We start from the raw sequence: 70,737 nt of genomic DNA on the forward strand, positions 1-70,737 counted from the left end.
AGCCCATCAGTTCAATTTGCTGTGAGGACTCTGTTAGACACACACAGACATGACAGTGTAAGTAAGCTAAGGAACAATTTTTTCACAAGATTTTTTCACTGACTTCTGCTGAGCTTTGTTAGAACTAAAATCTCACTGAGCCTCGGTATCTCCGTTACAAGGATCACCTACAGAGGTATTATGGAAAAAATAGTATTTATGAGGTGCTTCAAGTGATCTAGAAATACAAGTTTTTAATATCAGTCCTTCCTGGAGGTGTTTAACCCACACTCTGCAATATGGATTGAGAACCTAAAGGAAACATGCTATACTGTGACAGGAAAGTCTTATGTTGCCACCTCTACCACCAACCACACTTTGTGGTCATCCTGCTCCCCCGTCAAATACTCCCAAGACCTGGAAAACAACAAGGACTTTCAGCAGAGAGAATGTGGATGGCTGTAAAACAGCTTACACAGGCTAATACATTGAAAATAGTTTTTCAACCAGGGGTATTGAGATACAAACACTAGACTGAAAGAAAAGCTGTGGCAGTCTACATAATATATGAAAAAAGCATCAAGCTTGCAGGATTGTTCTCTCTTAGTGACTACAAACAGAATTCAAGAACAAAGAGCATTCTAACAGCTGTTTGCTTTGCTTTCTTGGCACTCAGGTATTTCAAGTTTAAAAAAAAAAATAAAGAAAAAACAAAACAAGAAAAAAAAAGAGTAAACATGACAACCCAAAAGTTATAAGGAGCCATTTTTATTGCAGGACTGCCTTAAATGCACATTCCTGGCTTACAAAATCTCTCAACACTCCACTACAGCAATCAAGAGGTTGAGTGGAATTTGTACCATATATTTACTCTTTCAGCAGGAAGCTGGAAAGTACAGCACCAAGTACTGGAGCTGGAAATGCAGATGTGTTTTTACTGGTCTTTCTTACCTTTTTTCACTTTAGCCACTATTCTCCCTCTTCTATAACATGTGACTTTCAAGTACTGAGTTCCTTCAACAACACTTCTAGATCTACTTTTCCAGTGACATCCTAAGTTGCACAATCGTAATTTAAAGTTTCTACAGATCATCAGAAGCTTGCAACCAGAGCATTTTCCTAAGGGATATATTTTGAAAGTATAATTTTTATGATTAATAATCTGATAATAGATTATAGCTTATACATTAACATATTACATAATTACATATGCACACAGAAAATGATCACTTAGAAGTGCAATTTTTACTATGACTTCCCAAACCTTTGGAAAGCAATTTTTTTTGTAATTTCTCTGTTCAAGAAAGAAAATACTTTAGCAATATAGGCAGATGCAATAAAATATTCAGTAAGAATTTTAAACAAAGTGTCCTCCAAGAGGCAGATGAATTTAAGGCATTTTCTGTGTTGGACATGAGAGGAGCAGGAAGAATAAACCCTTCAAAAGCACTTGAGAAAAGTATTAAGGAAAATTCAGAATGTAAAGTAAAACCTGAAATTTTCAACATCACATACTGGATTTAAAATTATACACTTAAAACCATTTAAACTGTATTTAAAACTAGAGGGTTCTAGTTTAGAGGCCTAACTCCTGTGTGTGTGTTTGTAAGGAGAGAAATATGTTTTATTAGACCACTATAATTCGAAAAAGTACATAATCCTTTTGTCAGTCTAGTATAAGCAACTACCCTTCCCTCGGAACCTTTTCTCTCACATCACCATGATCGTGGTTACAAAACTATCTACTTCCAAAGTTTTTAAAATCTCTCTGTATCTCAAGCATTCCACTGCTGTACTTCAGTCACTTAAAGCAGAGAGGAGAAATATTAAATTTGTGTAGTTTCATACTTCACCTTGAACGCTGTAAAACTCTAGTATGTTCTCCTCATTCCTAACAGACACAAGCATCCAGTTGCATGTCAAGCAGGAGCCCTGGATAACAAAACAAGCTCTGACACTGGAGCGAGAGAGAGGCAGCAGCGTTGGGGTTTTGGTGCTGCAGGATAAACTCTGAGGTCCACAGGGAAATCTAAATGGTGTATTTTTCTGTTTACCTTCAGGTGACAATGTCCAAATGCTGCAACACATCACTGAACGTCTGCTACAAAAAGTCCTGTCACGAAGAATAAGAATGGATGGATGAATAATGGTCAGGCTGGACCTTCTGCCTCCTGCCAGCAGTGCTGAGCAGAGATTTAAAACCAGCTTGTAAGCAATATGCAGCCAATCTAAACCTACACAATCAGCCCTAGAATCATCAACATTACAGAGACATCAACTTACCTCTGAATAGAGATAAGGGAGTTGCTGGTGTTTCTCAGAGGACCCAGCTTCAGGGACTGAAGTCAGAGAAAGAATTACTTCTTTCACAATCTGTTCTCCCAACTATATTCACTGATAGCACTGAACGGGGGGGAGGGATGTTCCTTTTTAAAAGCTTGCATTCTGATTTAATTGAAGAAATATGACAAAGTCTTCCCTTCTCTATAGAAAAAGAATGTTTCAAAATAGGATATACCAGAAAATATTTTTAATGTTTCCTTCATGTAAGACCCTATCATATATGAATGAGATTTTTGTTTTGATCCAAGTAAGTAACAGGTTTCGATCCAAGTAAATGACAGATCTTAAGAACTGGAGGAACAGGATTTCCCTTTTTTATTTTCATTCACTGCCACCTCTTTCTACACCTTCCTGCAAGATGGACATTTTAGTATTTTCACCAACTGCAAAGCAAGGACAGCTCAAACAACTCAAACAGAGATGACCACGCTGGGTCACAGTGGTCCATCCTGAAAGGCAGAGCTTTACCTACACTGCATATTGGCCTCCAGGGCATAAAAAGTGTGGCTTCAGGGGGACTGGGGAGGGAGGGATGCTCAGCATTAGATGCCAGCTTCCTGAAGAGAAGTCACCTTTTACAAGATACAGTTGTAAAAGCTGTGCAGTCAAAAAATCCTTATATTTGTCTTACTACATAATATATTCCACATCAGCAATCATTTCTATCCAAATGGATATATCCAAATTAAATGTTGTTGCAGCAAAACTGCTCTTTGATGAGGCACCCTGATCATTTAAAAAAAGACAACAGCCATCCTTGCAAAGCATCCTAGTGCTACAAACTGTGGTTCTTTCAGTGCTTCTTTCAAAAGAAAGACTCCCCTGAAAATTATTTAACTCCTTTTTTTTTAAACTGAACTTCATGCAATCCTTTCAGGTTACTTTGAAGAAAAATGTTGAATCAATCCACATTCTAAAATGCCTCAGAAAGAAGAAAAATCCCAGCAGTAAATCCACCTAATTAAGTGGGGGTGTATCTAGCCCACAGCTATTATCACTTCTCAGCTTAATATTTTTAAACAGCCTGTATGTGGAGCAGGCAGTGAGCTCTCCTCATTATTTCTCAAATGAAGCTGAGTAGATTTAACCCAAATTATGGCAAGATAAACCAGACAACTTAAGTGATGAAAATTGTACTTTTCCCTCTGCTTTAGGGACGCTTCTGGCTCATCTGTCCTCTGATCAAGGTGAGCCTGATAAAGCTGAAAATTACACTGTGTCACTGGATTGTATGAGATTATCTTTCCCCTGAGAAGTGATTTATTTTAGTAACTCTTAATGAACAAGAAACTTTCTGCTCCAACACACTGCTCTTCTTGTGTGGGCATGGTTCCTTATTGCTTTGAGTGAGGGAATCACATAAAAAGAATGGAGAATCTGAGTGGCTACATCTCCTTTATGGTTCAAAGACAAATTTATGTTATAAGACAGACCTTCAGGGACCACCAGTTCCATAAAAAGGGAAAATCATTGTCATTAGTTTGTAGGTTTAACTGCAAAAGTTACAGGCATATCTTCCACTTTTTGAGTGTGAGCAAAGTCTGGTTTTGGCTTTGAGGGATCTTGCTTTGTAGAATTTGGGGCTTCTCGATCTTTAGACGATTCCAGGAGATGTTGCATGTTAAGTTTGAAAATAAGGCGAGGATCTGGTCCAGAAAGAGATGGGCAATTGCAGCTCTCTCTTATTTTAAGAGCCTGTGAACACATAGGAAAACAAATCAAGCTCATTTAAACAGGAAAAACAAAAAAGGTTTCAGTCAGTGACTTGGCTTTCCACAAGGTTTGCATTTGCACATAAAGCTTAGTGAGTGTAATGCTGAGCCTGAGTTGTTACTGAACAACTTTCCAACAGAAACCAAGAACTCCTGTGAAGAAATGCAGCAATGTGGTAAAACAATGGGGAAAATGAAGAATGAAGAATGAAATGATTTTCTCACAGTGTCTCCAAGGATGGATACTGTAAAAGGCACAGCACAAATAGATAGGAAGCTCTCTAACTGTTTTGTGTGATACTTGTGCACATCAGTACCTTTTACCTTTTAATTTACATTCACAGGTAAATTGAACTTTGTGTAACCCTTTCAGGTTACTTTGAAGAAAAATGTTGAATCAATCCATATTCTAAAATGCTTCCGAAAGAAGAAGAATCCCAGCAGGAAATCCACCTAATTAAGTGAGGGTGTATCTAGCCCATAGCTATTATTGCTTCTCAGCTTAAAATTTTTATATTTATATTTCCATGTAAATGAAAATGACTGCATCAGGGAAAAAAGGTCTCTGAATTATTTACTTCATCAGGTATGTTCTATTATTGATGTAACTATATATAGATGCCTGACTCAAAAAAGGAGGGAAAAATCTCCAATAACATAATGGACATTTAAGTGTTTGGCACAGAGACAGTTCATCAGCATAGTTAAGGTCCAGTTACACAAGTGATCTCATCTCTAAGAACTATTTGGATACACAGCTTCCAAGTATTAGGAGAAAATAATGTCTCTGGAATGTAAAAATTTACCTGAATAAAAAGATTAGTACTAAGAGACCAAACTTTAAGCTCACTGAGTAAGTGCCATTGCTTCCATTTTACAGATAAGAAAGCAGAGGCACGAGGGAGGCAAAGAATTCCCCAGAGAGACAAAATTCATTAGCACAGGCACATTCCCCCCAGATCATCCTGTGCTGTGGGGAATGAAGGTGTGACAATGGATGAATCTCATGGCTCAAAGGCACTGTGGAGAAACTGGTATCAACTTGTAAAAAGTCAGTTGGTTTAAAGGATGCTGAAGTTGGTGTTCATTGTAATAAACCTGACCATGCATTAATTAGACCACACAAACAGGCAGCTCCTGGTGGGTGTGGCACATAACTAACTGATGCAGGGGTTGTACACAGACCTTTGTCTTGGCCTCAATTAACAGCATAAAACCATGGGCACATTTACATCCTGCTTTGGTTTTAATCCTTTCATGGGAAAACAAATTCAAATGTACATTTTATTCCACTTCACTTTATAATCATGGATTCTTGAAAAGTAATGGCCAGACCTGGCCTGAGTTGTATCCAGGTGCATCCTGGCCAGGACTCAGGACTGTCAGCAGAAAGTGTGGGTCAAGTCATTCCCTCCAGATGGATTAAAGAGGAGGAAGAAAGTAACAGTTTTCCCAGCACTCCTAGAATTGTACTTTGAACAGAGCAGAAATTTTTAATCTGTTTTATAATCACTAGCTTTGGCTGAAGTAACAAATCAAATATTCCAGCACAGGTATGCATAAGCATTTGCCCATCATTTTGAAACACTCTGCTATTCTTCCACAGGAGACACTGGAAACATCTTACTACAGCAGATTTTAAAATAGAAGAGCAGAGCTTTTTAGCTCATTTCTTTGTATAAAGGGATTTCAAAACATATTTCTCCCTAACTTTACTACAGTAAACTGATAGAGTTTGCTGTAAATGCCTAGAACCAAATATATTTTAAATTTAACAACTGGTTTTGGAAAAAGACACATTCCAGGAATGTAGCAAGAGTCTCTCCAGCCATTCCTTGGTGAAATGTAACATTTAAATTACTGGATACACAAGTCTGGATTAGGCATGAAATATTGCTCTTGTCTAACTTTTAAAAAATATGAATAAAGCTTTCACAGCTTGTTTTTCTACAGCATGATCTTCTACATAGTCACCAAATGTAACTATACTGTGAACACTCTTCTGCTTCAGTGACCAATTAATTTCTAAACTGACATTTATGACAAACCAAGAGTTTTCTCTTGTTCTCTCCTAGAACATAAGCTGCTGCAAGACTGCATTAATGTCAAGCAGTGTTATTCAAGGCAAATGGAAATACAAAGATTTAGGCTGCATCCCGGAAAGGACAAACTAATCCTCTTTTAAGCTAATTTGGCAATTTCGTATCCCTGTGTTTTCCTGGCTATACAGTGCCTGGCCTATTTCCATGGCTTCACTTACCTAAAATAGTAAAGTCACGACAGCAAAGGTGAAAAACAGCACTTCAGAGTTAACATTTTTACATCATTAAAATGCCAATTACAGGCTGAGGAGCTTAAAACATCATTTCTCCTGAAAGATAAACCAGCCCAACGTGGTCAGGTGTCTGCATTTCCAAAATCACTGGTAACTTCAAATCTGGTAATTTAATATTGCTCAAGTAGACTGGGTTTTGACAGTCTGGGTAACCAGAGTACAGGTAAAAGCATTCCCAGTGAAGCACATGCATATTGATATTATAATAAGAACATGTTTTATTGACTGTTTTTACCGAAGAGCTTTCTCAGTAAATGAGGCAGGATGAGCCAAAGTTAACTAGCTGGAGTGAGTATGAAGATTCACCTGGGAAGTGAGAGGATTTTAATGCTGTTCTTTCCAGGTTAACCTCAAGAGCACAGCACTGCTGCTCACAACAGAGACCCCCTGCCTGCTCACTGGTTCAGGAGATCCCAGATCAAATATCCAAACTATTGCTTGTGAAGTATCACAGGTGAAGCTGTTTTTCTTATCAATACAATCACAGTCACCTCCTGCAACGTGCTGGGAGCAGGGAAAGCGTAAGAATTAGGGGTATCTGCCTCATCCTCACTGTCATGTAAAGCCTGCCAGGAGACAAATACAGAAATAAGGAATTTTTAGTTCCCAGCATTGATCCTTCACACTGTCACAGACACCAGGCTACCTGCTGCATCTTGAGCCCTTACAGTATTAATGAAAGAGCAGTAAAAGATGATTAAAAGAATTGATAGACTTTACTTGATAGAGAAGAAAAGCAGCTTATATACAATGCTAATACTTCCAATCTTTCACTGCCGTTGGCACAGAAAGGAAAAATTGTGACAAAATATTTAACAATTTTATGGGGAGGATAGAAATGCAGGTCAGTGGTTTTTATTCTTGTTTTCACATTGATAGGGCTTAATTAACATATTCTAGTACTAGAACTATCTGAAGTAATCTCCATATCACAAGCAAAGGGCAAATATACCAACCCATTTTTGAAAAGAAGGCAAAATAAATGTATCTTCCATATCCACAGGGCAGCAGATTGAGTAATAATCAAAAGCTACACAAAAAAATAATAGAAGTAACAAACAGCCAGGGTGGATTTGACAAGAACAGGTGTTGCCAGAGTAAATTAATTACATTTTCTTTGACAAGTTAATTGACCTAGCAAACAAGACAAGCAGTGGAGTTGATGTATCCCAACTTAATAGTAGTCTCTAAATGATCTCACTATGGCATTTCTACTAGGAAGAGTGGGAAATGTGAGTTACAGGGAATCAAAAATGGAATCTGAGCCAACAACACGATGCCAAAAAAAAAATCAAATGTCATGTCAAGATGAATTTTTGTGTCACAGGAAAGGCTCAGTAGATAACCTTCTGCTTTATTCAGTGTGCTGTTATCCAGGAACTTCTCTCTGGCACTACAATTCTGTGATTTTTCTTTCCAGAGCAACACTAAGCACCCTCCCCACTATTACAAAATCATTTTAAGATTTCTCTTTCTGAAAATCAAATGCACAGGCCTTCGAGTATCTCACCACCTTCCAGGCAGGAATTCTAAGAGATTTCAGTTTGCTATTTAAGAGTATACTCTGTTTTCCTAGTTTAAAATCCAAAGCTCTCCCTGAGGGGGAACTGCTTTAAAAACATGGTAAATCTTTTTCATTTGCTTTATTTCATTTCCAGGACTCTGTAACTGCTCATAGCTCACTATTTACTGATTCCTCAGCTTGGCTGTAGGTTTCAACTTGCTCACAAAACCAACGGTCATTTGATTTGTTCCCTGTCTTCTAATTACATATAAAGAGAATCCCTGTGATGCTCCTGCTTTAATTTACATTTCCTGGGACTGTTCAGTCAGCTCACTGAGATGTGACATTTCCTTACCTGAAGAAAAACTCTCACTTTATATGGTCACATTTTATTGTGAACTTGCTTAAAGTCTGTAGAGAAAGATCAGCGTGGCCTGAGAGGTCCAAAAACTTGTCCCAATTTGTCCCAGCTACAGTAGCTGGTCTAATAATAGATATTGTATTGTCCCCAAAACCAGTTCAGCTTCAAAACCAGCAGCACATGAACACAACAGTGCTCACCATGGATCTGATACTGAGTCTTAAGAAGTACCAGTTTCTTCACAGAATGATACTAGAGATTAAAAGGCCTTTTTTGAAATCTGGCTTCTCTCCCTGGGCTCTGAATATCTAATGGCTATTAACATATGGTAAAGATACTGTTCTAAAAGCTTTAAGTATGTGAACAACTGAACAAAAAGATGCTGATATTGAACAACAATAATGCCCTGGGATTCCCTTTAAATGCCTGAGGTGCAGCCTCCAGGCAGCAGCTCCCAGATGAAGGGAGTCAATGCCTCAGACAAGAAGCCTCCAACAACACCTCTACACACTTCCTTTCATCTTTATTCCACATTTGTAGTGCCAACTTCACTTACTCAGTCAACTTGTTAAAGACAGGAAGTCTTTTTTCTCATCCTACTCCAAAGAATGTTTAAGGTAAAAGGCAAACAAAAACATGTCCCCCTCAATTATCTTTTGGAAGAAAACTTCCCAGCCTCCCTTGCTCTTGGAAGAGAGAGTACCTATAAAAAGATGAAGTTGCTCCACCTGCTAAACTATTAGAGATAAGACAGAAATAACAGTTGTACACAGTTGCTCAGTTATTTAACAGGCCAGGTGTAGAACACAAGAACTAATTTATTTCGTTACCTCTTTATAAACCAGTCAGCAACTATATGAAAATAAGCAATCCTGAACCCTTAATGTTCAATCTACCTAAAACTAAGGCTCCACAACAAGTATCATTTTCCATTCAGCTGCTCTAATGTGTTAAAAATCCATCTAAAAAAGTCATAACCTGCTTTTGCAAAGTACAGACTTTGTGTATATTAATTTAAAATATTCAGTCTAGCCAGTCTCCAGCCTCCTACCCCTAACGCTGACTTTGATTTGCCACCATTTAGAATATTTACTGTATTCATCCTCATCAAAGGATTTGTGAAAACCTTTCTTTCTCCTTTGAAGTCAGCAAACACCTCAACATTTTAGTGCTCTCTCTGCCAATACATCTTCAACTGTCTTTACAGTTCAGAACTGAGAAAGACTTTAGGTGATTGAGAATTTAAAAAAAAAAAAAAAAGAAATCACTAGTTGGTATAAAAAAGAGTATTTCCAAACATAGTTTAGCTGCTGAAAAACAGTGTCATTTTGAGGTGCTTTTGAGGTGCTTTAACATTCTATTTCAAAACGAAAAAAACTAGGCAAAAAAATCCATTTTATTTTTCTGTAGTTAAAACACCCACATTTAAAGAAATAGTAAGCAAACTAAGATTACTAAACCTCAAAAGTTCTCTGTCCTTCAGCTATCAGCAAATAGCACATCAAACTAAGATAATCCTCCAGTAGCTTTCCACTTGGCATTCCTCTGAGAGGAAATCCAAAAGAAAGCACAGGGAAAAGGCTGCAGATTGATGGGCAATTGTGTGAATTAGTTCAAGTTTCTTGGAGTGAAGTAAAATTTGCTCCCTAATGTGCTCTCAGGAAATCTTCTCCTGGGGATCTGACATCCTTCTGAAGCTCAGCCACTCGAGGTGTGTTCAGTGTCACAGCAGTGAGGGGGCAGGATGGAGTACTCTCTATTTGACAGCCTAGGCAAAGCTACAAAAGCAAGAGAACTCACCACAGTTTAGGGATCCAACTTAAAAATTGGCTTCTAAAGTGGAAAAAAAAAGAGGAAAGAGTGGCTGAGTTCCTGACACTGTCACATGTATAGGAGAAGGCCATTCAAAAGCAAAGACTATACTTTGATCAGAAATCAGAAAAAAAAAAAACAAACCTGGAATGTAATTACATTTTATCTGTGCTATCGTCATTTTCCTCATTTAAAAAAAAATTAAGGTTGAGAGCTTTGTAGCAGAGAATTTGTGGAAGGATGAAGAGAAAGATAAAAGTGTAGATTGTGAATCAATCCCAAAGTAGCTCCTGAACCAACATCAAACCTTCCTAAGAGGGAAAGACGCTCCCTGCAGCTCTGCTCACCTGTGGGATCAGCTCTGCTCCCCTGTGGGATCAGCTCTGCTCACCTGTGGGATCAGCTCTGCTCACCTGTGGGACCAGGCCCTGCTCCCCTGTGGGATCAGCTCTGCTCCCCTGTGGGATCAGTTCTGCTCACCTGTGGGATCAGGCTCTGCTCACCTGTGGGATCAGGCTCTGCTCACCTGTGGGATCAGTTCTGCTCACCTGTGGGATCAGTTCTGCTCCCCTGTGGGATCAGGCTCTGCTCACCTGTGGGATCAGGCTCTGCTCACCTGTGGGATCAGGCGGTCCAAATGCTCCGCCCTGTTCTCATGGGAAGGGTGTGTGGAAAGCCACTCTGGGATCTTGGGCTGCCCTTGGATGGTTTCTGCCAGTTCCATCTGCTGCCAGAACACGCTGCTCGCTCTGACATCCACACAGGCCTGAAAACAGAGAGCAAATGGGGACACCACTGAATTTTTAAGCTAATAAATGCACACTCTAATAGATACTGAATTATGAAATTTCTTCAAAAAAACCCTCAGCTGTGAATTCTAAGTTATATTTGCTACATAAAGTACAGCAGAAGAAGAAATTAATCATCTCCACAGATACAGGCAAATTTACAGGAAGAAGTTTAGAGTCTAAAATAGTAAGTGATAATAATTCAACCTTAAATAGCTCTAAAAATGAGCTGCAAAAGCATTTCTGTAAGTGATTACATGCTTTTTTCAGGGGTGATCTCTGTAACCCATAACAGATTAAAACAGTAATTCTGCAGAATTCCTGACTCTCTCCACAGAAGTATATATTTAACCACAGAAAGTCATGGAACAGTAACTTTTAGAATAGCTTTTGTGTATCACTAACAGACTCCTTTATTTTTGCATTTAAGTGAAGGAGAAAAAATAACATGATTTCTTACACTGACTTCTATTTGTTAAGAAAATAAAAGACTACAAGTTGTCAGAAGGTAAGAAAATTACTTCTTCCCCCCCACCCCGAAATACAGTAGTGGTGCTTTATTCTTTGAATTTATTTCTTAAAATTATTATTAAAAAAAAGATTACCTGCACAAGCAGAGAAATGCTGTGCTTATTTCTTTCTGGTATGGCCCTAAATCTTTGGTATCACAAAACCCTGAGCACAAACACAGCAATTATGTTTTTTTTATAGATTGTATTACTCCCTTAAATGACTTTAAATTAAAAATGCAGTTTCAATCTCAAAATCAATTTTAAAACTCTTCCTTGAAGAAACATAAATAATTATTAAGAAAAGGAAGTTTTCCTTATGAAATATTAACACTAGATGGTGCTGCTCACACTGTTATCTGACACCTTGCTCTATATTGCACTTTGCTAGAAACCAAAAAGTTTGTTTAGTTTCTTTAATATCAAATTAAAATCCAGAGGGAGGTGAAAAAAAGTAACTGAAAAAATAAATTCTGAGAAAAATGTTGAGTAGCTTCTGGCCAAATTTTTGTCTTACTTTAGCAAAGTTACACTGTTCCTATGGCTGCATTTAGGCTAAATGTTTAAATCTTTACACACAATTAAAACCAACTTATGGTTTAGCATTCTCCTTGTTATAAATATGTGGGTTTTTCTTCTAATAGTAATAAACTACACAGAAAATACACTGTGCAGTTAATGTGCAACTTTACAAACTTCCATTTTATGACCTGCAATTAGGCAGCCTGACTTTGTCTTCCCCTAAAAATTGTTTTATTTCCCACCACTTCATCAATCTACAGGTCTTCAAAAATTCACAGCTTACCTCTGTATGAAGTGTGAAACTCCCTTCAATTTAAACAGAAACTGAAAACATTGTTAATAAAACCAACCAATTCCAGTTACCTTTGCTGCAAACTGCAGTCCCACTTTATCAGCCTCAGCCTCCAGTGTTCTGCTGTAGGGTCTGTCAAACATGAACTGGAAAGAAGCACATCAAAGCTTTTTTTTTTTGGGTTTGAATGTGCACAAAGCTGGAGTATTGTAACTGTCTTTCTAACCTTCCCATAAGAAAAGGGGTTTATCTATCTTGTTCACATTGTACGTGATCAGTATTAATTTTCTTAATGTAATCTTTAATTCCATTCTATGTAACTCATTGATCCTGTATTTAGTGGAAATCAATTCAAATTACACTTATTTTCATGGCCACTCTCACCAGCCAGTCCCACTTTGCAGCAACTGAAGGCTCAATACCAACTTTACACTAGAATTTTTTCACTTCACTCTTTTATTGACACCAAGATTTTGTTGTAGCAACTGTAGGTAAAAATTCCAGTGGTTCCCTAAACTTTTCTGCTGACTGCCTTTAAGCCTGGTATCATCTATTCTGCATGGCAAACAGTGCACAGTGTGGAATGTAGCCACGAGTGTTTCCATGCAGAAATCCTTATAAGTTTCAGGGGGAAAACAAACCACCAAAACCCAAACAACACAAACCAGTTTGAAAAGAGAAGCACCAAAGAAGGGGAGCAATCCCTTGAGTACAGAAAGGTAACTGTAACTTTTTGCTTCTTTCCAAAGTAGCAGTGATAGTTTTTCTTTACTAGGTCAAAAATAGAAGCCAACCAAAGCTGATCCTCTAAAGTTTTTTCTAAAGCCAAATACCCTGGTTGATAAGTAAGCACTTATATGAGGTCACTTTCTAAATTCTTGGTTTCCATACAAACCTTAAATATTGCAATTATAAATATATTTTTTAAATCCTCTGATGATAAAGTCATTCCTGGAAGGGGAACACATACCTCTACTGCCTCAAAAATCCAGGTCTGCAGGTGCACATATGTTCACTGAACAGCAAAGATGCCCCTGGCTGGTCTGTCATGTGTTCCTGAAGCACTTCCCACTTAGCCAAATAATCTATTTGTTTAATTATTAAATATTTTTTAGACAAGGAAATTAAATGGGTTACATAAAAAAGAGTCCAGAGTCATCTCACACACAGTACTTACTATTCATCTGCTACTGAAAAAATGAAATGGTTTAAAAAACCTACTGTGAATGTGCTGGAATGAAAAACTAGAACCACAAACTCTGATCTAAAATCCTTGTCTGAAACTGGACATAATAAGAGGGATTTGAGTTTTCAAATGAGTTACCAGAGCTGTCTGTGGAATACAGATCTGTGAGGTGGACAAGGAAAGGAGTGTGGAGTACTGCAGCTGTACATATCTATGTGCAGGACATGAGCAAAACTCAAAGCTATGCTTTGAGCTATTCCAAGAATAATTCCTAGCTTTAGTTCCCATATAAAATAACTGCTACTGTATAACAAAGCCAACATGCTTCAGTTCAGAAATACATGACTAAAGAACAACCATAGATGAACAGCATAAGGAAACTTAACAATTTATTAAGGAAAGCAAACCCACCAGCCTTTGGGGAAAAGGCAGAACTGGAGCTCACATGCCCAAAGACCTACAAAGAATCACTAAGAACTACTTAGAGTCAATAATAAAAAATACACAATAGTCAGTAGGTCAAAAAGTTAAGCCTCTAGGACATAAGAGAAAAACAAATATACAGAGAGAAGCAAGCACTGTAATGTGGCTTAAATAACCCTTTCACAGAGTAGGAGGCTAAGGCTTTAAAAAGCAAAATACGGTTATGGAAGAAGAGGACAAGAAATATCCTGAGAAAGTTTGCAGAAAGGTTCACTTTCATGGAAGCACAAGAGGCAAATGTCGAATGGAGAAAACAAACAGACGCTGCGCTCCCGGGTGACTGAAAGAAATGAAATTTTCCATTCAGCATCTTTTTCATCTGGGGTGAAAGGTCTGCAGGTATCAATCACTTCAATATTACTGAAGGTGAGTCTGATCAGCCTTTTAACCCAGGACATTGCTGTACAGCATGAGACATGTTTCTCACAGCACACCAGGACTATGAGCTTAAACCCCAATTCCATTTGCAACCTAAAGCACAACTCCAGTCCATGATTCCCAAATATCCATGCAGTTAGCCTAGGACAGGAGAAGAGATGCTGACAGGGAGTGGAATCTTGCTGTCTGAATTATGAGCAGTCTCAGGATTGATTCACACTCGTTCTTTGCCAAATTCAGCTCTTCAAAATGCTGGCCAGTGTTCATCAATGTATTGGTTTCTCAGCTACTTGTACAAAATATCCCAGCTCCTTAGAGATAATTTATGCTCAGAATCCACATATCTCCTCATTAGCATAAGAACTACCAAAACAGATTGATTCTGTTTAATTTCATGTTTTTGAGGAACTGGGGGAAATCTCAGGAAAAGCATCAAGTCCAAGTAATCAAAGAGCTCTTTCACTTAAATTCAGATTCAAGTTTTATGATCTAAGCAAAATTTATTTTTAAAAAACACACTTTTATAAAAAATAAATGAATCAGTAACTGTCCAAAGGCAGAGAGAAAATTAGACTGTGGAAGAAAATTGGCACCACAGAGCCTCTGAATTTTACTTTGTTGGAATATATGCTGGTTGAAAAGATTATTTCAGTAAGTTTTACTACAGCATGATTTAAACACTCTTAAGGAGTGTTTAGATTCTCAAATTTTTAATCTTGGAAACCATTCTTACCACTACCAATACATCTAAACAATTCCATATATTTTATTTGCTTTAGGAACAATTTAACAACTAGGTAAAAGAAAAACATGGCATTTTAACATACATAACTTTAAAGGGCAAGTTACATTTCTAAAAGATAATCATCTGCCTTAATTGGCAGCTGGTACCTGGAGCCTGTGCAGCTCAACCAAGTCATGTAGGGAGATCTAAAGTTCTTCATGATGACAAATGAAAGTCAGCACCAACCACAGCAGAATCAGATTTTTAAAAATGTATTTCCTTCAATAACATGCTCAAATATTAATTTTTGCTTATATTTCTCCTCTTACCTTTTTCCCAAACATACTATTTACTGTAGTGAAAGATTCAAAATTATCATTAAAATTAAGATTAAAAATGTCTTTCCGAGGAAGTCAGGGAGGATAACACAAAATGCCAATCTTACCTCCTGCAACTTGCTCTGAATCCACTGGCCAACAACTGCCAAACTATCCCGAGGACAGATGGCCCAAATCATGGTGAGAAAGATGAGGGAGAGAAAATCCAGGATGTGCACCAGGCTGGCTTTCTCTGCCTGCAAACAGAGATTGTCCCATTTTCATTCCTTACAGTCTGACATTTCCTTAGAACACAACAGAATTTGGAAACACTTTAAAAATCACAGATTTGGTTTTTTTTCTGTGCAGCCACGGGAACAGGGCACAAGATTCCCTGCTTGAACAAATAAAAAAATCCAGTTGGATACAAGGTACTTTCAGTCTGGAATCCACAGCAGCTGTGGAATACAGCTGGAGCAAACACATCTGGCCATCACCCTATTTGAGAGACACAAAGCTGGAGGTAAGATGGGGATGACATACAGAGAGTTCTTCAGTAAAAAGGCCAAGAAACACCCCAGTTGGAATGAAAAATCTATAAAGAGACCTCAAAGACTGTTCTTTACATTAATTTGAGAAGAGACAGACATCACTGAGACAGGATCCCTAATGGGAATAGGGGACAGTAGACATAATGTATTTATCTTTTGTTTTCTGCTGCACTGCTTTCATTTCAGAATCTGAGAGATCCTGAAGAAATAAATTGAAATTATCCTGTTTTCCAGAGCTCTATTTGACATGGAACAAATTGATCTGAGCACTTACAAGTGGGATCATGCAATAGTTCTCTTTATGCCAGCTGGGTGACACAGGTTCCACATAAACAAGGTAAGTTCTTTTTACTATGAGAAATGCATTTTTTAGAAGTTCAAAGGGGTAGTTTGGCTCAGCTGAGCCCAAGAAACAACATTGTGAACTGCTGCTCACCCAAAATCACAAGAATCAAGCTCCAGGCATTCCAGAGTTTGACATTCTAAAACAGTGTGTAACTATAATAAAAACACTACGGGTTTTAGGATAATTTTTTAAGTATATCCACTTCTGTAGGTATTAACAAGTATAGGAGTAACAAACTGAGTTGCTGAGTACCTCCAGTTCTTTATATCTGAGCTATAAGAGAGGCATTTGCAGACCAAGTTCTACATGACTGTTAAAAGTGAACCATAATCCATCTGTGCAGCTGTGAAAAAAACACTGGCAGACTTTGTGCTAACAGGGACCAGTAGAGGCCTTCTGACAGTTATTAAGTATTACACCAATAATAAGGATCTACTGTAGTGGACCAGACATTTCAAATTCCATTTTTCATAATTAGAGTCACATTGAAAACTTGGTTGGTATAATATGACCAAAATTAAAGTAATTAGAATAATTTAAGAACATCAGACAACTTTCTTTAAAAACTTACTGCATGTTCCAGCACAGCATGAGCTATTTCATGTCCCAAAATAAATGACAGCTGATGAATATCAGAAACTGCATCGAGCAATCCAGTGAAAACAAACACTTGCCCATTCTGTAAACAAAAAATGAATAAAAATTAAGTGGAAGACACATAAAGAAAATGCTGTTTCAATATTATTAATAATGTTTGCATTGTGTTCAACTTACTGGAAGCACAAAAGCATTTACACCTGGTTCATCCACCACGTGAATCACCCACTTGAGTGCTGAGACCTCTGGGATATCCTTATTGCTTTCAGACAAATGCCCCACAACTCTCTCCACAACCTGGTATCTTGCATCTGTCTCAGGCAACATTTGATTTTTGAACTCCTCCATCCACTGAAAAAAAAAAATTCACTGATTGCCATGCAGAACAAACACACGGTGAATGATTAATTAGTAAACTAATTTAGTGGCTACACACAACTTAGGTAAAACTAAGTTTCAATACATTTTTCTTTCATATAGCCAACGTCAATACCTTAGAGTTCAGGCTTTGAGACCCACAAGCAAAAGAATAATAAACTTAAAAGACAGTAAACTGATCACAGATCAAAAATAAGATAGTATAAACTTGGTGCTACAGCCTCCTGTATCTGGCATTTTCCTAAACACAGTTAAGCTTGGCATCACAATTCAGAGAACCTTGGTATCCCCTCTTGAATTTCCATCTGAATTTGTAATTTTTGTCTATCTGAATATTCCTGTTGTAATTTGTAAAGTGGGTAAATTTATACAAATTATGTATTTTGAAAATATCCTTGTACTTGTTCTGTTCTTAACTCATATCTGAGAGAAAGGACTATAGTGACATTTGGATATGGTTCATCAAGTTTCACTGACTTTAGAACAAGAAGACACAGAACTCAAAGATAAAGAAACTAGTTCTGAACAGTTTAAATAGGCAGTTTAAAAGAAGCCAATTAAAGAATAACAAGCTAATCAAATACACACACAAAAAAAAAGAACAGAATGCAGGTAGAGAGTACTACCTTACAGTGACAGCTTCAAAGAGAGGACAAGTGCCAAAGAATGCTGCAATCAGCTCAGAAACTGAGACAAATCTCAGCATACACCTGTTCTTCTAAGATCTTACCAGATTTCCATATTTCTTTTATGAAATTCTCTTCAATCACAGTAACACAGAAATGTTTGTTACATGCATGTCATGTGGCTTTAATGTGCCCCTGATGGAAAGGGAACTCTTAAAAAGGATGGGAACAAGAGGAGAAGATAACAGATGGGGGGGCTCAGCAGGGTTTTGAGTGTGAACTTCAAGACTTATCAAGGACACCACAAGGTTTGTTTGCCCATCTCGTTAATAGGGTTATCTCATCACCTAAAAAAAAAAAGCATTCACAATTCTAGAGTATTTTAATTTTTTTTCTTTAAAATCTTACCATTTCATATTCCATCTGTGACAGTTCCCTAAAATGCTCCTTCCCAAACACCAGCAGTCGAGCACGCCCAGTGATGGGTGTCTCCTCCAAGTGAGTAAAATAAAACATGATAAATACAACTCCTAAGCTACTGACACCCAGGAGGATCTTCCATTTATTTTTTCTTGCACTTTCTTTAAACAGTTCCCGTTTATTAGGAGGAAGTGCCTTCCACCAATTTCTTATGCTCCTGTAAGATACAAATAGTGTTAACTTAGGACATAGTTAAAAAGAAATTTGTTAGTGTCTGCTCTTGCTGTATTCTCTGTTATAGTTTCATCTCATGTAGCAGCTTATGGAAGGTTATATTATAATTGGCTTCTACTCCACTCCATTTCTTCCCTCGAACATGAGAAGAAGGAATGTCCCTCAGTGTGTTGGTTCACCTTCCTCTACCACATGTAAATGAGAAGGAAAAGAGCAAAAGATACACCCAACACCTCTGAAAATGGAAAAAACCCTTCTTGTTGAGCAAACTGTCAAACAATACCACAAACACCTGCCATCCTCCACAAACTCACACTTTGCATGATGGGGTCTTGCACTGAGAGCGAAGTAACAGTATTTTACCTGCCAAGAATGATGGCAAGTAATTTCTGAGCTGGCTTAACAAAGATCCAGAAAAGGGGAACTGGCGCAGCCTGAAATGCTGGTGATGTGCGAAGAGACCTGATGATGTGAACGTTCCAAGCAGAACAGTGATGTGGGAGTTCCCCTACGGAACAGATCTGGAGGGATGTGGTCTTCTCCCCCTGTGGCCGAGCAGACTGAACACAAAACCTTCCCAAACTGTGGTGTGCATTCCTGTATACTCCTGTATTTGGGACATTCAAAACACACTTCAGTCCTTTACTGATGAAGTTTCTGTGGCAGACAGGTTTTCCAGTCAAAAAATAGTTTCTAGTATTATCACTCAAATCCAGCCTTTGGCATCTAAATCTGTTGATGTGAGTTCGGCACCATCCTGTGTAAGACCCAGAGAGGTTATTGCACTTCCCCTGCTTGCTCAAAGATGCCAAATGAGAGAAAACACAGTTCCTGCCCGGCAGCTTTAGACCACAGATGATATTCATAACTTCTTTGGCTGGTTACCCTGAAACAAAGAAAAGAAGTAGCAGAGAGGCATTAAGAAATCCCCCCGAACACGAAACTCTGAATCATTATTTCATTGCTCCTGAACAGATACTGTGTATTTGTTTGCCAACAGCTGCATTGCACAAAACGGTCACAGTCACAAGTGCACCCGGTTGTAGTTTCAAGATACCAATCCTTCCGACAGTGAAGGAAATCCCTGTCGAGTATCACTGAAAATAAAACAAGGTGTGATTTATTTTTCCCTTTCACTTTTAGTACCACCAGTCCAGAGTGACTGCAGGTGTCCCTTGGGGAAGACACGTGTCACCTTTCCCTGCTGCCCTCGGGTGTCATTCCTATCTACGAGGAAAACCAGGATCTATGAGCATGTTACTGCTACTTTGCTCCGGGCCTAGTAACAAAATGACTCAACGCAGCGAAACCAAGTGTCTGCCAGCCGGGATCCTCTGACTCACGGGCGTGGACATGGGAATGCCTTGGGACGGACAAGCCCCAGCCACCCCCTCGCTCATTTTCACCCCCTCGCTCATTTTCACCCCCTGGCTCCGACCGCGGCTTTCGCTCCCTCCCTGACCCCCCGAGGGGAACCGCGACTATCGTGACATGGGCTGACGGGAGGGGGGAGGGGGGAGAAGGAGACGCGTCACTCGGAGGCGCCCGCCGGCATAATGGCGGGCGGGGGTGGGGGGAGCTTTGGCCGGCTCTTAGCTGCACGTCCCGGGGACCGGGAAGGACCTCCTGCACCGGGCTCCCCTACTCACCACCGCGGGAGGCGGAGGAGGAGGGGGCGGACGGCGGAGACGATGTCGATACCGGGGCGGAGGGCGGGAAGCGAGACGGGCTCCGCGTCCCTTCCTTCAGGCGGGGCGGCCACCGCCGCCGTCGCTTCCTTCAGGGGCGGCCGCCATTTTGTGTGGCGCGGGCAGCGGGGCTGCCCCTCGTGAGGCGCGGAGCCCGCTCTGCTGAGCGCCTTAACCCTGGCTTTGCCCGCGGTGTTGCGGTGTCACCTTGTTGCAAAAAATTTAGTATATCAAAATTGCCATAAACCAGGGTGTTCTTTGATGTAGGATCTTCGTGTGCTTTCGAGCCTAAATCAGCGGAACAGGCAGCAGCCAGCATCCCCTACTTAAGGACATCCAGGAACTAACAAGCTACAAGGATGCAGTAAATCAAAGATGATGATGTATATCTATGCACACATTGCTAACTTGGCAAAATACAGTCCATGTATCCTACAGCTGAACTGTGTTCATTATAGTACTAAAAATCACGCCTACAGGTCAAAAAGACCCCTGCCCAGGTCAAGACCCTTCTCCTGAGCATGTGTAGAAGTTCACTGGGGTTATGTTACTTGTATGGAAATTCCTAATCAATCATAATACAGGGGCTGTGCTTGGAAAGTTAGTAACTCCGAATTTCTGCCTGTAAATAATAGTGTGAAAAGTCCAGTGGCCGTGCTTGATTCATGGAACACCACTGAGCACCCAGCCTTGTGCAGCTCTGAGATAAATAATCAGCATCTCTCTCTAGTGTGTCATTACTGGCTTGTTGCACACCTGGTTAAAAATCTGATTTTGAGGGCAACAACCTCACAGCCCTGAGTCCTGACTGGTTAAGCATCCGGAGCCAGAGTGATGTACTGGGATGTGTGGTAATGGCAGGGCAGCCCAGGCTACACACAAGTCTTAGTGCTTTGCATGTAAACAGAGGCCCTGTGGTTGTGAAAAGTAAAGAAACACAAATCTTTGCCTTTCGCAGTCACGTCCTCTCTGTGAACACAGTGAAGTATTGTTCAGTGTTTGTTGAGACTCATTAGTCCATCTCTTTTTATCTGCAGAGCCCTCTGCTGTGACAGTTCTTAAGCATTGACGTCCACTGCCTATGAAAATATGTAGTGAACAGATACTGGAGTCCAGGCCAGAAAGAAACTTCATTTAATGGTAAGTAGAAAATCTGTTTTCATCAGACACAATTCCTTTAAGATCTGCCCAGCCTCCATTGTCATAAGAGGCATGAAGAGTAAAATCTGTCAGTCAATAACATGGCATTAATTTTTGTGACTGTCAGCTCCAATCACAAAACCAGCTGAGCTGTAGCAGCAGAAAAGCACTTTGTCTAACCTAAGGCTTGTGTGTGTCCCAGCTGCCAAGAAATAAAGAACTGAGATGGAAACCCTCATTAATATCCTTATTAGACTTTGTATTTGCTTGCTCTTCTCGTCTTCTTTATCTAGAATTCTCAGTTCCTAAGCCAAGCATTAGGGCTTTCTACCATTTCTTCTGTGGAGCAAATGTCATTTTTCCACCTTAGAGTCTCCACTTTATATCAAGTCTGCTGAAAACATATTGTTTTGTATTATTTCTTGGCATATTTCTTTTTCCTATTACTTGTTTCTCCAACTGCATTGTTTAACTGTCTGCATAGAGGGTACAGGAGCTATTTCAGCATTCCTGACTCGCCTGAATTCCTGTTAAACACAATGGATGTTTTGAGTGTGCAAGGACGGGGATAAAAGTTGTGTTCTGCATTCTGCTTTTCTAAAGTGGCATCGCTTACAATTAAAACTTCAAAGAGACAAGCAGCAAATACAGCACAGGTAATTATAGGATATCGCTATCAAATACCAACACTAAATATATCTTAGATGAAAATCTGGTAAACAGTTGAGCAATTGGAGAGTTATAAAGTGTTTTTCTCTAAATAGACATGTTGTGAAAAAAAAACATTCTAACTAGTAATTTATACCGTGGCTTCTCTTGAATTTTAATTAATTTATATGCATATAACCATTTTTTTCTCTGAGAAAATAAAATAGAGTATTCTGTGATAAAGAGAGTAGGTCAAGATTTGTTTTGTAGCTGAGATTTTACTTACAAACCTCATGTCTCCTAGAAAAAAAGACTGTGGTTCCCATTTCTGAAGAAGACCAGAAAGCAAGTTTTCAATCCTTAAGACTTCATAAGACCTACTTAGAGGTCATAAGTGATTTCCCAAATAAAGTTAAACAATTAACACTTTATCAGGTACAATTTTCCTGTGTAGTTGTGTCCATTAGTATTTCTTTATCTCTCTATGTAAGTAGTTGTGCTGAACTGAATGAGATTTTGTTTATATATGAAATTATTCACACAAGCAAATGTCAAACGAATAAAAGCAATGAAAACCAGTTTAAATTAAAAATAAAGGCTATTTTTCTGTATATTGGGATATTTGGTACTGAAGGCTCCCTGCTACCAGTTTTGTTCATCACTATTAAAAGATGTCAGTTAAAATATATAGTTTTCAACTGCAAATGAAAAAACTTAATAAAAAATAATAAAATATTTGAATTCTATAAAAATCCAAGGAAAAACTAAGTATTAATCGATGCCTTTGTCATTCAAGTTTCAGTGTAATTCATTTCTGCTCACAGGTACTGAGCTAAAACCTTGGCAGAAACAATGCACTCCATCATCTTCTGCAAGTCAGAAATTGGAGTTAATGCCACTTAGCCTGTTTGGCCATTTGAAATCTCAGGACCTCACCCAGGCAACACTTCTCATAAATGCCAAGATTTTTCCAAATATTGTTCACTAGAAGTTCCTGTCTTGATCCCTCTGTTGTATTGTGTACTAACTGTCCCTTGCCCTCCCCTTCCCCACTGAGACACCAGTTAGTAGATCCTATTTAGGAATTGAATAGGTAATAACTATTTCTGCTTGTTATCTATGTTGTTGATGTTAAAAAAAAAAAAAGTAGATTTAAAATCCAGAAGATGAAGTTACTGACCCAACCAGAAGTTTACTGCAAAACTGTCTAAAACTTGTTATAAAATTCAGTACCAAATTTAATTTCAAAACATGTGTGAAGAGGTTGTAAATAAGGAGTGCTCTTTTCTTTGCTTGCTATTTCACAACATTTTAATGCAAGACTCAGGAAAAGCTTGGATGCTTAATAGTTGCAAAACTGGCAGAAATTCTGAGAATCTGTCACTTAATTTCTATTCTCCTCGCTTCTTATTTTGCAAATAATTTGTAAACTGCTTTTAAAGCAGCTGACCTGCATAAAACATCAGTGAAAATAGTAAATAACACAGAATTCTTCTACTTGCTGTCTAAAATGCCAAATGTATTTGGAGTGACAGAAAAAAAGGGAGCATGAATTAACTGTCTATACTTGAGAGATTTTGCTTAAGTCCTTCAGAATTGAGACAGTTATAAAGTATCTTATTTCCAACAACAGCAAAAGAGCACGTGAAGATGGGAGGGGAAAAAGAAAACTCAACAGACCAGACTGGTTGGGTGCCACCAGTACTGTTGGGCCCATATGGAAAAACCTCAGTGGAAAATTAGCAATTCACATTTTCATAATTCAGTCTTTCATTTAGATAATACAAACTCTCCCTAATTGTTCTGTGGTGCTTGATTGGTACTGGAGTAGGGCTGGAGTGTTATCCCTCAGGGACTAACGAGGGATCATCGGGAAAATGAGATGTGGATCTTGTCAGGCTGCCTGGCATGGATGAAATTTTAACTAGATAGGGCCTGGTACAAAGAATTTTGTTAGAACTTCTGAGTAATAATTGTAAAAGTTCAGGAAGTTGATTTTTCCTGCTTTGATAGCAATTGTAATGGCTTAAGATTAATTTTAGCATTAAAAAAAAAAAGAGAGAGAGTAATTGCAGTGCTTAAAAGCCTGAGGCAAATCAGTGAAAATGCTTTGGAAAGGATAATTATACCTGCACGAGGAAGACATCTGTTTAATGGCATTAACTGGCCCAATTAAGGAGAAGTGGAGGAAGGGCCAATGTGTGATTTCTTTAACTGTTCTCTGAAAAACTGGCTTTGATATGCAAGCAATAGAAATTGGTTTGGCTTTCTCTAAGGTGATCCTCCAAGGTTTAAACATTTTAAGGACTATTGGGGGGATCTTGTCTCCAGTTGTCAGTAACATCACAGACATGCAGTGTTCTACCATCAAAACAAGAGTGGCCTGGGGAGTGTTTACAAGGAAGGCATTACAATTCACATCATCAACCTAATCTGGCCATAATTCCAGTCTAAACATCCCTAAGAGATTATCTTTAAGCGGGGGAAGATGAGACAAGAAGAGGATTCTTTGTTGTTCCAAAACAGTGGCAGGTTTGGCTATTTTACCACTGATAAGAGCTGGAAGCTGCAGGCTGGTGAGAGTAGTGGAGGATCTGCTGCCACAAAGCTTCCCCTGGGGCTTCCCTGCTCCCACCCAGAGTAATGGGTGTGCTTTTAAATGTGAGTGTGGAGCAGACAGTTGTCAACTCACACCAGTCACAAACTAACACAGGGATTTTGTGTCAAAGAATTTGAGAATACATATTTGGATATATAAGCAGGAATATATTTACCAGGGGGAGTAGAGAGAACAGAGTTTAAGAGGGTTTTAATCCTTATCTTTCATTTCCTTGCTGTAGTGCTGGCATTGCTTCTGGCACTGTCCTCAGATCTGGAGTGGTTAAAGAAGTTTGAGTTAAAAGCAAAGGCCAGAAGTCCCTTTGTGCAGTTGCACAGGGGCAGCAGGGCTGTACAGGAAGGGCAGCACTGGCCTCCTCAGAGCTGTAGCACAGAGGCAGGATTTTTTTTCTCTACCTATGTTTAATTTGAGCTTTTCAAGGCAGCCCTTCAGCAGTTGGAATTGCAGAACATAATTTAGGCAACAGCCAGCTCTAGCATGGTTACAGCAAGCATATCCTCCATTAAATAACTCAGGGAGGTAATAGCACAAGGGCACCCTCTCCTACCACTCACAGAACCCACTGCAAAGGGAACAGAGCCTGATCACTTAAATACAGTGAGAAAACATGCAATTAGAACGTGATGATGATGTAATCAGGAAAAGGAGAATTAGAAATTTCAGAGTTAAAAATCTCTACATTTGAATAATAAAAAACTTCTTGATTTTTCAAATTGAAAGCTGCCAAGGGGTTTGTTGTCTCCTTTTCAATGAGAACATCAAGAGAGGTCAGAAATTCAAACAGGCTGAACACGATGGACTGTTACAGTAAAATACAACATCTACCATGAGCAAAAGAGATGTCACGTGGGAGGTGGCATGACAAGGAGGAGAGAAGTGAGTGCTCAGCAGGAGCAATGGCTCTGTTTGGTTTATTCAAGTCCAGATCCTACAGTAGCTTTACAAAGCCTTAGTCAAGAGAATGATCTAGTCCAAGGAGAGGTTCTCTGAGCTCAGTGCTGCAATTAATCTTCCCATTCTGTGATTAATTGCAGACACCTTCCCCCTCCTATTAAATGACCCTGGTGCATTGGCAGTCCCCGAGCTGCAGGCTCAGGACTAGCAAGGAAATACCTGACCACAACACATGGCTTGCATGGGGCAGTCCTTTCATGATTAATAAAAACATGAATGGCACCGCAGCAGCCTCTCTTCTCAATCTCAGCTTCTAAAAAGAAAAGCAGGACCCAAAAAAAGATGCAGACACTGTTACCTGTTATGATGTTTTCAACCATCAGTCACTTTTGCCTCTCCTAATGAAAATTATGCCTACATGTTTATATTCTAATATAAAATCTCATCATTCACTTTTAAATTAATATTTCTTTTCTCATGACAGAAAAGAGAAAAATGCAGTGATTTTAAAAGACAGTTGAAAGCCACAATAGATCCCCAGAAAAGACTGCACATCCCATGATCCCTGATGGAAGGACAGCTCCAGCCTCTCAAACACGTGGCTTTGATCAGCTCTGCATGAGCTGATGAAAGAAGAAATGGTTAAGCAATGTACTCCAAAACTTTTTATTCTCATCCCACATTTCTTCAGCACTGAGGGCTGGTCAGCTCTAGATTTTTAATTTAATCTGTTTTATAAATGGCTGATAGCCTAACTCCACAAAGTTTTGCAAAGTTCTGAATTTTCTTGTGACATGGGAAAATTCAGCCTAGATCTCAAATTCTCACTTCATCTTCTATGAGTACAAGTGAATATTCCTGACTGACAACCAACCAGCTGTCATAAGGCACCTGATAAATTATAGACCCTGCTCCAAAACTTTGAGAATGTATTAATACTGCTGCTGCAATTGCATAAAAAGCTTATTTTGGGGAAATGGGATGCAGCAGCCCCATTCTGTGTATCCAAAGCTTGAAGTTTTCAACAGGTAAGTGAACAAGAGTGAGGAAATGGAAAGAGTTTATGCTGAGCCAAAAAATATTACCCAACAGCATCTATAAACAAAGGCAGGAACAGAATCAAAACCTTTCCCTTTTTCCTTGATGTCCTATTCATTCAGTAGAACCAGGGCTGCATATTTAATGGTTTGCCATTAAATTGTAGTAGCACATTCCCTGATTATTACTAGAATTACAAGCTTGTAACACTGAAACTAATGCAGGGAAGAGAAGAACAGACCCAGCTGCAGTGTCCGGGTGGAGTGGGCACAGAAGCAGGTTGGAGGGATGGGATTTAGACATCCATACCTAGCACAGAGAATGGAACTGCCAGTGTATCAACATTTAACAACCAGCATTATTTTCTTTAAAAAGTCTTTCCTCATGGATATGACCTCCCGAATGAGGAATGCAGCAGATGAGTAGGTAGCAAAGGGGTCCGGTTGTAGTGCCTTGGCCAAGTTCCAACTTCAGTAATTACTCCCTGCTCTTGAATTCCCCCCACAGCTCTGTTGGAATAAAACTCTTTTTCAGTTTGTCCTGGAGCATTGTGTAGTGTTTCTGTGAAGCTGTACAACACTGAAAAATATCTCCTCCCATTAAAATTGCCCAGGGAATTTAGGTAGACAGAAAGCTATTACCAGAGTTGGAATGTGGGCAGAACACCAAGGTTAACTTACACTTGCATTGGGATCAAGGGATCTTTGCTGACTAGGAGTGTCAGACCCTTATTAAAGAGCACAAGTGGGAATAGCTCACTGTGTTGCCTGAATACAAACTCGGGAACTTGGGATCTCTGCTCTTGGAAGCAACACAACACCTGGGATGTTTCCTAACAAATGACTCTGTATAAAAGCCTCTGGTGCTGTGGAGTGTCTTATCACAACCTTATTTGGTTATTTAGTAATATTTATGAAATTATTTGTTGATTTAAAAAGTTCCAGAAACTTTAAAAAAACTACCAACAACAAAAAGCAAAGCACATTTTAAAAGAAGTCTACCAACAGAAAAGCAGCAATATAACCCAAATATGCCGAGGCAATTATTTGAATTTCACTAAGAACCCCACAGAGTATTTAAGTATTTAAGCAAGCTGAGCCAGGCCTGCAGCAGGAGTGAAAGCATTCTGTGTTATATTAAATAGACAACTGCAACAGTTTTCTTACCTTCTAAAGCAGGACTGATTTAAAATATTTAGGTAACTGACTCCCAAATTCACTTATACCAAAAAATTCATTCTTACTAAACTAGAATAATCGAGAACAGTCACTGTATAAATTCCTGTGGAAAGGAAAAAAACTCCAAATCCTATTTCTCAGGGAGTGGCACCTGCCTCCAGCTGCCTCCTCTCCCTCCTCCTTCATGAGCAAACGACAGGGAACAGACAAAAGACAAGCTCCTACTTTGGCCTTCTGTTATAGATTAAAGACAAGCAGCTTCCCTTTTCCTTCTTTAGACTTTGTATGGACTACATATAAATGGATGTCTAAGGAGGTTCTCCCATTTCTGTTGGAAGAAGTCCTACTGCTCCACTTCTGTCATGGTTTTTCCTGCATCTTTCATCACAGAGCATCCCTATCCTTCTACTGTCTAAACTCTTACCACTTATGGACTTTCTACTTCCACAGATTTATAAACTAAAGCCTTTTGGAGTTTGATGTTTGCTGCCTGGAGCAGCTGCTAATTCAGGAGGTTGATGGCTGCTCTCCTGCTTGGAGAGCATGGGAGCGCAGCCTCATCTTCCAGCACAGAAAGCTTCTCTCCCCCCTTTCCTTTGGCACATGCTCGTCCCAAGGCAGCAGTAGGGATGCTGATTTCCGTGCCTGTGTTACCCTTACAAAGTTGTTTGTCGTTTCTAAGAAATTTTCAGCCCGAACTTTGAGTAATGCCTTTCACAACACACTCCAGCAACTCCCAAGTGTCTTAATGATCTACAAAGCCTGAATTAGCATTTCCACGTGTTTTGGCAGCAGTGGAAACACATTTTCCAGTTTGCATTGAGTCCCATTCATCTGATTTGTCAGGCCCTGTCAGCCTCTTTATAAATCATTATTTTGGGACCGCAGAGCAGTGTGTGCACTGCTCTCACACCCACCTGCAGTCAGCTCCTTCCACCTATGGACTGGTGACCTGAGGCTGCTCCGCTTCCAGTCCAGGCCTGCTGGGCTCCTTGGACTCACAGATTGGGTCTGGTCTGCCTGAACCCTGGGAAGGACCCTGCCTGCCAGAGAGTGTTTATAACTCAGAATAGGTGTAAAATCACAGCTCCAGGTGTAAATACAATGAAAATCCCCTCTGCCACCAGAGAAGGACACAACCTGGATATTCCTTCACATAAAAATAACAGTAGTTACCTTTCTTAGAAAATAACTGAGATCTATAGCTAAAATTATTAAAATTATCAAGTTAAGTCAGTTTGTCATATTGATGACTCTATAAAAGTTTAGTAACTCTTTTCCTATTTTTAAGTCATTCATTTACCTACATTACAATAATCTGCCTTTTATTTTTTTACTTTCACATCCCTCCTTTTAAGTCAAAATCCATTTAATGGTCATCTGTATCCTCATATCTTTATTTTATTTCACATTATTCAAATGTCAAATGTGAAATATTTTTCAGAATAAAAGTGCACTTTTCCACTGACTTTTTTTTACTGGTGAATTTTCCCCTCTGTAAATAAGGAAGGAACAGGCTTAAAGACAAGAGTTTTTAGAAATGTCTATATACCTATATATAAATATATATATATTTATATAGATATGTAATGCTTCTATGATGCTAAAAAAAGTATTATTTCTTTTAGTCCATGCTAAGCTGTAATAGCAGTAAAAGAGTTAATTATTTAGAACAGCAGGCTGCAAAGGGAATAATCCTGTAGGAAATATGCATTATTTCTTTAGTGATCTCTGCTTCCATGGAAACAATTTCTCAGCACATTTCTAAATCTCATAAAAATAGGGCACTAGGTCTGTGTAAAACAGCAAGACGTTTCCAATTAAACAACCCCAATGCTTTAATCTGGGCCATTAAATACTTTGTCCAGCATCAAACATGATTATGGGATGTTAAACCACCAGCTCCTTCCCATGTGCCGGCTCTGTGAGGATAAAGTCCCCCCCATCTCTCACCTCCTCAGGGGTGCAGAGCACAGTCCCCTCCCTGTGCAGATGTTGGGGTGCACAGCTGTGCCACACCACACTTTTGGGGTGCACTGTCCACCTCCACGGTGTCCCTTCTCCCTCCACACCCCGTCTCAGGGCTCAGCACTGCACAGCAGAGCCAGTTTCTCCAGCAGAGCCAGAGTCAGCCTGGCTCATGGAGCTGGAACCAACACACTTGGATCAGATCTGGGGTAGGAACATGGCTGGCGAAAGGCATCTGTGGGCATCTCCAGGATCACTGGGGTTGTCCATGCAAACAAATCCCTTATGCTGTGTACCCAGCAATCCATCCTACAGCCAGGACTCTCTGAAATGCGTGTGGAAAATACTGGCCTCCATCCCCACATCCCTGCCATGAGCACCACTGGATCATTTCTGAAGGAGACTAAAGCAGAGGGTGTGTAAGAACAACTGAAGGGGACAACTCCACCCCCAGGTACAGCTCCTGCCCCGGGATGTCCTCGTTGGCCAGCAGTTTACATGCACTGGACAGAACAGCTTTGCTCTGAGCTCCAAACCTTTCCTGGATGAGCTGTGACAAAGCTCCCTCTGGTGGAACCGGACGTCATTCACTCACTTGGTTATTGCCACCGACTAGGAATAAAGCAATTCCAGAGCTGGTGCTCGGGAGGCAAGGAGCCATCACAAACACGGACACATCTTTCAGGGCATTGCATACACAGTCTTTATTAGCAGACTCTTCTCTATCATCAGTCAGGAATAGCAGAGAAGCAAGCAAAGGAAAAACAGTACTTAACATCAGTGGCAACAGTGTTAACTTTCTGTTTGGTTTTGGGGTTTGTTCATTTTCCTCACCTGAATTGTTCTTGGAAAATTACTTATTTTAAAAACATAAAAATAGAGATGTTCCCTCCCCTTTGTACACAAGATCTGTGCCCTGTGAAGCAGCACTGCTGGAAACTGAGAGAGCAAAACATAATTCAGCCAACAAATGCCCTTCAAGGATATTTGCACAAGTGACATCTTGGGGGGTTGTTTGGTTTTTTTTGTGGTCGCCTGTTTGTTTTTAATTTATTTCTTCCTATTTTAAACTCGAATTTCAGTTTTAACTGTATCATTCTACTCACTGCTCAACCATTCCTCATCTCCTGAGCAACACCTTGGCAGGGTGTAACACTGGACCTACAGAAAGGAACAGTGGATTAATCCTCACAAGTGCACTGAAACAAAGCCTGGATGGGGAAAAAAAAAGCTTTGTAATAAAGAATTTTCATGCCTGATATGTGTTTGGTAGCAGAACTGGCACATTAGTAAAACAGATTTTTACCTCCTGGGAAGCCTGCAACTTCCAAACTCTCCTTATTAACTATTCAGACCAACTAAATGCTGAAAAGCAGATTAGTTATTTTCTTACCACAGCTCCTGCCAACAAAATCATTACTCAGCATCACAACTGTGCTCTTTCCAATTCCCATACAATTCCGTGTGCAAGACTGGATCCCAACGGTACCAGCATTGTATTTTCTCCACACCACCCTGCTCATAAACTCAGAATATCTGGAGTCTCTGTGCATGCCAAAGGCTCGGTCCTGCACCATGTCCTCTTCCCAGAGACAAACCACTTCAAAAGTGTGTGTCACTCAGAACTTCCTTATATAACATCTCTGTTAAATCCAATTGATACAACTGTGTTACTTTAATTCATTGTAATCACTACAGAGAGAAGTAGCCAGCACAGTTACCACTGCTTGGGTAATCCTGATCCATCCTTAAAGGGCTGGGAATAGACCCTATGAGGACAGTGAACAGGATCTACTTCATACTGATGTTACACAGGGGCTCAAAATTCTCCTGCTATCAACCAGCACAAATTACAGCTGTCCGTGTACATTGATCCTGGGGGATTTCCTAGAGAACCTATGGAAAACTGAACCCAACACCATGCACTGCACAGCACCCACAACTGAGCTGTCAGGAATGCCTTCCCACTCAGAGTGTAGTTTAATTAGGAATACAGAAATCCATGCAGTATTGGGAGTGAGGAAGTCCCAAAGATGACAGTTTAGAGTAAGTGCAGACTGAGCCAACACACTGGACACAGATGGGTGCACCAGTGGTAAATCACACACCCAAAGCTCTGCATCTGCAGATCTGAACATAGAAGAGAGCACAGAACATCCACCAGTACTTTTGAGTCCACGGCTCTTGAATGTGGGAAAATCACTGAGTATCAAGAGCTCCCATTTTCCTTTGATCAGGTTCTGCACCTTCCCCTCAGTGACAGAAAGAGTCTGACATTTCATGGTAAAAACCGTAACATCAACTTCCTGTGAAGGGCTTCCCTCCTTGGGATGCAGCTCTATGATTTTAAAGCTTTTCAAATTCTATATAAATGAAAAGCTGAAACATATAAAATCTTAAAATTCCATTTATGTTATGTAGAACTAGATATATACACACACATATTTTTTCTTAAAATAAAACTTGAGCCCGTTCTCTCCCCTCTGGATATAAACTCGATGTCTTGTTTCAGGTTTTCAAATACATTTTAGACCTCTCTGAGAAACTTTGCCCAAGATAAACCTGTGTAAATACCTGTAGACAGGTCAAGTTTCTTTAGAAAGCAAAATTTAAAACACATTTCTTCTATAAAGAGTCACAGTGATACAGCTCACGAAACATTTCCAAGTTGCAATCAGGAAACTTCTCCAATCAAGATCAATCTGTGACTGATTTATCTAAATATACACCTGTAAGAAATCATAACTGAGAAACTGATATAAACCAGTGTTTTCTTATTAAACTGTACATTACAGAGAAGACTCCGAATATAAAAGTTGGGATTTTTTTTTTCTTTACAAACACAAATACTTTTCTTCTCCTTGCCCCCAGTTTGCCATCAACCCAGAGCTCGTGTTTCCACAGGAAACAGTGGCAATTCCAAATGGACAAACGGCAAGGATCTGGAGAACAAGGTAAAACCTCCCCATAGAATGGAAGGTCAGAAAGGTTGCATTTCCACTGGAAACAAGCACAGGCACTACTGAGAAGTCATGAAAACTTGCCAGCTTTTCCTCCCCAATACAGAAACAAGATGGCAAAGAATGTGCCAAAAAGCTACTTGACCATCAGGATGAATGGGGAAAAACAGTAATAAAAGCAAAGAAATCAGGTGATGTATTTTGCTACAACTGAATAAAACTTCAGGCTGGATACTAGGAGAGTTGGAGCTACAAAGTTCTCATTTCAGTTAAGTTTCTCTTCTGTGAATTCATTCAAACTTACAACCTCTAAAGCATTAATTCATCCTGAGTTAGATGGGTACCTGGAGACAACATTAAGAGAAAATTCCCAAACTGGAAGACCTGAGAGAGGACAAACTCTCCTTGAAGATGGATGCACAGTATTCCTGACAGGTGTCCTTCTCCCAGAGCAGTCACTCAATTAATGCTGCGTCCCTCGTTAGCCTGAGCCTCCCTTGGGCACTGGGGTCACACACAAAAAGAGCTTCCAAAGTATCTTTAAACCACCAAGATAAGATGACACTGGATTCTGTAACAGTCACTACTGAGGTGGGTAACAGTTCTGAAAGAGTTGACATAATGAGGAGGAAGGAGAGAAATCAAAAAATAACATCCAAATTCCATCACTTTGGTTTGCCAAAGCCATCACAGTGGCAATTGGTGTGAACATTCCTTCTCACTTCCTTCAGCACTGCCCTTTTCCTCACTCTTGTATGTGGAAAGGAATAAGTTTTCTATCTGAGTCAAGAACTCTTCAGCAATGAGGCAGTTTGTTACCTTGCCCAAAGTCTTCCTCATGCACTCCAAAAGCTGGTCAAAACAAAAGAACACTTTGTTAAAACTAAAATTTTTCCTGAATTTTTTAAAATTTTTTATTACAAAGGGATTTTTATTTAGAATTAACACTAAAAAATTGTTCAAGTGTGCAATACAACTTTAAAAGGAACAGTGACACAGGAAAACACAGGTGATTTAAGTCCAATTTTTTAAAACCAGCTAGACAACAGCTGAATTCCAGAGCATTTTACCAACTCAATTTTACATTTGCACTGTTTATAAGCAAAGTCATGAGAGGAAACAAAAGAATTCAACGTGGGCAATTATTGTGTACAAGTGATTTGCCATTAAATCTTCTCCGAACTGAGGGTCAAACTTGGTGTCTGCACATAACACATTCCCACCTCTCTCAAAGGAGGATCCTTATTTTCACTGTGTGAGTAAGTTGTGCCACAGAAGTAATTTATTGCCATTAATTTCCATCTCTGATTTGTAAAAATGTAACTTCAGGTGACCTCTGCTAACATGAAACAGATTCGCATTTAAAAAAAACATTCGACATTAAAAAAGAAAACTTACTTTCTGCAAACAAGTCAGGTCAGAATCCCTATGAAAAATTTTATCCATGGGGACGCTGCTGTTGGAAGAAAAACAAACAGGAATGCTGGAGAAAGGAGCCACAGGTCTTGACTGAAACAATAACAAACATACAACAATTCCTAGCTGGCTGTTTGTAACAGCAGTAAACACATACCTGTGGCAAAATCTGTACTTTTCAATTATCCACCTTGTTTTTTCAAATACTAATTCCCACTGAGGCTCCTCCAACATCTGCTGCACTTCGAATTTGTAGGGCAGGCCTGCAGTCAATGGAACATCATCATTCAGTGTTTCTAGTGCACTCCACTGTTTTCTTTCTCTTTTCAGTTTTAGATGCAATCCCTTCCCTCCCCATAACTGTTCCTGTTTATTACTGACTGCAGAAGCCTGTGGTTCTGTTACTTGACAACATTAAGGAGGTTAAAGCAAAAGGATGACGTGTTTTGGATTCCAAATTTAATTGTGGTGGGAGTAGGAACAAATCTGTTTTCCTCCCTGCCCTCACCAATTCCCCAGGCCGTAAGGAAGGACACAGAAATCTACAAAAAACAGAGAAAGAGAAAAATGAATTGAGTGTTTAGTACCACTTTTGTAGTGGTAAATCTCTCTAAGATTTAGGTGATTATTAAGTGAATAAAAAAAGGTTTGGTTTTTATGCCTGAAGGGGCTGCTGATGAGTATTGTTTGCTATTTCAGAGAAATTTGGCTCTGAAAGGAAGAAAATCTTCTGGTTTATTGCAGGTGGGGGAAGAGGAATTTAGCAAGAAAATTATTTGCAGGTTAACGATTCAGTTATCAAAAATCAGGGAGAAAGAAAGAGAGTGTGAATTTCAGTAAGTCATTTCCAAAGAGCCCGAGGAGATGCCATTTAGTAAAACTTTGATTTCAGGAGCTAAACAGAAATATGGAATCCTCTCAGACAGAAAAAGTGAGTGACTACAAAAAAGTCTTCTAAGGGCAATGAAGTTTGACAGTAATTTAATTCCTCGGCAAGGACGAGATGTGTGGGAAATGAGGATAAAATCACAGGACAATCAGTGTGGTAAACAGGAATTAGTGCACAGATGTGGCCACTGCTCCACTTCCCCCAGGACTGTGCAGTGAGTCTCCAGGCAGATGGTCTCCTCTGCTTACTTCCACAGGAAAAAACAGGGAGAACTGTTGGCTCACATGGCCTCAGCTACTGCTGTGCCAAGAGAACTGGAAACCTTGGAGTGGGGATGCAAAAATCAGAACTTTATAAATAGAGGGAGGGAGGAGGAAAGAGAACAGGCAGCTACCAGAACCATCTTCTGTTATCAGGGGAATTTTCCTCAAACGAATGTCATGGAAAGAGCAGAAGATCTGATCATCACTGGAAATACCATGAATTTTATATGGTGTGTTCTTAACTGTTCAAGAAAGGAAAGGATCCCGTTTTCATTAAATGCCAATGACATTTTTAATCAAACCCCTTAGGTTGGGGTTCCTGCCAGCACACCCTTTCAGCTTTCCTAGCAAATTTGATCCTTTGACCTTCAGAATGGCACAGCAGTCGAGAATTAAGGATTTTTGGCCACTGTAGCAGCCAATTCTTTGCTATTTACCTCTGTTTCCTGGGGCAGAGGATCTGTTCAGAATGTTGCAATGCAGTAAAGCCCATGCTGTACATGTGAAACAGTTTCTCAGCTGTTCATAAGGATTCTGCATGTAAATAACAGTGACTCTTGTCCCAAACCTTTCACTTCTTCCACAGATTGTGAAAAATACTAACGCAAAAGAACAATCTTCTATCTATCTATATTTGTATATTCTTGTCATGGCAGCTGAGACAACTTTCAGGATCACTCTTTCAGTGAAATTCCTGGGTTTGTCCAGCACGTTACCAACAGAAATTATACCGTTTGTACGATACCATCACCTTACCAACACAAATACATAAATACCTATTTCTCAAGTTCAAAAGCAGACATTTTTCCCCTCAGTATCCAAAAGGAAAAGGATAAAACAGATGTACTTACGGTAGGAACCATCAGCACTGATCTCATCACTAATGACCAGACAGGTGATCTGGGAATATGGCAGGGGATTATTTCGGTTGTAAGGGCTGATGATCATTCCGATGAACATGGCACCTCCCCGGGAGAAATAGCTCTAAAAAACAAAAAACCACACAAAAAAAATCCACATATAAAAATCCAACATTTTTCAGAAGAGGATGCTGAAATCTAAAACCCAGCATTTATGTCATTTATGGCTGATTTAAGATTAGAGCAATAATATGTACTACCACTGTAAATACCACGGAGGCTTTGGGCCTGGGGGTCTTTTTTGCTCTTTGTATGTTTTTGCTGTACCTGGTATTTGGCTTGAGTGTCTATGTCTCGTATGGAGGGGTTGGGATCGAAGGCTGGGTGGGAATGGTACCATCCAATGACCTGGAATCCTCTGGCAGCCAGTGTTTCCGAGGCCTGTGTCTGGGACACCGGATCCATCTCGCACTGCAGGCCTGTGCTGAGGCTGTTGCAGGGCTCTGCTGCACACACCTGGTAAAGAAACCTCCAGATGGATAAATGCAACAAACCTCCATCAGTTACATAAGACTTCATCAACAGAATTTTAAGAATGATTTACCAGATCTTCCTCATAATTTACCAGATCCTTCTCCTTCACAATTGAACATAACTCTAACATTTCAAGAGTGCAGTAATTAACTTAGATTTCATATATTTAATTAGTTGCCCTTCAGAAATAACAGTTACATTTATTCAAATTATATCTATTATCATATCAGTTTTAATATTTTAGAGAAAATGTAAAAAGACAAACACTTACTTCCACAATTTTATCAGCTTCAGAGTACCTTCCACCCAGCAGCCCTATCACTTCTGCCAGAGACACATGAGAGTGCTGGAAGATCAAATAGGTATGAAAGAAATGAGATTAAACAAATATATTAGTCTAAGTTGTGTAATTTCTCTTTGTTTTGCCCTGCACTCAAGTCAGTCACTTCTCAATGACATTTAGAAGGAAAACTCAAAACCACTAAAACCTCTCAAAACCCCATTGTTTCCGTTTATAGCAAACAGAAAAGATTAAATTTGCTTATTATAAACACACCAGGGATGTAGTGCAAGGGTATAACACGTCCACAGATGCAGCCTGGGCACTGCTGAACAACTGCACTGTTTTGGTACAACCTGTCGTTCCTAAAAAAATCCCCACATTTTGCTTTGTAAACACAAAATCAATTGCCAGACTGGTAGAAAATGAAGCCATAGATCTCAGAAGGACAGACTGTCAGAAAGTAGCTTTATGCAAATTAGATTTAAAGTGTGACAGAGAGTAGGAAGCAGTAAAGCAGTAAAACTCTAATTCATTTTTCTAGAAGGTAAATAGTTGTACAGTAAGCAGAATATAAAAAGTATTCATCTTTAGGGGCTTTATTTAATACTAGGTTCTCACTTCTAGGTGAACGAAAACATTACTGTATTTCTCAGTCTTCCTGAGAAGAAAACTTCATTTAAAAAAAACCCCCACAACACAGAGATCATAGCTTTTTGAAAGACAAAACTTAATCCTCACCAAATCCATTACTAGAAGTGCTTCAGAAGACACTTTCACCTTAAAAGGCTCCTGAAATGATAAAGACAATAATGAGTATAAGAAAAGTAACCCAAGTAATGAAGCCTTGTTGGTAATTCCCTCAGAGGTACATACCTGCTTCTCCTCCGTGAACAGACAGCAGGGTATCAGCTGAAAGGGATCAAAGGAACTATAAAATGAAAGAAAATTTCTCTAAAGATGTAGGACAGTCAGGAAACTTTTCAACTTTCCCACTGTCACCTCAGCTGAGGAGGAATAACCTTGTGTTCTTCACTGGATTTTCTCATCCCACACTAGGATGACTTCCACCAAATACAGAAACATCACTCCCACACTCGTGAATTGCAACAGGAAACATGTGAAATGCATCCAGGCTATTTCAGCCCGTGACACGCGCTAATGCTTTGCACCTTTCCAGCCTGACACAAGACATTTGTTCAACCTCTGGCAGATCCGTGTTTGAACACGATGCACATCCTGTAATACCTTTTGGGTTGTCTCGAACCTTTGGAAGATTTTGCAGGTTTCAGTTTTTCTTCCTCTCTCCTTCTTGCTAATTCTTCAGCTGAGAGATGCTAAGAGGGTTCAACAAAAAATGAAATGTCTTAATGTCTGAAGTGCTGCTTCAGCAGTGATTGCAAAACCAGCCCAAAATCAATTATTGATATCATTGTCCTCTTGATATAATTTGTGTGTTACAGAACTACTGATGGCAGAGGCAATAGCCATGACCCAGGCAGTGTGGAAGGAGTGACAACCAGAGACCAAGCCCACAAGATGCCTGATGAGAGAATTCTCATACGAAATCAATCAAATTCAGTAAAATTCACAGCCCACATCACAAACCAGGTGTAAATCCAAGTGTGATAATCTGTCAGTACAAACCATGCTCAAAACTTATCACAACTCCTCTTTAGGGATGAGTGTTTTCAACCTTTTTTTCCATCCAAATACATATTTTGCAAGAAGTGTTCAAATTATTAATCTCAGTTAATCAAAAATAGTATTATGGAAGTAATTGTTACAGGTAATTACTAAAGGTTGCAAATTAAGAAGGTTTTCTATACAAGAAAAATAGATGTTCTTCACTTTTCATATAATCTGAAATTGTAAGAATGGACAAGTATTTTCTTTCCAGTTCTCCCATAAAACATTTAAACTTGTATGAATTTTTAAAGCACTTCATAAACCACAGAATTTCTGGGGATATTGCTAGTAGCAGAATTAATATTAGGAACTCATTATCACCTGCATAATGAGCACAAAGAAACCATATAGGACTGAAAAAATAACATTTAAATGGTATTCTCCCATCCCTTACCATTTGCTTTAAGGCAGTTAACTCAAAAGCAACGGATCATGAAATCTCCTACAAGATAAGGCAAAGAGCTTTAGGGGCATAAAACCCCTGTGCAACACCAACTTTAATTATCAGCAGCACAAAGATGTACCAGCTGCTGCATTACTTTCAAATTACTGCTTCCACAAGAGGTTAAGTCCCTATGACACAACTGTTCCCTTGTCTGTTTGATGCAACACCATCTGCCAGCAATCAGCAAGAACTAAGGAAAGTTAAAAACACAGAAGGGTCACCTCGAATGTCTGTCCTTCCAAATCCTTGGCATCACACCAGTTTCCCCAGGGGTCTCGCACTCGCCGCCTTCTTGTGCGCTGTGGCAAGAAATCACCAAGAGTCAGGGCTCTCACCCTGCAAAAACTGCATTTACTTCAGCTGGGCAGCCCCAAAGACAGTGTCCAAAAGGGTACTGCCACAGGGATGTTACCAACACCCTGGTGTTCTGCAGACTGTCATGAAATATCATCAGTGGAGTTTTTGCATTTCAAGGCAGTAAAGCCTGTTGGTGTTCCGAGGAAGCTCAGCACCCCTGACAGCAACAGGGCACTGTTATCCAGCTCTGCATTCTAGCTCAGACAATGCACAAAACTATAAAACCAGGATGTTTACATCCAGTGGATGCTACAGCTCTTTATATTTCAATTTATTATATTTTTAGTGGGATTGATTTTGTGTTTCCTCTCATCAGCTGATGTATTTTCCTGTGAAGTACTTAAAAACTCTGTATTACAAGTGAGTACGAAAATTTACTCTGGGAAGCCTTGGTAATTCATGTAGTTACTACTGCACTTAATTGTGTGCATAAGGCTCTCAGTAAGCCATATCCTACTCTATTTAACAGTTAAAATGCAAGCAACTTAATCACCCACTGCAAAACACTTCACTATGAAAGCTGGACAGACTCTCCCCATTCGTGCTGCCCTCCGGCTCCCCCCCAGGCCGTACCATGGACTGCAGGCGCTGTGCGAGCTGATAGGCTTCCACCGTGTCCTTGCCTTCCCGGGAGCGCGTCCTGTCGGCTGCCTGGGGCCGGTTGTACACGGCCTGCTCTGCAGGAGACACAAGGGAGACACTGCACGTCAGCAAAGCACGGAGACACTCAGCACTGCTACACAGACAGGAGGACAGAGGTGAGTGGGAGACACTCAGCACTGCTACACAGACAGGGAGGACAGAGGTGAGTGGGAACGGCAAATGCCATCGTGGAAAAGGCAACAAAAAAAAAGAGACATCTCTTGTTGGCTATAATTATGTTATTTTAAATAACTTTACTTCAGACAAAAGGTATTTGCAAGACATTGCTCCTCTCTCAGGTGACTGTCATTCAGCTTTGGACCAAAATCCATCCAGAGACTCTAAAACAACACCAAGTTCCAGGTGTATATACACTTTAAATATCGCGTGATTTTAACATTTGAATCGTTTAAAAACTAGCCCTGAGGATGAAGACATTGATGTTTATTCAGGAAACAGTTATCATTCAGTGTGGGAAAAGTAACAATAACTTGAATTTTGTCTTATAAGGAAGGAGGGCAGAATTTCAGATACAGTAGGTTATCAGGAAAAAAAAAATAATCCAACCCTAGACACACAGAAAAGCACAAAACAAAACAACCAGTCCACCAGCTCATGTATGGTTAAACATGAGGGAAGGCAAAAAAAAATAAAGAAAAAATAAAAAGGTTTTGTGTAAAACAAAAAATCCATAATCCTGTAAGCAGGTTACAAACTCCTCCAGATTTTCCAAGGTTGTGAGAGACAATCTGCTCAGAAAGTCCTTCCTAGCAAGGATAGTTGTGTATCCCCTGGGTGAGCAGTGCACCCTAACGTTAGGCAGTCCTTCAGCATTACCCCAAAAGAGGGTATTTATTGGTTCCCACAGAAATATCCCTACCACAGCCGAAGTTAATGGCCCCGATGAGTTCCAGGTACGTGTGGATCCGGCCAATGCAGTTGACGTCACCGCAGTTCTTCAGGCCCGGACGCACCGAGGTCTTGTTCAGGTACTTGGGTTTACATCTCTCCCTAAAATCAAATCCAGCACGTTGTCAGACAGCAGAACAAATCATGGGAGGAGGAAGGGATTGTGTGACTTTAACTGAGGTCCTGTTTTCACTCTCTATGCACTTATTGCTTCCTTTTAAACTGACACTGAACCTTTTCAGTTCAACACTTCTCTGAACATGGAACTTTAGTCTTTCTTTCACCCACAACAAGCTGACAGTACACAAGACAACTGAGTGGAGTCTGAGTTAAACTCAGTAATTATTTCTACTTAAAAGCAAGCTAAGCAACAGAGTGACCACACAAACCAAAATGGCAACAAGACAAACTGTATCTTGAGCCTGCTGCCACAAATCCCTGGGGTTCCTTACAGCAGCTCTTTAGAGATGGAATAAAAAATATTCAAGTGTGCAAGCACTACACCAAATTGATACTTACTTAGAGGCATTCTTTTGCTCAGCATCATTTGTTCCAGCACAGACTTCTTGCTGCCCTTCTGTAAAGGCAGTGCCCCAATGCTGCAGACCTCATCACAGAGTTAATGTCACCAGTTATTTATTTTGAGGAACCACGTATTAAAACCCTTCTTACATATAGGATGGCAAAAGTTGGAAGAAAATAACCCAAATGCATGCAGCTTGTTCTGATACAGGACACTAATTTTCATAATGCTTCAAAGTATGTTCATTGCTTAGCTTCCAGAATGCCAGGAAAAAAATGGGAAGATGCAGAAGAAGCATTAATAATGAATGCTGTTCACTGGCAAGCTACCATACAATAATTTTACTCTTTTCAGAAGCTGCTAGTACCAAGTAGTGTTTTAACTACAACAAACCAGGACACCTTAATCACTTATTCCAGTAAGAGAAATCAATGCATCTTACCATTGATCCAAAATATAATTCCTGATTTTCAAGTAACGCTCTGGTGTTTTGGCCTGGCGCCCTTCAAAGAACTCGGGAATAGCCTGCTTTTCCTCCTCCAGAATGATGCTCCTGTCAACCTCCACTTCTTGATCAGGGGGCTTCAGCTCCTCTGCTTCTTCTTGATGATCTTCATCCGCTTGGCAGGGGGAAGGAAAAAGCAATCCATTGTCAGCTGGGTTTCTTTGCTCCTCACTGGGCTCCTGAGCAGTCGCTTGTCCAGTACCAAGAGATGTTACTGCTCCTCCTTGTTCAGCTCTCTCAATATAATTATTGTACTGCTGGAAATCTAAACTCAAAGATTTATCACCATTCAGGTGCTGGGAACACGTTGCTGCCACAGCAGGAAATACCAAGGCATCCACTGTATCCTGCCTGGTCTGCTGAGGATCTTCTTTAGGCAAAGCAATTGCAGAACTGTGTCCAGCAGATGACAAACCGTGTTCCATTCCTTTTGTTTCTTCAACTGGACTTTTTGGAATAACAGATAATTCAGATTTTCCAGTTTCTTGCTGGAAGGTAGGAGAGAGTAGCTCATCCATGTCATCAGTTATGTCTACTTCTTCATCATCTGACAGCTTTTCAATTTTCACTGCATTCAGATTAGGGTCTGCACGGCCTCTCAAATTTCCAGTTTCCGCCCTTATCCCATCTTCCATGGGAACACTGCTCCCACGCTGACTTTGCTCTTCTTTTTCAGAATCACCATTTTTTGCCTTAGGAAAATATCAGATACTTTAAGAAGGGAAAAACAAAACAATCCCATCTGCCTCCCAAATAATCAGAACTATTTTATTTGAACAGCAGATATTTTGAAGCGTTTCTTCCTTATCTTACCCTTTTAATATAGTTTAATCCACTGCAACTGACTTTGGCACAGCATTAAAGGTATACTTTAGCCCAAGTGTAAATTAACATGTATTCCCAGTCACAAAATCCTAGAGAATAGTTATCTCTTCCTAAATGTCCCCAAAATCTCAAGTGAGGTTAAGGCTAAAACTACAACACACAGCAAGGACAGCTGTGTAGTGGAAAATAATTTTCACACTAATGACAAACAGTGTAAGAGGCCACAATTACACTACATTTTTTGTCTAGTTATACTAGCAATAACAATACAGGTTATTCTAGGAATTTGAAATCAGGTCTGAATTATTTTAAATCTGCAAATAAGCATATTCCACTTTTCTGAATATGGGAATAAACAGAGTATGTGCTTTGCCAGCAAGTGCCCTGAAAGGACAGATTAAAAGCAAGCTGTATATGCAACACCACACTTGGCAAACAGCCTTTTTGCCAGCTCCAGAGATCCTCCATTTACCTTGTTCCTAAAGTACTGCCGAGCGTAGCTCTTGACTTGTAGGACAGTTCGACTCCCGATCAACTTGGCGATTTTTGTCCACCGGCGGCCAAATTTCACCTGACACAACAAAGCACACTGAAGTCACCCAAACTCTGACATTCCAGACATTGCAATTCACGTGCCAAGAGAGTTTAAAACCTCAATTGTTCACTCAAATGCACAAACAGTACAGCAAACCCACGGTAAAGAACCTCACTATTCATGTTCTACCAGAAAGAAAATGGCATCCAACAGTAAGAACTATTGTTATTCTTCTTAACTAGAGCATCTTCTTCACCCTCTTCAGGCACTCTGTAAATTATGCTGCCTGCTATCCCTACTGTGCTTGGCAAGCAAACCCTATTACATTATATTACATATAATCTCTGAAGACCTTACAACAGTAGTTAAAGGATTTCACTTTATTTGCCTTAAAAACACACTACACTTCCAATAGTTAAGAACAGTATTGTGACTGTGCAACTCATAATGCTGAGTATTTGAGGTATTTTGTGCTCTCAAATTGTAATCAGCCTCACATGAACAAAATCTGGTAAAGAAAACCATTTTGGGTTATCATTACACTCTTGGTAGATGGCAATTACTTTTAACATGTTAGAAGAAAAAAAAGCAGAAGCCTTAGAAGAACCATATCACGCTTATTCATATTAACTATTCTCTTATTTAGAATAAATAAATTAATTCAATTAAAAATATTACATCTATAAACAAACTCACCAGTCCTTGTTCAAACAGCTCTTTTTCCTCCAATGTCCACTTCAGGGAGCAGCCAGGTGGTTTTGCAGGTGACCGGACCCTGGGAAAGCAGGAAGCAAAAGCTGGTGCTTTCCTAAAAACATTTAATCCTCCAACCCCAGTAACTCAAGGTACCTTCTGACAGGGGAACTACTCCCCTTCTTTGGTAAAACTCAAAGTATTGTTTTAAACATGAGTTTATAAACATGATAAATAAAATACTGAGAATCAGCTTCCCCACCACAAAGGAAGGTTCAAGGCAACTCAATATTCATCAGTGACTAACGGTACAGAAATAAATCAAAGCAGCAAACAGAAAAGTGCAGGCAAAAAAGCCAACTAGAATTAACAATTTTTTTTCATAAGGACCACTGTGCAACAAAAATACCCCCCACTCCCCTATTTTACCATGAGGTTATTATTATACACAGTATTTCTTCCTGTTGAAAGTTCTCTTATATAATTTTGCACAGCCAAACAAAAGGAACTAAGGAGCTGTAACTTCTTTTTTTTTTAAACAGTTTCTCGTAACTGAACTTAAATCAGACACCACATTTAAAAATGCAACTCAATCATTAAAATGTACGTACATGACTTTTCCAGTTTTCTTATGAGGGCTGCAAATAAAAAACAGAGTGAAAATAAAAATTAGCAATTGTGATGCTCTTGCATATCTCAGCAAATAACCCTACTTTAGGAGAACTTTTCATTTCTTCTCATCTAATTTTTCCCAAGCACATCTTACCTTTTCACAGATCTTTTCTCCACTTCCTTTCGGTTGAGCCATATTTTTTCAGAAAGTGATTTATTAGATAAATAATACCTGAGATATTGCTAAGTAACTTTTTAAAGCATCAGGGATATTTGTACATGTGAGAATTCTAAAAATCATATAAATTATACTGGTTCAGAATTACCCAGTTGCAGTTTCTGCAGCAGTATTTCTTCAATCTACCTACAAGGTGGCAGGGCTTCAGTCATCTTAACAGGAAAAGATTAGTGCAGTTCCTTTGGAAATAGGAAGTTTTCTGTTTTTCTACAGGAAAACATGAAACCAAATCAGCAAAAGGATACTCTTCTTCCAGCAACATCTTCTCAATGACAGCCCTGTTTTCTTCACTAATGCTGCTGTCCAATGTCCAGGGCTGCAAACAACACAACTGTGTTTTAATATCTGAATCCCCCAGAATAAATATATAACACTTTCTAAAAGTAAGGAAAAAGCCCTGGTTAAAAACCTAAAGAGCACGTACACGGAGGGAAGAGCACACAGCAGCTGTGATAGCCTTGCTAAAAGCACCACTCATTTAAAAAATACTTACAAGACTGTTGCCAGTTCTCCAAGATGAATCGAGGTAGTGATCCTGCAGCAGGCTTGATGCTGGGTTTTCATGATCTCTGAAAGAGATTCCATTGTGCAAGACAACTGTAGTTTAACATTAAAAGTGTCATTGAGTTCTATTATCTCCACTTAACATTTCTACATGTTTCCCCCAATATGGTAAAAATACCTTCTTGTAAAGACAAACTTGTTTTCCTGCCAAGGAAAGCTCATACTTACACAAGGGCTAATTGTACAGGGCTGTTAGTATCATGGAATGGTTTGGGTTGGAAGGGACCTTAATGATTATCTCATTGGCAGGGACACCTTCCACCAGACCAGGTTGCTGCAAGCCCCATCCAACCTGGCCTTGGACATTTCCAGGGATGGGACAGCCACAGCTTCTCCGGGCAACCTGTGCCAGGGCCTCAACACCCTCACAGGGAAGGATTTCTTCCCACTATCTAATCTAGTACTCTTACAGAATTAATTCAGTTTATGCTTGATCTTTTCTGTAAATAACTACTTATTAGAGATCTGCCACTGATTAACATCATTGATCAACTTCTTTTCATTTTCATGCAGCATAAAATCTGCTTAGTAACGCAAGTAATTAGTTGTTTAAAAAAATCTTTACTTCCAGAGCATTCAGACAGTTCTAATGACTAATTAGCCCTATATCCCCTGCAGTGCTACTAATTTAAACTCATTTACTATTCTGAAATGCTTTGTGCCAGCATCTCAAACATCTCTTTATAGGATAAAGAATAAATCTCCATGTACAGTCAGAAGCCTACACAACTCCTGCTTCTTTTGGAGCACACCAAGGACAGGGTGGGATTAACATCCCCTTTGCCCAGCAGCCTGTGTGCAGCAGTGGCAGGTGCTGCTCTAGGACAGCAAGTCTCTGCTACAAACCTCTTGTTCTCTTCCAGCACCTGCAGGTGCTCCTGCAGGACAGCCTCTGCCTACTTCACCATCCCTTATCCATGAATTTGCTGAAGCCCAGAAAGCCAACTAAACCCTGGGCTGCATCCAAAGGACCACAGCCAGCAGGCTGAAGGTGATTCTGCCCCTCTGCTCTGCTCTTGTGATCCCACCTGGAGTGCTGCATCCAGCTCTGGGGTCCCCAACATAAGGAGGACATGGAACTGTTGGAGCAAATCCGGAGGAGGCCGTGAAGTTGGTGAGAAGACTGGAGCACCTCCCCTATGGAGACAGGCTGGGAAACTTGGGGCTGTTTGACCTGGAGAAAAGAAGGTTGTGTGGACACCTCACAGCAGTCTCACAGTACCTGAAGGGGCCTACAGGGAAGCTGGAGAGGGATTCTCCATCAGGAACTGTAGTGACAGGACAGAGAGTAATGGGTACACACTGAAAGAGGGGAAATTTACGTTAGATATCACGAAGAAATATTTTCCTGTGAGGTTGGTGACACTGGCACAGCTTGCCCAAAAAAAGTTTGGATGCTCCATCCTGGGCAGTGTTCAAAGCTAGCTTGGATAAAGCCTTGAGCAACCTGGTCTAGTGGGAAGTGTCCCTGCCCACGGCAGGAGTAGAACTGGATGATCTTTAAGGTCCATTCCAACCCCTTTACATTCTATGATCCTATGACTGTTTTTGCACCTCCCTCCCGGCGTTCAGCTCTCTGACCCTCTCTGCCTCCGCCAGTTCGCGAACACAGTTACACAACCCAGCACCTTCTCCATGTGTATTTTTAAGGATTCTCCCAGCAGCCTCCGGGCGCTGTTCCGAGCTCTGGGGGATCCCTTGGCAGCAGTTCCGTGTTCTCCTCACACCAGCGCTCCCACAGCCCCGTTCCCTCTGCCCTGCCTGACGATGCTCCACACCGGCGCTGCCCCCTCTCCACAGGCACTCCATGACACTCCAAGGTCTCTCCTCGGAGCGGCGGGAAGCGCCCGGCCAGGGCCGCCCCCTCAGGAGCGGCCGCCCCCCGCGACCCCCGCCCGGTGCAGGGGGACGGGCCGCGCTCCCGGAGCCCCGCGGGACCCTCACTCACCCCGGCGGGGCCCCCGGGTCCCCCTCGATGTCCACCTCGGGCTCCTCCGCCGCCGCCATGACACCGGGACGGCGCTATCGCGGGAAGGGGCGGCCCCACGGCGGCGATGGGCGGGCACGGAGCGATGAGGAGCGGCCGGGCGGAGCCGGACATGGCGCTGGGGTAGGCGGAGCGCGGGGCGGCTGGAGCGGGCGGGAAGCTGAGGGACAGGGCCGGGCTGTAAGGGGGCATGGATGCGCTGAGGGGACATGGCCCAGCTGAGGGACATGGCCGGGCTGTGAGGGGACAGAGCTGGGCTCAGGGGACATGGCCGGCGTGTGAGGGGACATGGCTGGGCTGAGGGGACATGGCTGGGCTGAGGGGACATGGCTGGGCTGAGGGGACATGGCCGGCGTGTGAGGGGGCAGAGCTGGGCTCAGGGGACATGGCCGGCGTGTGAGGGGACATGGCCCAGCTGAGGGACATGGCCGGGCTGTGAGGGGACATGGCCTGGAACTGACGGAGCGTGGCCGGGCTCTAAGGGTCACGTCCGGGCTGTGAGTGAAGGGGTGACGGTCAGGCAGGGGCTGAGGGGCAGCGCGGGATGCGACAGCGGGAGCCTGGAACCGGAGCCCACCCTGGTGAGGGGCACCCCGAGTGCTGGGTGCGGGCCTGGGCGCCTCACTGTGAGAAGGACGTGGAGGGGCTGGAGCGAGTCCAGAGCTGGGGAAGGGTCTGGAGCATCGGGAGCATCTGGGGGGGCTCAGCCTGGAGAAAAGGAGGCTCAGGGGGGACCTTCTCGCTCTCTCCAACTCCCTGACAGGAGGGTGAAGCCACCTGGGGGATGAGGCTCTGCTCCTAGGGAACAAGGGACAGGATGAGAGGAAATTGCCTTAAGTTGTGCCAGGGAAGGTTTAGATTGTATATTAGGGGAAAATTCTTCACGGAGGAGGTGGTCAGGCATTGGAACAGGCTGCCCAGGGAGGTGGTGGAGTCCCTGCCCCTGGAGGTGTTCAAGGAACGACTGGATGTGGCATTCAGAGCTCTGGTCTGGTTGACATGGTAATCAAAGGTTGGACTCGATGATCTTGGAGGTCTTTTCCACCCTACATAAATTCTGTGATTCTGGAGGCCTGCACAGGCCATACATCCCTTTGTCCTTCAAGCATGTGGTCATGTCTGTTCCTTCATCTAGAGATGACAGCACAGGGTGTCGTGTGGGTCAAGTTAAAGTGTTGTATTATGGATGCCAAAAAATCACAGTTTTGTTCCCATGCATTCTTAAATCTGTGTTTCGTTTCACAAGAAATATTTTGGTGTTTGTGGTAGCTGGGCTTTTAATCATATACCGAAGGGAAGAGTTGATTATCATTACCGTCCACTCAAAAAAGTGTTTCTGTTTATATTTGTATTGTCATCTCAATACAAATATTTTGAATCAATAAAGTCTGTTGCAACCTGTTTATTCCGAACATTTCCTCTTTGTGCTGGAGTGAGTTTGTAAGTGAAATTAATAAAGGGCAAATGTGATGGTTTTTGTTATCTCTACTTGAAAAAGCAAAATCTAGACAAATGGTAGCATGAAAGATAGAAAGAAAAATAGTTAATAATTGTTATAGTCTTAGGAATACCTTGCTTAAACAATGCTTAACTAAGCTGTCCAAACAGGCTGATATTCACAAATATATGAAAAGTTACCTCCTATCTTTTCTTTTTTCATAAGTCTTGATTTATACTAGAGGCTGTCATCTACAGTATGTTTAAGACTGGGGCTTTTTTTTTTTTTTGAGTTCCAAGTATGCTCAGACCTCTGAGAAACTGTAACTGAGAGCAGTCTGTCCTGTAACTGAGAGCAGTCTGTCCTCTCTCATCCTTCCCATTGAGGGAGGGCACCAGCCTCTAAAAGCATTTTGGTCAGACTGCTCTCATCTTTAAGAGCTGCCATGTGCAAAAAGCTGTGCTGGTTCCTGCACCTTCTTGCCTCTTCTTTCAGGAGCATCTTCAGTATGTGACTGTGGTTATTCTCTGCACCCAAATGAAGGGATGTCTTGCCCTCCATGCCCAAACTGTGCATAGAAGCACCACCCTGGAGAAGCACTTGGACTGCATCACCATGGCCTCTCTCAGCAGCCCTGTGCAGGGCAGTTCTCCCTTTTCTGTCCTTCACGCCTGTCTTTGCACCTTTGCTGATCAAATATTCCACAGTCAGTGGATGTCCATGAGCAGCTGCAACATGCAGAAGTGTTTCACTGGTAGAGTTTAGCGCAGTGATATCATTATCTTTGAGTGTTTTCTCTAACTCAGAGCCTTTGGCAACTCCAGTAAAGACGTCAGCAGCAGCACCATCTTTTCTAGGCTTTGCTGTCCTTGGAAGTTGAGTTTCTTTTCCTTTCTTCTTAGTAGCCCATTTATGCTTTATTCTTCCAGGACTGTCTTTTTTCCCCTGGTGCTGTTCACTGCTATTTTCAAGCCAAACCTTATCTTTTTCAAATAAATACCCAACCAATTGTCTTCTGGCATCTCTAATGCTTTCCTTTACTTCACCAACGTATTTTCGTATCTTGCTATAAAGTCTTGGCTCCACTTGCTTTAAACAGGGGTAAAAAAAGACCTTGCAGGCTCGTTCACCTTGAGAAATGAGTATGTCCAAAATCTGAGAGTTCTTTTCTGTTCGTGTCCTGTAGAAACTCATGACCATCTTTTTTTCTGGAGTAAAAATGCCATTGTCTGTGAGTGCAGGAGCTGGTCTGGGTCCCTTATGCCTTCCACCAGCTCTTCCTTTTTAGTCCTCAGGACTTGGATTGCATATGGGTTTGCAAACAGGGTGCTTGACTGCACCATCATGCTGCTAATCCAAGAGTGAATTGAGGTGTTGTGGGAAGGTAAATAGGAAGTAGCAAGGCAGGCTCACGTAGTTTCTTTCTTTTCATGGAACTATGAACAACTGTTGTAGTTCAGAGATAAATCTTTAAAGAATGAGAAAGAAATTGAAACTCCCTCACCTTTGGGTTTCTAGTTGTTAGAAGTCCTTTGATCTCCTCTCTTCTTCCTTAGCAACGAGTGCAGTTTAATAACAGAAGTCTGTGATATGTAAAGATATTCCAATTGGAAGGCTTCTTCCAGATTTTTTACACGTAATTAGGCATAAAAAAAAAGCTTTTGTGAATCTGATATTTGAATAGAAGATATTTGTTTGTCGAGTTTCTCTGTTCCTCTGGCCAAGCTGGTTTTTGTAGGTCCCTAAATGACCAGTCGATTAAACAGGACAAAAGAAAGTTGGCGGCATAGTTACTGTTGCCACAATCACACCTCTGGTATAGTCTGACATGGGAGTCCACACTGCCACCTATGGAGGTGAAAAACCTATAAAGGAACGAAATAAAAGCATAAAGACCAAGATAAAAAATAAACTGTATAAGCAGCTGATTATAAGAAGTGATCCAGCCTTTCTAGTATGAGCTACAACTGCAGTCTATGGGGTGTATTTAACTTAAAGGCCAATTATCTTGTCATTGCTGCTCTAACCCAGAGTCTGCCTGGAAGTTAATTCTGTTACATGAGGTGGATCAAGGCATGTGATTCAGTGTGCAATACTTAAAGGATAATTAGAGCTTAGAATCTGTGCACTTGTAGAGCCCTCCATATGGATAGGACCTTGGAATCTAGCTGTAATTAGTTTAATTTATTGACGTTAAAAATCCTTATGGAGATAAGGACACAAAGTAATAATTATGTACACATTTTGAAACCAACTGAGAGAGAAACTGAGATTACAGAGTTCTGGAAGACCTAGAAGTAAAATGCTCCCAGAAGCTGAAAGCATGACATTCTTTAAGGAAATGGGAATTTTTGGCATCAGTTTCTTAGTTCAGTGCCCTTCCTGCTGGGTCCTGCTGCCTTTGCATGTATTTTCTTAGTAGTGGGTACGGTGTGACTGATAAGATTTGTAATTTTTTTCTGTTGACTTTAATTTTAAAAGTGAGATTGCAAAATTTATTCTATTAAAAAAAAAAAGTTTTATTGAAGAAATAGCCAGGAAAGGCAAGACTTTTAATATATATTTTGAAAGCCAGCCAGGTATCAAGTCAGCAAATTTGACAGCCAATTTAAGAGCCCAGTAATTCCTCTGAAATGCAAAGAAGGGCACTACACCAAGAATAGCAAAACCTTTGTCATTTAGTTAATGATTGTTAACTCATAACATGGAAAACCATGGTTTATTGCAGGGAGTCAGGAGGACTGAATTTTGTTCCCAAATCCACCAGTGACTCAGTCTGGGATCTGAAAATTATTTAGTCTTCACATTTCACTTAGTAAAGTAGGGAAGATCTATCTGTGCCTTGAGTAAATTAGTCTTTACTTAACATTTGGGGAAATGGGATCTACTTGTTGTCATTGTTATTCTTCCCGTGCCAAACAGAGATAACAATACTTCTCACCTCCACAGGAAAGTTGTGAGCTGTGGCAGTGGAAAACGTTGAGTGCTGAGCAGTGTTGTTAGTAGAGATGGCACAAGAATTTTTAGAACTCCTGAAAAAATTTACAAAAAGAAACGGTGATATTCTTTAGGAGTCTGTTAGTATGGCAGTAATTTCCCGGGGTTCTGAATACAGAATTTTCCCTGGGAAGCGGTCCTAGTACAGATGGAAGGGTGCAGTTCTCCTCACTGGCCTTGAGGAGGAACATTTGAACAATATTTGCAGGCACCATCTCTTTCAGAGCCACTGTGGGACTTTATTTTGGGAAAGTAATAAGCAGCAAATGACGTGTTATGAGATGCAAATCACAGTCTTCAAAATATAATTATGCATTTTTTTTAAAAAAAAGCTCCTCATTACAAATATGTGACTCAGGAGAAAATTCTGTCTTTAACAAGAATCACAGTTGGCAAGAAAATTTTGGAAGCTTATTGTATGAATTCATTTTTAGAAATTATGTTTTAAAAACTCTTATTTTTTAATTACTATTTTAACTACTTATAGAATTAAGCCTTTGTTCCAACAATGACTTCACAAAGAGGTTCAGAATTGGCTATTTGAAGGATGCTTTTTTGTTTGTATCTTTTTAACTTACTAACTCACTTTATTTGACACGTAAATGTTTTAGAGAAGGGAAAAATATTAAGGTTCCACACCTCTTCTCCTGTAATTAAGTGCATGAGGGCACAAATATGTGGGATCAGCAGGAAGCTCTTCATTGAAAATCAAAACGGCAAAATTCAATATTACAAAAGATCTAAGGAAAGAAGTAAGTTGGAGAGAAGAAGATGCCAATCCTTGGCCTTCTTTATTATTTTTTGTATTTATTTGTTGTCTGAGGAACATAAGGTGATTGTGTTTCTCTTGCTAAGTACATCACAGACCTCTTTTATTTTGCTGGCCTTTTTTAGCTTCATGTATTCAAGGACTGGGCTGTTAGGTTATTCTAAAAGGTTATTTATTAGGTTATTTTAAAAAGGAAATTATTGGCTTTGCTAAATTTACAGATTTGAAGGACAGGTGATGCTACTGACAGGAAAGATCTCAGTTTTTGCCTGTGCTGAATGAGTGGCCATGCAGGGAACTGTTTCAATCCAGCTGTACCTGGGAGACTTGAGCCAGTTATTTCTGATGTGCAATCTCAGTTTTGCCACTAACTTGTGTCCTTGGGCCAGTCCCTTAATCCCTGTGCCCTGTTTACACAAGCATTAAAAAAGGAAATTTTTTTCTACCTCACAGACATGTCCTAAGTGTTCATTACTGTTGGAGCAGTGCTTTGAAGTTATAGAGTGCTTTGAAGTTTCTGTCCTTTGAAGTATTGTTTTCTGACTTCTCAGCGATGAACATTTATTTCTTAAATTAACGCGGGCCCCGTGTTTTCTGGCTTATTTTATGTTGCCATGTCATCATCAAATATACGTTTAATTTTCTCCATTTTAATTTCTCCAAGATGAAAGCAACCCAAAGTACACCTCGAGTGTGGTTAGAGGGACTGAGAAGGGACGTGAGGCACCTGCAGAGGTCACCCTTCCTCCACCGAGGCTCTCGCCGAGCCGGTTATTGGGAACGTATCTCGCTGTGGAATAACCAGTCTGGAAGAGATAATAAAGCCAACTGCATTATCCAGACATGATGAGGGATGGAGAAATATCTCCGGGTAATCAAGGCATTTTCCTTAATAAACATGGCTCACGAATAAAGCTTTGTTTTGGATAACCAGGAATCTGAGTGTGGCTGAGCTGGTTGAGGTTGAACTATATTTAGGTATAGCTGGGTTGAGAAACAGCAGTGCTACAAGTGCTCGTGGTGATGATTAGAGTGAGCTTGACTTATTATAACACTGGAGGAGAAGCTGACTAGTCAGAATGTCTGCAAGAGGCAAAATGTGGTGCTTAGTTTTGCCTAAAGATGAAGTGCAGTAAATTAGGCACGTCAGGAGGGGAGCTTTGGTGCTGAGCGATCAGTTTGTGTTAGTCATATTTCTGTAGAGAGCAGGCTTGGGGCCTTCCTGGGGCTGAGCAACCTCTGCCCTGGCTGGTATTTAGATGGGAGGTGTTCCCTAGGAAAGTGCCATCCCCTGAGTGGAACTGGCACATGCAGGACATGTGGATCAGGGGGCCTGAGTGGGGCTGCTGAGGAGGGGAAAGCTGAGCTGCTCAGCCTCGTGTTCTGTGTCTGACTCTGCTCCTCCTGCGGCTCGTTGGCAGGACAGAGCCCCCCCTGCGGGGCCTGTGCCTGGCACGGGGCTGGAAGCAGGGACCTGCAGAAGGCACAGCTTCCTGGATGTGTCCACTGCTCAGGGATGCCGGCAAGGCACTGACAATGCAACAGCTGGTGTAACAACTCAGGTATTTCATTCCATTTCCAAACCACAGCCTTATCCCAACCCTGTAGTGCTGTTTCCTCAGGCATAGCCAAATGAAGATCACGTTGTCCTGCACCCCTGCATTGCAAACTGTTCTTTTTTCCAAAGACAAGTACTTTTATTAAGTTGCCAACCTGGGGTGACTGTGAGTGGATAAGACACCCCTGCAAAGTGCCCCTGATGGCTGGAAATGCCCACAGAGCAGGAGGGCAGGATCCGGCTGCAGGAATGAGGCTTAAAGAACATAACTTACCGAAGTGAGGATGAGGATTGTTTTCCAGTTTACCATGAATATATCAGTGAATTTAAGAAGAGTGACCAAACTACTTAGAAACTATTCTTTTGCCATTCAAGTTTTTGAATAATTAAATTTAAGTATTTTTCCAAAGTTCTTCATGGAATTACTTGCCAGGTAGTTTTCTGAAAAGCTACACAGTGGAGGCAGAAGAAAAAAAAACACCTTTCTATTTTAGCTTCACAGAGCTAAAGAAAAGCAATGGTTTTGTTTCAGAACATAATAAATAAATAAAAGTTGGTTTGAAAGAGGCAGAAAGAATGTTAGTTGTGATATGATGAAATACATATTTAGTTATTTAGCAATTTTCATAATACAAAGTTAAAAAAAGAAATATTACAATTTTTTTGTCTAAGTGATAAGTATTACTAGTTATTTGTTTCCATACATATTTATTCTGCAGAAGTCTGTACTGTCACAAGCTTAATTTAAATTTAAGAACTATTTTGGTTGTCAATCTATTGACTAAACATGGAAACTAATACTGATTCTACTAATAAGGAGTTACCATTTTCCAGTTCACTGGCTTGAAGTTGTATCAGTGTCATAATTTTTATCTTATAATTTTAGAGCTTTAAATGTGTCCTTCCAGACCAAGGCTGACAGAAAGCAGTTATGGCAAAACACGAGCCCTCCTATCATTAGAATAAAATGTAAATGATGTAAAAGTATTGAGTTACCAAATGCTGAGGCAGCTTTGAGGATCAACAAAACCAAATGGAGAGAGGGCCAGGGTTTTTCTCCAAAATGGGCAGAATTTTTTTTGCTATTTTGGACCAAACAAGCCCTTGTGGTTTTGAGTCAGGAACAGAAACTTTGTCAGTGAAACCTTACAGAGGAAAATACTTTATGGAAGTTCTGTAGCTGTTGAAGACCAGGATCCTCCTCAAACCCCCTATACCCCGTGGGCTCACCTTACTGGCAGCATTGTCCCCAGGAGGTGGGGATGGCAGTGCCACTGCACTCCCACAGATTATACAAATCTATCACCAGTATCTTCACTGTTCTATCTATAGCATTATCTCTGTCTTTAGACAATTCAAATTATTCAAGGGGCTTCCTTGTGACCACATTTTAGAAAAAAAATGGTATTTTTCCTTCCTTCTCCTGGAAAAAGATATGGAAGCACTTATTCATTTATTTATTTATTCTAGTTATTAGCATTTGTTGTATTCCAACCTGATCAACTAGTTATAATCATCTTGGATTTCCAGTTACATTCACTCTATGTTTGTTGTATATCAAAATGAGGTTTGACTTTCCTGGTATAGCAGTGCTAGAAAGTCATGGGCATGGAATTGTTTCTTTCATATTAGTGTTTTAGTTTGCCTGTAATTCTCTATTTTAGTGAGTACCTGTTGCTCAGTTTCACAGTATTTCTCATTACTAGAAGGTTTTCTGGGGCATATAGAGTTGATTCTTTCCCATGTTATCTCCCTTTCCAAGTTCTGACAGTTCCCCCTCTCTTCTGTTTGAACCCTCTGGCTTTGACTGTTTTGGCTCCCCCAGAATGTGTCTTGTATGTCAGGATCTGGATTCCTGCACCTCACTTTAGTTCCAGTTCAGCAAAGTGTATACTTACACATCCACCACTGCAGGGAGTGCCTCAGTGCAGTACAAGTCTGACTCCTGGAAACTTTAGCAGGACATCAGTACCTCCTGTCACTTCTGAATTGTGAATTCTGCTTTAGCATTAAGGAATTGATTAGTTGGAGCACTGAGTCTGGACCTCAGCTCCACTCCTGTCTCTTTGACTCCATGAGAAGCACCCTCGTTGATCTGGAGAGCTCCCCAAATCACAGTCCTGACAACTCCTCCAGATTCACGGTGTTTGCTTTCCTTGGCACGTCCCAAAACATCCTTCTCTGTTGGGCTGCACCTGTGATATTCCAGCAGCTCCCTTTGTTCCCAAGCCATTATGTCTTCCTACTCAAATTTCCATTCAAAGGGTGATTCATGCAGCAGGGGAAAGGCATGACCTGGCTGCCCCCTCAGTTTCCATCGCTCTGCAGATCATGTGCAGTCTCATCTGAACCAGAGCTTTCATTTCAGACTTCTCCATTCCCATTCCTGACTCTAAGTCTTTTATTCCTTGCTCCTCTAGTCTGCACTGTGAGCAGAGAAATATTTGCTGCACAGAGTTTTGGTCACAGGAGCAATGCAAACACACCAGTATGGATTTTGTTTTCCCTGGCAATGCCCTTTCTCACAATATGGGTACACAGAGTGGGTACCTGTGCTGGAGCTACTCTGTGGACAAGGCACAAGTTTGAATCATTATTCCAGCATCCTTTTTTTTTTTTTTTTAATAATAGCTTTCATAATTTGAATGTTTGGTTCTGCTGTGCAGTGGCAGAGAACTGCACACTTCCCCCAACAGTCTTTACAAGAGCTGCATCTTTTCAGTCTTCCCTCCTAATGCTTTTGAGGTCTTCCACTGTCCATGCACTACTTTCCTCTTCATCCTTTGAATTTTACTACCTTATGCATTTTTGAGTCTCTACCATTATCCCTCTTCCTTTACTGTGCAGTTGAAGCATTCCCTATTTGAGAAAGTTTTTAAAGTTTGGGGGTGGTGTTGTTTGTTTGTTTGTTTCTATGTTTGTTGGTTGTTTTGGGGTTTTTTTCCTCCTTGCCTAAATTGCAGTTCTGGGTTTATAAGACTCTCAGGGTTAAATCGAGTTCTCTGAGAGTTGTGAGACCCCTGCCAGGTGATGTGGTAGATGCTGAGGATGCCTCTAGACCCACTGAAGTCCACCTGTAGGTATATTTTTATATTACATGCTTCCCAGTGAAGCAAAATCTTTGGCTCAATAAGTATAATAGTACACAGAGCAGTAATATGCTCACTAGGGATTTTAGAAGACACAGATTAAGGAAGGAATAGTGATTTTTAATAGCTAGAATCAACCTTCTTTTTCCCTTGTGTCACAAGACAGAGGGAAAGCTTAGTTTCAATTAAAAGTTAATATTGTGTCATGAAAATGGGATAAACGTGACATTAAGAAGTCAATAGAAGGGATAGTGTAGTGACAGCTCAAGTGCTATTAGTGACTTCATGTTTAATTCAATAAAATACCTCTATTTAAACATTATCTGAGGCAGCCAGAGCTTGCAATAGAATTCAGAGCAAACCTGCTAGAGAGTGTATGTGACCGTGGCATGTTTGCTAGAAATATTGGCAAATTTAGCTTAATTGTGGCAGATTCCGTCTCCGATTTGCATTTTCCATACTGTTTGGTTTAGTTCTTGCATTATTTTTTCTTTTTAAATCTTTTAAATCAGAAACTGTTAAACATCTCTTATGCTCTGTAGACTTGTTTTTGTTAGTTTATTTTACAACAGGTTGCATTAATGTTGTCTAGATGTGACTTTCAGTTTTGTATGGATTGGCACCAAAACCACCAGGATGGTGGTTTGTTCCCCCTTCCCCTCTTCTACTCACTGGCATAATTTCAATCCAACAAAGCTTTTCAAAAATAAGGAAGGAAAAGGCCTTCCTGTACAAGCTTCCTGTGAATCCCATCCAGATATAAAAGGCTTGTGTAAAAGCTTGGCAGGCAATCCCAGCATATGCCACTGAGTGACTTCCTTATTTTCTGCTGTCGTTCCACGTACAGCAAATGAATCCGAAAATCAGAGTCATTTCCATTCATTTTCAAATCAGAAATTGTAAATGGTAAATTTCCTATCTGTGCAGAACACCCACATTTTAAATTCAAAGTTTTGAATGCTGACAGCATTAGTCAGAGGAAATCCTGTATGAACATCCAGCACTTAAGTTGGACCTTCCCCTGGATCACACCATAGAAGGAGTTCGCAGGAAAACATTCTGTTACTCTTAAATACTGCACTGATTTTAACCCTTTACCTGCCATTGCCTCTGGTATGGCAGGGCTTTTTTTTCTAGAGGCCATTTCCCATTTTCTTGTGATCAAAATGGTATTGAAAACTGATGTATTTCAATAATAAACCAGTAGCATTCTACAGTACAGATGTACATGTATACACCTTCCCTCACGAACACAAATAGTCTTTAGTGTTTGCTATTCAGAAGAAAAATAATTTGAATAGAAATATTTGTTTAGAATATTATATTGCATATATTAATATTCATGTATTGATTTTCAACGTGAAACTGTATAAGTCAGTAAAAATGGAAAGCTAACAAAGCCAACATAAGTTTGTACATTAAACCATAACACGGTCAAGGCAATAACAGCACCAACCCAGCTGTGTTGCACAGGATCATTTCCACATTCCAGGGGTGAACCAACTTTGACAGTTTCCTTGCCTTTGTTTCAAAGGGGCCATTTCTCAATGGACATAATATATCTTTAAAAATAAAAAAAAAGTCCTAGTTATCATTTTCATTTAGTGGGAAAATCCCACACATGTTGAGTTATTGTGGAACAGCTGGCTTAAATTAAAGCTTCAGACTTAAGGAAGGAATCTCAGAGCGTAAAGTATCAAATAATAGCTAAATTCAACATTGGGATGAGGCTTGTGATGTTAGGTATGGCAAGCAGATATTAGGCAAATGGACTTGAAGAATCACAGTTTTTTTTTAATGTGGTGAATCACAGTACTCTAGTTTTAGCTCAAAATACAGCAATACTTAAACACAGTTTAATACAGTTTAAGAAAAAAATCAAAATACATTTCAATTTATAATTGTTCACATGTGAGGGGCTTTAGACTGTGCAAATACTGATGGATGTCCATAAAGGAAATAGAAAGGGATTAAAAATTCTCAGTATTTGAGAGGTCTACTTTTATTCTGACTCTTCTCATGAGTTGCAAGAGCCATTCATAGATTTTTTGGAGCTTCATCATTACAAATAATCATTTTTGCTTGTAAGGAAAAAGTGGCAATTTTTCCTGGCTACATGGAGAGTTTCTGTTTGTTTTCAACCTGTACTTAAAAAACTTTTCTTTTTTAACTCACAGACTCAGAGACTCATTGAAATCAGAGAGTAAATCTCTGTGAAGTCAGTATTATTCTGAACATCCAAACCAGAGGGAGGGTTTAGGCCAAGACACAGTTGTTTGGTTTGGGGCGTTTCGGTTTTGTTTTTTAAGCCAAGACATGGAGTGCCTGGAAGAAGGAGAATTAAGCTCAGCACTTCTCTTCTGCACTGTACATCTCAACCAGCACGTATGGAAAATCACGTGTGGGACTAAGAAGTAGCTCCTCATGTAAAGCTGTAGGTGGAATTAGAACTCAAATTCATCACTGACTGTGCTGGTGGCTGGAGTGGTATCAGCTGAACCCCAGGAACACTGAGGAATCTGGGTTGGTTTCTGTATGGTGATTGCTGGGTCTCGCTTGTTCCTGTTGTAAAGAAAAGGAGTTTTCTTTACAGTTGTAAAGAAAAGGAGTTTTATTTCGTCCTGATTCCCCTGGGTCACCAGACCCAGTGTAGAAGTCAGACCCTCCTGAAGAGGCAGGAAGGGTGAGATGGGTGGCACTGCTTCCATGGATTGCTGGGGCTGTGCTGCCGTGCTGGGATGTTCTCAAGAGGATAAATGTGAGCTCTTCCTTCTTAGATGTGCCAAAACACTGAGAACTAAATTTCAGGAGAGAGCACCATTAGAAAGACTACAGAAAATCAGGTGGGACTCCAGTGCCCACACTTCTGCAACTGAGCTGCTGGTGTTCCTAATTGGCAACAGGCTTGGGAATTGGGCTGTTTGTAACAGAGAAAGAGTAACTTCGTAAGACCTTTCCTTCCCTGATTTTATTACTTTGTTGCTTTTGTCACCACATATTGTCTCTGTTACCTTTAGAGTTTGATTGGAACTGTATCTGGCTTTGGTAGTAGCAAATAGGTGTTACAGAGCCTGGCTGGGAGAGCATTTCCTTAACCGAGTTGCCACATTCAACACACAGCAATAAACATTAACATTTAGCTAAAATCCAAGCCTTTCTCGTGTTGCCAGCCTGGCATTTCCTGTCCAGGGAAAACACAGAAGCAGTTTCTGCACATAGGAATGATAATGCAGTGAACAGAGGGGGCCAAGGAAACAGCTTGAAATTAATTGTGGGTGTGGTAGTGTATTTTGTAAGTAAATTCAAAACAGACATGGAAGCCAATATCAGGAACATGTGCAAGAAATTCCATTTATAAGGCTTTGGATAATAACCTCACTGCCCTCTTAAATAATTTAAAATATATATGCATAAAGTTAGTCATCTAACAAAAACAGTTTCATAAGCAGGTACAGTAAGGTCTCACAGTTCTTGTTCAAGTTAATGGGTGCATGAAAAATGTTCCCTGTGAAAGTCAAACCACGTTTTATGGCTTTGTCCATATGGAAAGTTGAGCTTGTTTAACCAAAAGTGTGAATTCAAATTAATTGAGTAAAACTGGTGCAAAATCTGCTTGGGCATTTTTGTACTGTAAGTTAACTTGGGAAGAATGAATTTAGGAGTTCTGCCTCGGTCTGTGGCAGTTTGGAGATTGCCTGTGGCAGTCGTGAGCGTTTCTTTCAGCAGATGCCACATCCCCACTGCCTGTACCTGTGTTTATGTTCCACCTCCCTTGTTGCCCCCCATCATTTCAGGTCTTCATGGAGCTCTGTGGTTTACAGAAAAAGGGAAGCAATGCAGGTTAAAATAAGTATCCTGCAATATTCCAAAAAGCACTACCAGCACAAGTGAGGGAGTGGAAAAGAAGAAGCAAAGGAGGAGGGAAAAGGTGGCTGCTCAGGCTGGCACCGTATAAAAACAATGCTTATACACATCAAAGCAGAGCTCCATAAGGCCAGGAGGAGGATCTGTGGGTGCTCACCTGGCAGCAGCAGCCCTTGTAGCAGTAGTGGCCAAATGCTTTAACTCCTGCAGTCCCAAAACTGGCACAGAAACCTGAACTGCTTCCTTGGAAACTTCATAAGGCACCACAGCTAAAGCTTCCTGAGGTCCTGCAGCGAGGCCCCAAGTTGTATCAAAAAGTAAAACAGTGTATATTTGTGTACCAGTTTGAAACCATCCCTTTGAAAGAGCTGGAGCTCTGTAACCTTCCTATGAAAATAAAAGTTTAGTCTGAGGCTAAGATAAGGAAAAAAAAAAAAAAAAGGCTCCTGGTACAAAATGTTTTGCCCTTGTGCATTTTCTTTCTTCCTTTCTTTCTTTCTGGTCTGGAAATTCTGACATCCCCATTTCCCAACATAAAAAAATACAATGGTTTTTAAACATGTTTTCTTTCCAATATTTATCAGTGGCCTGATTTCCAAAGCTGGGATATTCAGCATCTTTAGGACTCATGCTATGTTTTTCGGTAACTGTTAGTGTTTTGAGAAACAACCGAAGTGGTCAAATTTATTGTTACTTCTGCAAAATTACACGGAAGCAAAAGCTGTCAGTAGTTGTGAAGTGTAGTCAGGGGCACTTCCCTAAATATACTAAGCTTAGGTGGTTTTTGGAGTGCAGAAGTGGGAAATAAAATCCAGAAGTCTCTAACCAAGCTGATGTATTAAAAGCACAGACCTATCTGCCCAGAGGAAAGTCACTGCTTTGCTTTTGCACAGGTCACACTCCTGGAAATTGTGCTGCTCCCTGCAAGTGCTGCACTGGAGAGATACTGGTTAGAAATTTCTGCTTCAAGGAGGAGGGACCTGGGCAAAGAGTACTAAAATCTCCTTACAATCCATCAGTTAAAGAAGGAAATTTGCTGTTAACTTCCCAAGGTTTGGCTTTGGTTGGTAACCTGGCTGGAGATTAACTGTAAGCTCTTGTAGTGCCAGTCCTGAATTCAGCTGTACTTCACTGTATGGTTTTACATAGTTTTTATGTAATTCTGCATATTAAAGCACTTTGTTAGCTGATTAGAATATATGTACTTATAAATACTTTACCTGGTTCAGTCAGGAAGCAGAGGGAACAGTCTGTATGATAGCAAAGCCAAACAAGAAAACCAGAGATGGATTTTGCCTGGAGAATTTGAGTTCTTTTTCTCCCCGTCAGGTATTTGGGTCAGACACTTGGTGATTATTAACATGATAAAGATCATATCTTGATTGGGCTCTGAGACACCACTGGAGGGTTCATAGTAAGCTTTGTTTTTAATGACTTCTTGTGAGGAATTTTGAACAGTTAATGTTTGGGGATACCATAGTATTTGGATAGGGAAAAAAGAGTGTGCATTATGTATGGGTTGCAGGAGAGTACAACTTTGCATAGGGAAATTGTTCATCACAAACACGTGGTGGATGTTTGCAGAACTTCTCTGTTTAGTGAAAGGGAGTGTCTCTGATTCTAATCAGGTAATCGTTACTCCCTGGTTTCATCCTGACTGGAGGCTCCTAAGTTGAAAAAAGCAGCCTGCTGGGACCCAGGGACTTCACTTAGCAATTTACTTTATCCAAATCACCCTGTGCTTTTCTGTGAGCCATAGGGAGAACCTATGGTGCCTCCTGAGCCAGCTCACTTCGTTAGATGTCAGGAGTTAAACTCTTGAGCTATATCTGTAAAGTGTTATGGCTTTTTAAGTCTCACTTTCCAAGCTGAAAATAAAACAACCAGCAGAGCTCACAAGGTGGATGCAGCAGCTCACAATTCTCGCTACTGTTAAAAGTTCTAGAACTACTTTTGGACACAGATGAAAATGATCTTTCCATAGTTGCCAAGGTGCTTTGATTTGCAGGCACACTTGGAGAATTGCATCGCTTGAACTAGGCAGGCCCTGCTTTTAAACCTCCCAGTGACCCATTCAGCAGAGATTCACAACTCCTTCAGTTATCTCTTCTCAATACAAGTGCTGTGTGAAAGAAAGGCTGTGAGTTTGAACAGCCACACTATTGGATAATCCCTGCATGGTGCAAGTTTTCGTGGCTTGTTCTTTGGGACACAAAGGTGTGATAACAGCAGTCATCTAAAAGCCACACCAGCTAATTTATCACTGTGGATGAGAGTTCAGAAAAATAGCCATGGATGCTTTGTTTGAACACTCAGTGTCCCCTGAAATAACTGTGGATATTCTATGACTAAAATGATGTAGGATCTCCCTATCCATGCCAGTGATCATTTTAAGAATTCAGGGAAGCTGGTAACATTATTCTGGTTTTACTACACATACATGATAACAGGTTTCATCTGAAGTCTTTTTTGGCTACTCCACCACCTGAGCAGAGGCTCCTCTTGCAGGCATCTGTGCAGCTGCTTCCAGGACTGTTTGCTTTTGAGCTCCATCTGCTGGAATTGTATCCTGTTTCCCACATCTTTGGTGTTATTATGCTGCCAGGTTTCACAGGAATGGGCTTTAATTTAAAAGAGAATAAGGAATAAAGTTCACAGTTCAGAGGAATTTCCAGCAAGTTGCTGGCACTTTTGTTTAAGGATTCAACTTAAAGATTGCTTGGAGAATGTAAGACTCAAACCAGAAAATAATTGTGAGGCTGAGGAAAATAAATATTAGTTCTTCCTCCACTTTTGTTTACAGAGTTAGTTTCTAGGTGTTTTATAGAGATTTGGATTAATCAGGTCAGTCATGACCTATCAAGTTTTGTAAAAGATTTCAAAAATAGGTTACTCACTCATTTTTCTGAATTAGATTTTTGTTTTGTTCTCCCCATGTCTGTTGTTACTCTACAACTAAAAAAATTAGCAGTGTTTTCAATATTTAATTAACTTTTTAAAATGCCATTCTTCCCCATTGTAACTGTGCTTCTAGTGTTTCAGAATATTCAAGGACAGAAGGGACCTTGATGAAAGTCTAATTTGATTTTTGTAGTTCCATTGTTTCTTAACAAAAATGTCCTGCAAGGAATAATGTGCAGAATTGGAAAAGAGGGCCCTGCTGTGCAAAACCACTCCAGAAGTGTTTCAGTAGTCAGAGGCTTTCACGGTGAATTATATGATGACTTTCTACAAGTTTTCTTTGTGAGAGGCACATTCTGTGTTCAGGGGACACCTTACGCTGTGCGTGTCACCATTAATGTGGATGTGTAGCATTAGGATTGCCACCAGCCCTTGGGGGCAGGTCTGGCGTTGGCAGAGCATGTGATTCTAAGGAACAAGCACTTCTCTGGAAGAATTATCTTCCCAAAAAGCAAACCATCTGCATCTTGGAGGTTTCCTTTCCTTGCAAAGCTAATACCACCTTCCTTCCCTGTCCCTAATGCCAGATGTTCCGAAGGTATATTCTGTTTCATGTTTGTGTATATGGTAATTTCCAATGTTATTTCCTTGCTGTCCAGCTGCCTGTTAGCAATATTTGGTGTTCACTCATGACGTTTGCAACTTTTTTTGTTCTACTCAGCCAGCTTTGCCTGAACTGGTTTTAGTTCTTGATGTAACTCCATGCTGGTACGCCAAAGTCTTGGGAATAGGAGTAGGGAGGAAGAGGTGGAGAACAGATAAAGGACTAGGCTTGATATTAAAGATAAGTGGGGTTTTTTCAGTTCTGCCTTGTACTTTCCTGGCCATGGCACACAGCACAGCGTGGGGTTCTCCAGCAGCACCCGAGCTTGTCCCAGCCTAAGCTGCTTTTTCAGAAAGTAATTATTGTAATGGATTTCTTAGACCTTTGCATGGGACAAAATTGCCAGTCATTTTTCACACAGGTTTGGAGGGATATTGTCTGGATTTCCTGACAGCTTCCTATAAAATAAAGACAGCTAAGGCATCTCTTGGTCCTGACTTCGCTATTAAATGGGCATGTGCTGCCTTAGGCTGGTATTTAAAGTGCTCTGTTTTGAGGTTGGTATTTTTTAGAGCTACAGATATGTAGGAGTACATAGAAGTAGGAGTACATATAAGTACATACAAGTAACTTCTGTGTTCTGAGATTGAAACTGGCTGGTGTGTAACTCTGTCCCACTGTAGAATAAGTTAGATTTTGCTGTTATTCCTATAATGACAAGTACTTTGGATTTAAAACTGTACAGTGAGTAATGGTTGTCAAACCCCCCTTTGTAGCTCACTTCTGTTCATGCAATAGAAGTGCGAGGGTTTTGTTGGTTTCAATAGAGACCTAAATTCTAATTAATATTCTGTGTCCCAAACATGTTGTTCTGATTAGAGGCTCTTTGCCCAGGCATTTCTGTGCAGCCTGCCCTGTTTGAAACCCTGCCTTTTTCTGACTTCACTTCCTGAATCCGTTGACAACACTCACAGCCAAACAAAATACATGTTCACAATGCTGTTATTTGCAAAATATTCCCTTGTGAGTACAGCTGGGGCAACAAAAAGAGTTTCTCTCTGAATCTCAGAGAGAACTGACTATTCCTTATAGAAGTAAGGCCCACAGTGCATTAGGCAATTTAAATCTTGGCAGTTCAGTAAGTGTTAAAACTTTGCATTTCACCACATATAAAGGCAGGCACGGCTTTCATTGCCCTTGTGGGTATTGATCACAGAGTGATCTGCTAATATCCTGAGAGTGCTGGATTCTAATCTGGGCTGAAGTGAACCAGATAGCAACAGGCTCCCGGCCCACCACGCTGTTTACAAAACACATGGAGGAGGAGGGAATATAAACCTACTTTGCCCTGTCCTAGGCCTGATCCTCAATTTTGGTGTGGGACCAAAGAAAAGGTTCATCTTAAATTGCTCCTGGTCTCCTGTGAAACTGCACAACTGGCACTAAACCCCACCTTGCTTGGGAGATTCTCTGACTGGCCACCAACTACTTGTGTCCCAGGAACCAACCATTGCTCAGGGACCTTTTTGCCCTTGCTACAGAATGTCACCCTTGGGAGCAAACACACAACTGCAATGTCTGTGTGTGTATGAGGGCAGGGTGGAGCAGACTGTCACTCAGCTGTGTTTAATTAACATAGTATTTTATATAATGTATTTATTTTTTACGTAATTAGGTGATTAAGCAAAATGCTTGCTAGTAACATCTATTCCATAACCCAGTGCTGCTGAGAGTTAAACATGCACCTTTGCAGGTAATTAATCTCCTTGCCCTGCTTATTTTGCTAGTTGGCACTTGCTAAATCCCAGTAAAACCACACCCAGCAGTGCTGTGTATTATCCCTCTGCTGTCTATTCCTACATATGGTCAAAATCAACTTACCTTCCGGGTTGCTGACATCAGCAAAATGTACTCTTGGCAAACTTCAGAATCCTCCTAGTAACCCTTTGTTTGGTTGGTGTTGTTACAGTTGTACTCCTCTGACAGCAGCAAACACCAGCCCAGCAGTGCCTACCTTGACACTTGGGTTGGGATGTGGAAGGTGATTACCATATTTTAAACATTAAAACAACCCCTTGTGATAAAATGTATATCGTTTTCAAGGAAAAAACATTAAAGGGAAGATACTTCTATGCTTCCTGTAAGGAACTGACCCACAGTACTTGCAAGGTTCAGGGTATCATTTTGATAACAGTAAAGGTATGTATATATATAAAATTATCTAGTCATCTTGTGAAGTGACCTTAAGCAACACTGTCACTTCAATTAAAATTATGCTTATTCCTCTTCTAAGGAAAAAAGACTTTTTTCCTTAGAATAATGCCTGCTTGAGAATAATGAATTTCTAATATTTTCTGGCTGTCTTTTTGAATTGTCTACTTCCTCCTAGCTGTTAGGCTTCGAACAGCAAGCAGGAAAACATCTGGTCTCCTTTAAGTATGTTTATTAAATTAAATGAATTGGGTACCATGTTGAAAATCCTGGTATAAAACTGTTCCACACCCTCCCCCTCCCAAGTAACGTAGCAGGTTTCTAAGCTATATCTGTATATTGTCATTGTACTAAAAACCAAGATTACATTATAAAAAAATACCTGGGAAGTGCTAGAGAAGTTGCTGTTTTCAGCAAGTTGCTGGAAACAAGCAACAGGAGTTGCTGTTTTTCAACAAGTTGCTCTTTTAATTTCCCACTAAGTTCAGTTTTCCCAGCTTTTCTATTGCCAAAAAGTTTAGAACCCAGAGTAACACCCAAAAGGGAAAGGATCTAGAGACAGGGGAAGGGTTGTAAAATTACTTTACTGCTGACAGCATTGCCATAAATATTAACAAACAAGGATCACCTCCTACCTGGGAAAAAACACAGGAATAAAGGTGAATATTTTTATTTTGAAGCCTACAGCATTTTTTTGAAGTACAACTGCTTGCCTTATCTTCTTGAGGGCATTAATTTAATAAAAAGCCTGTCAGATCAAGTAGCCAGTTGCTCCAGTTATGGAACAGTTTCGTTCCCTGGCTTTCTACCCCTCTCCAACCCTGCCTGAAGTCAGTCAGCTGTCTGAACTGGGCCTGGGAATGTGGCAGCCAAGGCACTCAGGCTACAATTGGGAAATAAAACTCCAGGACAACCCAAAAAGTTGTATTGTTTTAGTGACCAGGATCTGGCTTGTTCCCATCTCCTCTCACTTTCTCCAGGACATGTCTGGAGTTAGACAGCAAGTTCAGCATAATCCCTACCCTTCAGAGCCCAGCACAAAGGGCATTTTCCCAACTCAGCCACTAGCAAAAAAAAAAAAAAAAGTGAGGGGGAAATACATTTTAATTATTTTATTTTTTCTTAAATATAATATAACCTTCTAGAATTTTTTCCAGAAACAGAAACATTAAAAAATTATACTTTATTACAAATGGTAAACTCAGAGTGCTAAAAAAAAGCCTCTTATTTACAAACAATACTGGGCAGTGCCCAAATAAACAACATAAAAATAACTTACAAAGTCATGAAGTAGTTTATTGACATTAATCAACTTTCATAAAATAAAATAAAAAAAGATATGTACATACACAATTTACTTGAAGGCAGGCAGAATAGTTCTTTTTTTTTTTTTAAATCAGCCTCCCACAAACCTCCCTCCCACTTTGTTTGTTTTTTTTTTCTTAAAGAATACTACATAAAGCAATCTACAGTTTCTATTGCAGTTTAACCTTTAATACTGAATGATCATCGAATGTTAGGTCCATGCAGGTCTTGGTCAATGTTAAACGAAGATCTGACATCTCATCCGAGCAGGAATAGCCCTTCCCGGCGCGGCGCCGGCCGCTCCACTCCCGGCTCCAGCCGAAGGCTTTGCCAGTCTTTCCACACATGCGCCTTCAGAGCACAGGCAGGACAGCCTTCCAGCCTTTGCCATCAGCTTTACGCCTCTGCCGCTTTGGATTTCGCCCGTTTTAGTTGTACCACAACATCACAGTTCCCGCTGAAGAGTCTCTTCAAAACGTCTGCAACTGCTGTGTGAGCATGAGCTGACACCCGCTGTTGACGTGGTTCATGACCTTCTGCTTAAGCTGTGCAACCTGTTCTCTGAGCATGTTGGCAGTGGATGCCAGCTCTGAGTTCTGGGCTTTCAAAGTTTTCACTTTTTCCTCCAACCGGGCAATCCTTTCCAACTTCCTTTTCCGGCATTTGGACGCCGCGATTCTGTTCCTCATGCGCTTTCTCTCGGCTTTGATTCTCTCCTGTGATTCCATGTCAATGGGGGACAGGGGAGGGGTTTCCCCGGGCATTTCAGGTACAGTCTGTGGCTCCTCTTTCAGCGCCTGGAGCCGGGGATGCTGCACGGGCATCTGGGGGTTTATGTGGTGCTGGGGCGCGTAGCCCATGCTGTTCGTGTTGTAGCTGGGCGCGGAGCTGAGCGCGTTGGGGTTGAAGTTGCTGAGGTTGGCGTACACGGGGGGCTCGCTGTGCAGGCTGGTGTTGAAGCTGGTGCTGCCGGCCATGGAGGACACAGGTGCCATCCCGCTGGTGACGGGCTGCGCGGCCGAGGTGACGCTGGGCAGCGTGTTCTGGTTGTGCAGCTCGGCCAGGGCCCGCACGAAGCCCTCGGCGAACCCCTCCTGCTCGTCCGTGACATTCTTGGGGCACAGGAACTGCGTCGGGGTCGGCGTGGTGGTGATCAGCCCGTTGCTGGACTGGATGATGAGCCGCTCCAGCTCGGGCGAGGCCAGTTTTAGGAGCCCCACGTCGGGCGAGGTGAGGATGTCGGCGTTCTTGTTCCTCAAGTGCGGCTTCAGGTTGCTGGAGGGGTCGGACAGGTTCAGCGTCATGTTCTGCTTCAGCACCTTGGCGTTATTGTATCCGTACCCGCCGCTCTCCGGCGGCGCGAAGCCGGCGCTCAGCGCATCCTCGTAGAAAGTAGGCTCCATCTTTGCACTCATAGAACACAGTCCGGGGAGGGGAAGCTGCCCGGCCGCCGCTCAGCTCCCCGCGGGCACCCCGACCCTCCCAGGGAAGGGGAACGCGGAGCCGGGGAAGGAGAAACGAGGAGTCTTACTGGGGTGGCTGCTGCTGCCGCCGCGCTGGGAGCCCGCCCGGCCTGGCGGGGCGCCTCGCCGCCCTCCTCCTTGTGCCGGCGCTGCCGGGACGCCGCTGCGCCGCCACAAGTACTTTCCGTGGCCGGCTCCGCGCAGTTGCCGTTCCCGCTCCCTGTCCCGGCGCTCGCTCACTCTCCCGTTCCCGCTCCCTGTCCCGGCGCTCACTCTCCCGTTCCCGCCCGCTCTGCGCTCGCTCCCGCCGTCCAGCCCTTCACTTATCAGCGGCCGCGGGCCCGCTAAAAATAGCGCATGATGTCACCCCGCGCGCTCCCCATTGGCTGCCGCCGCCCCGGCCCCGGGGGGGGCGTGGCCCGGCGCGGCGCGCGGGCCCCGCGCGGGTCGCCATGGCCACCCCCCCCGCTCAGAAGCTTCTTGAGCCCGCGCGGGGCACTATGGGATGACGTAATGCCGGGGGGCGCGCGCGGGGCACTGTGGGCTGACGTCGTTGTTTTTGAACTCTCTGGTTACCGCGTCCCGCGCGCGCGGGGCTGGCCCGGCGGGGCCGCCTCAGCGGGGAGGGGGGAGACACACGCCAATCCTCCATCCCCGCCAACCGCCCCAGTCCCGCTGTGTCTGCGCCCGCGGTTGTTGCTTTGTCTCTGCGGTTATTTGTGGTTTTGTTTGTTTGGCGGCGGGCGCTCCCCCCGCGTTTCCGGTGGTGCTCTGTGTGTGTGTGTGTGTGTTCGTCCCCCCTCCCCACTCCTGGCCCCCCCTGGCGGTGTTGGTTCGTCCCTTCAGGCGGCGCTCCCGGGGAGCCCCACGTGGTTTCCCCGTCCCGCCGCCCCCGCGGCTTCCAGGCAGCGCCGGGGGCGGCACCGGGGGCACCCCCCGCTCCCCGCCCTGACCCCCTCCCGGCACCTGCGGAGTCCCCCCGCGCCTGCCCGGCACGGCCCGAGCCGCGGGGTTCGGCGTTGGCGGACACCCCCGCACCTCCGCCACCGGCACGGCTCTGCCTTTACAGAGAGCCGCGACGTCAGTTCCCGGCCTCGGGAGCAACCGGGATAACGCAGGGGGGAGTAGAACCCGACAGGAGAAAGCAGGGGTGCGGATGGGTTTCTCTGAACTCGTCCTCTGAGGGGAGGGGACAGCGACGGCCTAATTTTAGAGAGTGCCCCAGTATTGGTGTGGAAGTA

The 70,737-nt window shown here is 41.3% G+C and overlaps 3 protein-coding genes and 1 long non-coding RNA gene across 8 annotated transcripts; 1 reads left to right on the forward strand and 3 right to left on the reverse strand.

Moving 5' to 3' along the window:
* Positions 1 to 731: 731 nt before the first annotated feature.
* OMA1 (OMA1 zinc metallopeptidase) lies at positions 732 to 20,246 on the reverse strand. 2 transcript variants are annotated; one of them, XM_027748825.2, is made up of 9 exons: positions 20,047 to 20,235; positions 18,761 to 19,283; positions 18,152 to 18,380; positions 16,917 to 17,090; positions 16,714 to 16,821; positions 15,374 to 15,502; positions 12,229 to 12,303; positions 10,663 to 10,812; positions 732 to 4,017 (listed from the first exon to the last, which is right to left on the reverse strand). In XM_027748825.2, exons 2-9 carry the CDS (start codon positions 19,261 to 19,263, stop codon positions 3,799 to 3,801), a joined length of 1,587 nt encoding a protein of 528 aa, XP_027604626.1. In that variant the 5' UTR covers positions 19,264 to 19,283; positions 20,047 to 20,235; the 3' UTR covers positions 732 to 3,798. The 2 variants fall into 2 exon arrangements, with proteins under 2 accessions (XP_027604626.1, XP_039236530.1); XM_039380596.1 differs by lacking the exon at positions 732 to 4,017 and adding an exon at positions 4,055 to 6,935 and having other exon boundaries at positions 20,047 to 20,246.
* On the forward strand, positions 19,956 to 22,304 carry LOC114002672. 3 transcript variants are annotated; one of them, XR_005563288.1, is made up of 4 exons: positions 19,958 to 20,585; positions 21,123 to 21,225; positions 21,710 to 21,881; positions 22,178 to 22,304. It is a non-coding gene; the product is annotated as an uncharacterized LOC114002672 (long non-coding RNA). The 3 variants fall into 3 exon arrangements; XR_003545953.2 differs by having other exon boundaries at positions 19,956 to 21,225; positions 21,353 to 21,881; XR_005563287.1 differs by having other exon boundaries at positions 19,965 to 21,225.
* Positions 22,305 to 30,250: 7,946 nt separating this feature from the next.
* MYSM1 (Myb like, SWIRM and MPN domains 1) lies at positions 30,251 to 47,373 on the reverse strand. 2 transcript variants are annotated; one of them, XM_027748674.2, is made up of 20 exons: positions 47,259 to 47,372; positions 45,240 to 45,315; positions 44,992 to 45,062; positions 44,663 to 44,740; positions 44,508 to 44,534; positions 43,900 to 43,978; positions 43,141 to 43,239; positions 41,781 to 42,535; positions 40,787 to 40,917; positions 39,838 to 39,941; positions 39,129 to 39,206; positions 38,022 to 38,110; positions 37,650 to 37,704; positions 37,515 to 37,565; positions 36,765 to 36,839; positions 36,287 to 36,475; positions 35,951 to 36,083; positions 34,105 to 34,210; positions 33,930 to 33,987; positions 30,251 to 33,383 (listed from the first exon to the last, which is right to left on the reverse strand). In XM_027748674.2, the coding sequence occupies exons 1-20, from the start codon at positions 47,315 to 47,317 to the stop codon at positions 33,219 to 33,221; spliced, it is 2,478 nt and encodes an 825-aa protein (XP_027604475.1). In that variant the 5' UTR covers positions 47,318 to 47,372; the 3' UTR covers positions 30,251 to 33,218. The 2 variants fall into 2 exon arrangements, 1 of the variants encoding a protein (XP_027604475.1); XR_003545928.2 differs by having other exon boundaries at positions 33,258 to 33,383; positions 36,287 to 36,488; positions 47,259 to 47,373.
* A 20,454-nt stretch (positions 47,374 to 67,827) lies between these two features.
* Positions 67,828 to 69,837, reverse strand: JUN (Jun proto-oncogene, AP-1 transcription factor subunit). The gene has a single exon (XM_027748678.2). The coding sequence runs from the start codon at positions 69,446 to 69,448 to the stop codon at positions 68,504 to 68,506; it is 945 nt and encodes a 314-aa protein (XP_027604479.1). The 5' UTR covers positions 69,449 to 69,837; the 3' UTR covers positions 67,828 to 68,503.
* Between the last annotated feature and the right edge of the window lie 900 nt (positions 69,838 to 70,737).

This window comes from Pipra filicauda, unplaced genomic scaffold, assembly GCF_003945595.2.
Source record: "Pipra filicauda isolate LSUMZ 115617 unplaced genomic scaffold, ASM394559v2 scaffold19_size4547281_pilon, whole genome shotgun sequence".
Classification (NCBI taxonomy): Eukaryota; Metazoa; Chordata; class Aves; order Passeriformes; family Pipridae; genus Pipra; species Pipra filicauda.

Bases quoted from the DNA above. Each gene is read 5' to 3' on its own strand.
- OMA1 (XM_027748825.2), bottom strand. From the start codon at position 19,263: ATGAATATCATCTGTGGTCTAAAGCTGCCGGGCAGGAACTGTGTTTTC. The intron at 17,091-18,151 runs GTAAGATTTTAA...TTTTTTTTTCAG, and splicing joins CACAGATGGAATATGAAATG to TGGATGGAGGAGTTCAAAAA. The intron at 15,503-16,713 runs GTAAGTTTTTAA...CTCTGTTTGCAG, and splicing joins ATGCTGTGCTGGAACATGCA to GCAGAGAAAGCCAGCCTGGT.
- MYSM1 (XM_027748674.2), bottom strand. From the start codon at position 47,317: ATGGCGGCGGCGGAGGAGCCCGAGGTGGACATCGAGGGGGACCCGGGG. The intron at 45,063-45,239 runs GTAAGTATTTTT...TGTTGTTTGCAG, and splicing joins GGAGAACTGGCAACAGTCTT to CCCTGGACATTGGACAGCAG. The intron at 38,111-39,128 runs GTGACCCTTCTG...GAACCCTCTTAG, and splicing joins TGGAAGGACAGACATTCGAG to CATCTCTCAGCTGAAGAATT.
- JUN (XM_027748678.2), bottom strand. From the start codon at position 69,448: ATGAGTGCAAAGATGGAGCCTACTTTCTACGAGGATGCGCTGAGCGCC.